The sequence below is a fragment of the Furipterus horrens genome, unplaced genomic scaffold, assembly GCF_987537825.1.
Source record: "Furipterus horrens unplaced genomic scaffold, mFurHor1.1.pri manual_scaffold_8, whole genome shotgun sequence".
NCBI classification, from domain to species: domain Eukaryota; kingdom Metazoa; phylum Chordata; class Mammalia; order Chiroptera; family Furipteridae; genus Furipterus; species Furipterus horrens.
The window spans coordinates 88,434,164-88,505,947 of NW_028327178.1; the positions used below are offsets into that span (position 1 = coordinate 88,434,164).

At 42.0% G+C, this 71,784-nt stretch overlaps 2 protein-coding genes, 1 long non-coding RNA gene and 1 pseudogene across 4 annotated transcripts in view; 3 read left to right on the top strand and 1 right to left on the bottom strand.

Moving 5' to 3' along the window:
* Nucleotides 1–9,843: 9,843 nt before the first annotated feature.
* LOC150003344 (signal-regulatory protein beta-1-like) lies at nucleotides 9,844–31,027 on the top strand. The gene is made up of 6 exons (XM_090286149.1): nucleotides 9,844–9,936; nucleotides 19,567–19,920; nucleotides 23,524–23,844; nucleotides 24,410–24,730; nucleotides 28,616–28,729; nucleotides 30,964–31,027. The coding sequence occupies exons 1-5, from the start codon at nucleotides 9,867–9,869 to the stop codon at nucleotides 28,720–28,722; spliced, it is 1,173 nt and encodes a 390-aa protein (XP_090142275.1). The 5' UTR covers nucleotides 9,844–9,866; the 3' UTR covers nucleotides 28,723–28,729; nucleotides 30,964–31,027.
* A 4,284-nt stretch (nucleotides 31,028–35,311) lies between these two features.
* LOC150003345 (signal-regulatory protein beta-1-like) lies at nucleotides 35,312–57,303 on the top strand. Its single transcript, XM_090286148.1, has 6 exons — nucleotides 35,312–35,452; nucleotides 44,504–44,860; nucleotides 48,019–48,339; nucleotides 48,916–49,245; nucleotides 56,232–56,341; nucleotides 56,987–57,303. The coding sequence occupies exons 1-5, from the start codon at nucleotides 35,383–35,385 to the stop codon at nucleotides 56,336–56,338; spliced, it is 1,185 nt and encodes a 394-aa protein (XP_090142274.1). The 5' UTR covers nucleotides 35,312–35,382; the 3' UTR covers nucleotides 56,339–56,341; nucleotides 56,987–57,303.
* Nucleotides 43,359–44,255, bottom strand: LOC150003346 (L-aminoadipate-semialdehyde dehydrogenase-phosphopantetheinyl transferase pseudogene; annotated as a pseudogene).
* A 2,791-nt stretch (nucleotides 57,304–60,094) lies between the features above and the next one.
* LOC150003347 (uncharacterized) overlaps nucleotides 60,095–71,784 on the top strand; it is a 13,493-nt gene continuing 1,803 nt past the window's right edge. The window contains exons 1-2 of one of the 2 annotated variants that reach the window (XR_016512758.1): nucleotides 60,095–60,232; nucleotides 67,902–68,255. This is a non-coding gene — a long non-coding RNA (uncharacterized LOC150003347). Of the gene's footprint in view, nucleotides 60,233–62,373; nucleotides 62,521–67,901; nucleotides 68,256–71,784 lie in introns of those variants that run through there. The other variant, XR_016512759.1, reaches the window with a different exon arrangement.

Here is a 71,784-nt window from a genome sequence, read left to right on the forward strand (position 1 = left end):
TCAACCTGGTTCACATGGGTTGCCCTACCCAGGTGATTACCTAAGGCTCCGCCCCATCCAATTTACAGGTGCTCTTTCTACATTAAGCCACACTACTAAGACAGGGAGTCAGAGAAGTTCTACCTAATGGAAGAAACACAGGGCAGCTGCCAAAATGAGTGACAAAGAAACATGGCCTAAATGAAAGAACAGAACAAAACCCCAGAAAAAAAAAACAAACCTAAACTAAATGGAGAAAAGCAGTCTATCACATGTGGAGTTCAAAACATTGGTTGTAAGGATGCTCAAGAAACTTAGTGAGGACCTCAACAGCATAAAAAATATTCAGTCAGAAACAAAGGATACACTAATGGAAATAAAGAACAATTTATAGGGAAACAACAGTAGAGTCGATGAAGCCAGGAATCAAATCAATAATTTGGAATATAAAGAAGCAAAAAAAAAAAAAAAAAAAACAAGCAAGCAAACAAACAAAAAAACACACCAATCAGAACAAGTAGAAAAAAGAATCCAAAAAAATGAGGTTAGTAAAAGCAGCCTTTGAGATAACTTTAAGCATTCCAACATTCACATCATAGGAAAAGAGAAAGAACAAGAAATTGGAAATCTATTTGAACAAATAATGAAAAAAAAAATACTTAATTTGGTGAAGGAAATAGACATGAAAGTCCAGGAAGCACAGAGAGTTCCAAACAAGATGGTGATAATCACAATCATTTTCACTTTCATTAAGCTTCTTTCATAACCAAGCGCTCTCTGTTCTTAGTATTGGGCCCTACAGGGAGGTCCACCCCTGGGCAGTGAGTTTCAAAAACAAGTCCCATGACTTCTCTACCAGAAATACCAGCCTGAAATGGTTCAAAGATGGGAATGAGCTCCCAGCCTCCCAGACCACCGTGGACCCAGAGGGAGACAGCCCTTCCTACAGCATCTCCAGCACAGCCCAGGTGGTGCTGGCCCCAGGGGATGTTCGCTCCCAGGTCATCTGTGAGGTGGCCCAAGATACACTAAAGGGACACGCTACTCTTCATGGGACTGCCAACTTGTCTGAGACCATTCAAGGTAGATGGCAACAGTCCTTTCCAGATACCAGGATGCTGAGAGGGTATCATCTGCATATTCTCCCTCTGCTGCACTCAGATCACTGGTGTCTCCCTGAAAGGAGCTCCGCACATGTCTAGTACCTTGGCTCTTGTGGCTGCTGCTCAGGGGATGCACCCACTGATCATCTGTCTCTGATGGCAATGGGGATTGAGTCAGTGGATCCCATAGGATTGTAGGGGGGAAAAAAGTTCTTCACTGGCTTTTCTAAGACACTTAGCTCAGAGACAGCAGTCAGGAACACCAATCTCCCAGTCTTTTCATGACAATGGTCTACACATATATTTTCAAATATGCTGCCTGAGGATCAATTCCAATCAGCCTGCAACTGGGTCTTGACAAAGATCCTCTTCTTGGGACACTGAAATGTCATTTCAAGAATTGGGAACCACTAAGAACATAGTAGGCAGCTTGGACAATCACAAAGTTCTGGGGGACAAGCAAGTGCTAAAAAAGGGCTGAATTATAAGTTTCATCTTCTACAAGAGGCCAATCCATCAAGATTGGAAGAGGTGCTTCTTTTATCTAATGCACTGAAAGCAACAGAGCAAGTCAAGAAAAATTTAAAACAGAAGAATATGTATCAAATAAAAGAATAAGATAAAACTCCTGAAATACACCTTAATGAAATGCAGATAAGTGGTTCACTTGATAGAGTTTTTTTTAATGCTGATAAAAACTCTCCCTTATACCGGAGTACAATGCATGCATAATGTAATAATTTCAACAAAGAAATAGAAACATATAACAAATTACCAAACAGAAATCACTGAGGTGAAGAATACAATCACTGAACAGAAAAGTTCAATAGAAGGAGTCAACAGCAGACTAGTTGAAGCAGAAGAAAGGATTGGGGAACTCGAGAAAGGATGTGAAACTTATCCAGTTGGGTTTGGTGCAGCCACTATGGAAAACAGTATGAAGGGTCATCCAAAAGTTAATAGAAGTGCTATATCATAGAGCAATTCCACTTCTGGATCTATATCTAAATGAAATGCAATCACTGTCTTGAAGTGATGCCTATACCACTATGGTCATTGCAGCTTATTGATAATATACAAGTCAAGAAAGTAACATAAGTGTCCATCAGTGGATAAATGCATAAAGAAAATGTGATGTATATATCTGGAATAAGTCCAGCCATTATTAATATAATGGGAACAGTTTGAATGACATTAATGTAACCTGGCAGCCAAGGAGAGTGGCCTGGAATGCACAGAGTGAACAACGACAACTTCACTGTACTAGTCAGTGGGGGCCATAGATGCCAATGAGTAAGCATGTGTTCTGTGGCCATTGCATTCAAAATGACTGAGTGAGTACGGCAACAAATCTGCATCAATTTTTGTATTAAGCTTGAACATTCCTGCACAGAAACTATTCAGATGATCAGAAGGTCACAGCTATGGGCAACTGGTGATTGGCAGCTTCATCATGACGATGCACTCACTCATGCCTCATGCTTGAGGCAGTTTTTTGGTGAAACATCAAACACCCAGGTGACTTGGCCCCCCTACAGCCCAGATTTGGTGCCCTGTGACTTCTGGCTTTTCCCAACCCTAAAATCACCTTTGAAAGGGAAGAGGTTTCAGACCATCAGTGAGATTCAGGAAAATATGACAAGGTAGCTGATAGCAATTGGAAGAATTGTGTGAGGTCCCAAGGTGCCTACTTTGAAGGGGAGTGAAGCATCATTGTACATTGTACATAGTGCAATGTTTCTTGTATCTTGTATTTTGTCTCTTCTTCAATAAAGGTCTTTATTTTTCACATTAAACGTATGGATACTTTCTGGACAGATCTCTCATGTATATACAGAATGTTGTTCATCCAAAAGAGAAGAATGTTATTATATTTGCAACAACATAAATGGAAATTAAAGGAACTGTGCTAAGTCCAACAGAGAAAAACAAATGTTATATGTTCTCATTTATATGTGGAATGAAAAAAATAAAAATAAAAAAACCCAACAAACACAGAACAAACTCATAGGTACAGAGAAGAGCTAGATGGTTGCCAGAGGCAAGGCATGGTGGTGGGAGAAGTAGGTGAAGGTGGTCAAATGTACAAACTTCTCGTTATAAGGTAAGTAAGTTTTGAAGATATAATACAAGTGGGGTGATTACAGTTAAGAGTACTGTGCTGTATATTTGAAAGTTACTAAAGGTGTAAATCTTCAATGTTATCATTATAAGAAAAATGTATTATGTGATGTAATAGACAATAACAAAACTTATTGTGCAATCATTTTGCAATAAAAACATATACTAAATCATTATCCTACACTCTAAAACTAATGTGCAACGTTGTATGTCAATTATATCTCAATAAAAGTGGGTTAAAAAAGCTAAATTGTTTTTATTTAAAGGATTATTTGTTATATTTTTTGCTATTAAAGCTTCATATTATGTTATGAAATGATAATGAGAGTAGATATTTGCTTCTTTTTAGCCTGTAATTAATGAAATTTTAAGTTACCAAATAAAAACAGAATCTACACTATTGTTTCAAAGTGACCTACGCCAATCTGACCATATACAATTTAGGTGCTTTGAGATAGAAAAGGCTCTAGATTTCTTCCTCTACAACTTTACCACCAAGTCTTATATTTCATGAGAGTTAGTATAAATCCTCTCACACGCACCACAAATATGGTCAATCAGACATAAAACAGAGCCAGTTCTGTGAGTTCAATGAATTTGAATCTGTTTCATCCCACTGTTTCTGTTTGTAATCATTTTAACCACTGTTAATTATCTTCACATTATTTCAAAATAGATCTTCAGAAGTTTTTCATCTTGCACAACTGAAACTCTATAGCCATTAAACAATTATCATTTCCTCATCCTTTAACCACTGGTAACCATGATTCTGCTTTCTGCCTTCACGAATATGGCTATTCTTAACAACTTATATAAGTAGAACCATACATATTTGTGCTTTTGTGTCTACCTTATTTCACTTAGCACAATGTCCTCAAGTTTCATCCATGTTGTGGCATGTAACAGAATGGCCAAAGTGGAAAAGACAGATTAGGATGACTTTCATTTCATTCAGGATTGGGTCCACTCACCACTCATCTATCTATTTATCCATCCACTCATTCATTTACTCTCACTCATCATGCATTTACTTATGCACGCATCCGTTAACCAATACTTAATTCCTTCTCTGTGACAGGCCCCGGGCAGATGACTTCATCCATAAGGAGATCCCAGGCTCCCACAGTGGACTTCCTACAGCAATTGTTTGCTTTCTCTGGGCTGTGTCAGTTCCCCCTGAAATGATGGTGTCCCAGTCTTCACCCTCCTCAGATGTGATGGCTGTTACCAGCCCCGCAAAGAGACGCTACCCACAGAGTGTGCATCCACTTGGCTGGAGATCTGCCCTATATTCAGGGAGCTGAACAACCCATATCCATGTAGAAAAACAATAGACTGCAACCTCCAAAGCCTGCAGTGAGTGAATGTGTCCTGTCAGGGGTCTGAGCAGGTGCTCACCTGTTTGATGCTGAATGAGACACAGCCCCTTCCAGCCAACCACATACTGTGACCGCAGCCTAAGCCACACACAGGCTCACTGGGAGTTCGTGCAAGCTCACTTCCATTGCTGAGAGCCACTGGCTCACCTCTGTCTCCTGAGTGGAGAATGGTATTTAAACTCACAGAGCTCCATTTGATGTTTTCTCCTGCCCATTGGTGTTTAGGTTCAGAGACATCTGCCATTTTTTTGTGGCTTTCCTCCTGGGCTTCAAGGTGCTGTTGGTGATGAGTTTCACCTACATCCACAGGTGGTGGAACCTCTAGTTGGAGGCAGGCCTTGGTCCTTAAAGAAGAAGGTCAAGACAAGCTTCATGGACTGGCAAGAGGAGTCCAGGGAGTCACATGGTCACCACGAGCCTGAATCAGCCTCAAGAGAAGGTTCTGAACTCTTTAATTTTCTCTAAGTGTCTTTGGAATCTCAGAGGCTTCCAACTCTTACACATTGTGTTGTGTCCTAGAGTTTGATGGTTTTCAAAATAAATTCCTTGAAACCCTAAAGATGGTGGTCCAAGGTATGAAGGTGGGGTGAGGGTCAAAGCTTCAAGACCCAAACTGCAAGGAGCCTCCAATAAACCATTATTTCAGTTTTCATATGATATATCTTTGAACTGAATGAGAAAGTATTGCCAAAGTCAACTACTAGAATAGGTCAGCAAGTAGGGGATTCATTTCTGATCTGGTGCCATGAACTCAGGCCAAACAGAGTGCCTGTCACTTAGTATGTGCTCAATAAACATTTGTGGAATTAATACAGGAATGAATGAAGGATCTTTTTCCCCCATGAGTGAATGAATGATTTGCCTACAGTTCTTTCCTGCCCTGTGATACATTGTGTCCTGCCCCCTCCAAGGGGCTCAGGTGGGGAGAAGAAGCTGCACAAACCTGTGGACTATCCAAGACCCCTGCCCCTCACTCTGTCAAACCACGTCCATCACAAACATGCTCCTCTATGTACCGTCCTGATGTTCCTTCCCTCTGATGATAAAGTTGAGACAAGGATGACTTTGGTCCTGGGGACTCGGGAGTGTCTGGACCTTGATGCACTGAGCTTCAAACGGTCCTGCCTCCCCCCAAATGAGAATTAAGCAGATGAGTCTTGATTTCAGACTTTAGGATTTGTTTAGCTCACAGCTTTCTGTGTGGACATTAGTTGCATTTCTGAGACAGATTTTTAATCTTCCATGATCACAAACAACCCTTAATATTCACAGCAGATTTTATTTTTTTCCAGATCTTTCACAAGTATAATTTCACTTTAACATGTAAATATTTCAAATCACTAAGTTGAATAAGCATTTTTGTATTCTGAAATATGTAATGAATAATGTAAAAATTATCCATAGACTCACCATTCTATCTTTCCAAAATAGTAACCTTTTGCCTATATTTTCTGTTCCTTTTGAAGAAAAAAAACTGTTTGAAATTTGGTGTTATCATTCTCCAGCATGATTTTATACTTCTACAATATATGTGTAAATCCTTTACACATTTTAAATTCTACTTAAAAGCTATTATGCTGTATACAACACTTTGGAACTTTTTTTTTATGCTTAACACTGTTTTGTGTTCTAACAATGTTGATATATGTAGTTCCATTTTATTAATTTTCCATGCTCTATAGCTTTCTGTTGTAAGATGTGCTACAATTTATATCGCATTAAAGCTTTCGCTAACAATTTGCAACAAACATGCTTATTTTTGCTCCCTGGCACATATGGGAGAGTTCCTCCTGTCCCTCTAGTGTGGGCCACAAAGAAGCCGTGCTGGTGTCATCTGGGAACTTTTGTGTCACAGAAACTGTTTTCGAGTTTTGATCAAGTATTTCACTTTCTATTTATGCCTTTCAGATCATATTTATGCCTTTGATTTATGTATATTTTACTGGTGTGAGTTTGTGTGAGTGCATGTGTGTGTTACAGTTGGTGGGGATCATTATTTCTTCCACAAGGATAATTACCCAGCACTCACTGATCTGCACTGCCACCTTTGCCATATTCAAGTTTCCTTAAATACGTGTTCCTTTTAAGAGCTCTGTGCTCCACTGAGCTACTTTTCTATCTCTCTGTCAGAACCTTCCTCTCTTAGTTAGAGCAGCTTTATAATCAGTTTCATATCACCTTTGACAAATCTTCCCATCTGTTTTTGTTGTTCAAAATGTGTGCTATTCTTGGCCCAAATGAATTGTAGAGTGACTTTGTTATGTTTCATGAAAATACATTATAATTATTATTTTCTTTAATTTAATTTTTATATTAACTTAGGCAAATTAATATCCTTTCAATACTGAGGTTTCCTATTCATGGAGACAAAATATGCCTGTTGTTAGATTTTCTTTTATGACTTTAAGTTTGCAATTTCACATGTCATTTCCCATAAAGCTTTTATGCATCTCTAGTTAGAACTAACCTACACACATTCTAGATCATGATATCTTTAAAGTTATAATTAGTATTTTCAATAGTTTTTTTTCCAGCTTTTATATTTGCAGAGTTTATTGGTGTCAATGTTTTGGTATATTTGAAGGAAATTATTTTATTGGTATTTTCAAATATGTAAGCATAAAACTGGAAAATTAAAAAATTACATGTCATCTTTGATTTGTATAATCATCTTGCCATTTAACTATTGAGATTTTGTCATTAACCTTTTATAAAGATTGTATTTATTTATTTTTAGAGAGAAGGGAAGGGAAGGAGAAAGGAAAAGAGAAATATCAATGTGTGCTTGCCTCTCACACACCCCTAACTGGGGACCTGGCCTGCAACCTTTTGGCCTTTGGTTCATAGGCCAGCACTCAATCCACTGAGCCACAGCAGCCAGGGCTCATTAACCTTTTTTAAAAACCAAAATGATGATATGCTCATTGGGTAAAAATAAAGCTTCTCTTAATTTTGAAAAATTCCAATTTTTCCATCTCTTGAAACCTTGCATTATAGTTTCATGAGCATGTATTTTACCCAAGACCCATTTCTTTGAATTCCTGTCTTCATTTATAAAATGAATATTCACTTGTTCCAGAGCAGGGTGGTTGCCATGATGTAATTTATGGTTAAGAGCTTCATAAACTGCAAAGGGGAATACAGTATTCTCTCACTTATCGAAGGTATTATGTTCTAGACCCCCCCCTCCACGAAGTAGGAACCTTACATTTATTTTATACTTTTTTTTGTTTTGTTTTGTTTTTTACAATAAAAAGTATATTTTATTGATTATATTGTTACAATAGTTTCAATTTTTTCTCCTTTGCTCCCCTCTGCCCAGCACCCCTGCCAACAATCTTCCCTCCAACCCAGTCCATGCCCATGGGTCATGCATACAAGTTCTCTGGCTTCACCCTTTCCTATATTATTCTTTTTAAAAATAATTAATTAATTAATTAATTTTTCATAACAATAAAAAATAACAATTCCACCCTCTCAGATTTAAGACCCTTTATAATCTTATATAGGACAATGGGTGAAGGTCTCATGCACCTCTAGCTGCTTTAAGCTGGAAATGATTGTCGTCCTACCTATTCTGGGGCCCAGAAATCCCTAATAAGAGTGAGGTGGTGGGGGGAGGGTGGCCTTCCCACATGGGGAAGGATCTTGTAGGCTCCAGGTCAATTGGCTGTTGCCGGACAATGGTGTGCTTGGTTTAACAGGCTGGCATCCTTGTTATATTCTGGGGGCAACAGATTTGGCAACAGGGTTAAAGGACATCATTCAATCCATAACCACTAGATCACAAAAGGCAGGTATTAATTTTTCAATGTCCCACATTAGGGAAAAAAAGGGCTTCTTTGGAGGAAGGTGTGCAAGGCACGTCACACTTGTCCAAAACTCTTTTGCTCACTATACTTAGTTTGGGCTGAGGGGAATATTTTAGGTTTCCCCCATCTCAGACCTCTGGGCCCTTTCTGTCCAAGTCATTAGGATAGAAAAGAGAAACAAGTTTTAAAGAGAAGCCCACAGACCACCCCATTCTTCACCAACCCAGTCACTTAGTTCAGCCAAACCACTGAGTCTCAGGAGGCAGGGATGCAGACAGAATTAAGTGAGGCCTATACGTACAGACAATCGCTCAGGTGATGAGATCATATGCTTAAGCCCTCTGGCTCAGTTTCAATAGTTTTTGACTGCTGTTTAGCATGGTAATTGATTTGGATCATTATTCATATCCACCAAGTTTATAAACACTACCACTAATAATATAGACTTACCTTTTATTTGCAACACTTACAACATTCATTATCTAGAATTAGTTTTTATCTTTTTCAGGGTTACATACACATGTGTTTTAAAGGTGAAATAGTTTTCCATGTTCTACATATAAAACCTGGTGTCTTTTTCTCCTCCTATTGTTTTTCACCTCCAAGAGGCCACCATTTTCAACTCTATTAACTGATTACTTTAGATTTTACTCCCATACCTCATATATCGAATTTCTATACTCTTCTTGATTTCAGACTTTAAGATTTGTTTAGCTCACAGCTTTTTGTGTGGACATTAGTTGCAATTAGTCTGAGATAAATGCCTGTTCATATGATACATGTCCTGTTCTGAAATGTGTGCAGAAATTATTCATTTTATTGCATGGAAGCACATACAAGTTTTGAGGTTCACATGGCATTGTGCATTTGGGCTAAGTTTTACCAGTTCCATCAATAAGGGTAGAATATGGACTCACTTAGGAGGCTACCTGGTTCTGCTCCAGTGTTGACCAGGCTCTGGTGAACTCTCTTTCCTTCTCCTTCTGCGTGGCTCTTGGTGAAGCTGGTACCAATGAGGCCACAAGGGTCCTAGGCTTGTTAGTTTGGCAGAACAGCCCACAACTATAGTCCCTTCTCATCCAGGGCCCCAAAGTGGGACACCACTATGAAGATCTCAGATGGTGTGTGGGGCCCAGTGGAAAGCAGAGGGCCCTGGCAGGGGAAGCATTATTTCCTGTAGGCCTGTCCAAGTTTCTCTGAGAATGAAGATGGGTAAATCATCACCCTGTGGCTAAAAACTAAGATATTCATTTCCTCACCCTATCGTTGCCTTCTTTGCCTGATTCTATTTCACAACCTAGAAGCAGAAACTGTCTCAAATCTAGAAGCAAGCTACTGTGTCCCAGCCAATGGGCCCCATCCTAGACACTTCCTGTTATATCACAGGAGGTGGGGCCTCTCTCCTCTCATAGGGCAGAGTCTGAGTTCTCCTAGCACACATTAGGAAAGAGCAGGATCCCCAGGCCTCCAAGATGCCCGTCCCTGCCTCCTGGCCCCACCCTTCTCCTTGCCTGTTGCTGACTCTGCTGCTGGGCCTCACAGGTGAGCATACATTGGGGTAGAATCTTCTCTTTCTGCCATTGGGCCTCTTTTTGCCCATGAAATTTCAGAGTCTCCAGGAAAACATGAGTGTGTCCCCCAGGGCTACACAGAAGATCAAGGACATGGCATCATCTGAGGGCATGAAATCAGGAATCTGAGCACATTTTTTGTGGGTCCATTGTCTGCACCTGGTTACCAGAGGTGACAAATCAGATGACGCTTCAAACTGCAGCAGTGACAACTTTGTGTGTATTACTTCATGTAATCATCACAACATTCCTGTGTGAGAGCTGTAGCTATTATCCTGGATTTACAAGTGGAGAAACTGAGGCAGGGAGAGTAAGTTGCCCTGTCATCATTAACTAATTCTGTAGAGCAGCTGAGATTCAAGTCTGCGTGACCAACTTGCAGAGCTCATTCTTTTAACCATGTTATATGGCTTCTCAGTAAGGACTGATTGCAGAAAAAACAGAAAACCTAGAGAAGTAAACCCAAAAATAGTCATCTCCCATCATGCCACTCAGACACCTGAGTTCAAATTCTGTTGTCTGTCCTTTTGTTAATTATATGTCACATGGTTTCAGTGTGCTAAATATTTTACCGAGCTTTTAATATATATTACAATTTCATTAATCCTTAAAACAACCTATGTAATAACATGCTAGGCCATACTTCTATAAATACTTGTGATACATGTATCTTTGTGTGGGGGGGTTGTATGTGTCTATGAGTTGGTGTGAAAAAGTACACAAACACACACACAAAAAAAATTTTTAAAAAGCCTTTTTCTTTTTGTTTTCCTCAAATTATTTTCAGTTTACATGAAATGCACATGAACAAATCTTTAATTCTCTCTGCCTCTCAGACACCCTTCCTCCTTCCAACTTCTCCAGGCTTATCCCTTACCCTCTGCCCAAACTCTTCAAACAAGCAAGCTTCTCTCTTGCTTAAATGAGTAAATGTTCCATCAATTAATGAATGAATCAAAAACGTGGTGGTACATATGTACAATGGACTATTATTCAGCAATATAAAAGAATAAAATCTTAAAATTTGTGACAACATAAATGGACCTAGAAGCTATTATCCTAAGTGAAATGCCTCAGAAAGAAAAATACAAATGCCATAAAATTTGCACTTATATGTGGAATCTCAAAGAACAAAATAAATGAATATACAAAAAAAGCAGACACATATTTATAGAGAAGAGTTGAGTTGCCAGAAGGGAAGGTGTGGGTGATGAGGAATAATAAGTAGAATCTTGTGCATTATTTTCTTGGAATCTCTCTTCCATGCTGGATAAGAATGAATAGGAAAAACCGGGATAAGAGACACAGAGAATGCTACTATATGCTCTATATCTATAATTATATCTATATCCATATCCATATCTATATTCTCTAATATCAATTGAAACCTCAAGGCCTCAGGAAATTTAATGAGTAATAAGTTTTTAATTTCTTGAATATTCACTGTGTACAGACTCTGTGGAAACGCCTGTAGCTGTTTTTTCATGTGATAATTATATCCAAGATAGAACTTTTGTCATCCCTACGCTACAGATAAGAAAATGGAAGTGAAACCAGAGGTCAGCCTAGTCCAGGACTCTGGCTGCTTGTCACCACCCAGCCAAAAAGGAGACAGGGATTGGTTTATAAGTGCACAATTAATAATATAAGATGCTAGAAATCTGAGAAGGTGGTGGGTCAAAACCCTAGCATCCACCTTCCTTTAAGCTTGTCAGGAGCAAGTTTATCTAGGGAAAGATCGGTGATGTGCAGACTTGGAACTGGAGTCCTTGTGGGGGTCTTGGTCTTGATGAATGCCTTCATCATTGGTTCCTGGAACAGGATGGGCAGCATTCTCATAAGGATCTCAAAGCCAGTCAAGCAGTGGTCTCATGTGCATCACCCCAGTATTTCTGGGAAACAATCGATCAGTCTTGCGTTCCTGGTGACTGGGCGTGTGGATTCGGGGCTGCGTTGTTCTTTCTTTGTCAACTGTTAACTGCAACAAAACCTCAGCCAGGACATAAGGTTAAACATAGAAATTTGATTAATTGGTTACACATTCTATTAGTAATCATCTAAGGCTATAATGGAGGAGGAGGAAAAGGAAAAAAAAAGCATACTCTCTATTCTACTCCTTATAGCACTACCCGAAGCAAAGAGGGTTCAAGGTTACTCAATGGTAAATGGTGAAGCTGTGATTTGAACTCAGGCATCTGATCCTAAAGTTCATGGATTAAACCATGACCCTTCTCAAATGCCTGTGGCCCCACGTGCACCCCATGAGACTTCTGCTGCTTCTGTCAATGGGTGTAGAGAAGAGTGGGTGCAGGAAAATGTTTTGTGGTTTTCTTCTCCTGGGCTCTTCTGCTTCCTGCCTGTGCTCGGTTTGCTTTTTTCTCCTAAAGTCATCTACAAGGGAACCTCAGTTTCTGACATAATTTCCACAGAATTACCCACTTAAAATAGACTTCAGGGTCCGAGGGAGGGGGTCACAGTAGTCAGTTCACACGTCATGTAAGTACTTATGGGATACCTACTCTGTGAAGAAATTCTTACAGGAATATGGGTGCATTGCTATATAAAACAGACAAAGTAGCTGCCCCCATGCAGCTTATATCCTAGTAGAAAAATGACAGTAAACATAGACATAATAAATAAGAAAACAATATAGACTATTAGATAGTGATGTCGTCGTCGTCGGCAGCCGTCCGTCTCGAGAGACGATGGCGTAGCTTCCTGAGAGTCTATCTGCACCGCCGAGAATGGCTGTGCAGTCCGATTCGGGAGTGACAATCCCTGCCGCACTTGGTACAGGTGAAGGCAGATGGCCGTTGTTGCTGCTGTTGATGCTGCTTCCGCCTCGATCTTTTCTGGACCGCCTCCTCGTTGCGTGCAGCCTCTGCGCGTGACGTACCTTGCCTGACCGCGAGCCTCCAGGCTAGGCGGTCGTCTGCTTGAACTTCCCATGTGTAGAGATTGATGGAGCATTGTGTCATGTCCTTTTTGCAGATGTCTTTGAACCGCAGTTTTGGGCGCCCTGTCATCCTCTGGCCTTCTGCTAGCTCGGATAGTGATGTATTAAGGGAAAAATTACACTATTGCTGGATAAGAGAACTGGGGGTTCTATAAGTTGGGATTTATTTTAAACAGGGTGTGACCTAGGTGGGCATAACTGAGAAGGGAAAGTTTGAGCAAAGATTAAAAGAAGGTTGGGAATGAGCCATGTGTTTATCATACAGACCCTTTAAGTGGGAAACAACATGTGCAAAGGTCCTGAGACTAGGAGCTTCCTGCTGTGTTCGAAGATTTGGGCTATCGCTGTGAGTGAAAAGTTTGCCATTGTAATGTTTTGAAGAAAGAAAGGACATGATCTGACATGAATTTCGAATTATTCTAGCATTTGGTTGAGCACTGATGACAAAAGTGCACAGAGAGAAAGAACTAGAGCCCTGAAGAGGTCATTGCATTCGTGCAAACAAGAAATGCACCAGGACATGGCTAACCGAGGTAGAGGATTAAGGTCAGATTTGCGTTGCATGCCAAAGGAGAGCAGACAGGGTTTCCGGTGCACAGGATTCACAGTGGGAGAGGGAGACTGCAAGGGTTTGGGACCTGACTTCTGGAGGAATCAGGTGCCTCAGGTGAGATGCAGAGAGCTGTGGGAGATGTTCAGGAGTTCAGTTTGGACGTGTTAACTGTGAGATATTTGTTTTCATTCAAGGTACATGTCGAATGGACATATGAACACACAATTCCAGAGTTCAGGGGAAAGGCAATGGTCATGGACGTAAATATGAGACTCGTAGAAGCACAGATGGCAGAGTTTTTGCCACTGCCTGCGCCTCCCAACTCTGATTCCTCTTCTCCCTTCTTTATTCCCTCTTCTTCTCCCTCCAAGATTTATTCCTACTTCTTCCCATTTTTGTCTCAGCAGTTTAGCTTCCCTGCCCCCAGTTTTCTTCTCCAGGTATAAAATCCAAACCATTGCTGATCTTGGCACCAAAAGATGTGTCCTGTGACAGCACGTGGCCTCCTTAGAGGCTGTGTGGTTACAAATAATGCCAAGTACAAGGGGCTCACCAGTTTCACATGCTGCAAGGGTGACCCACACATTTTCTTCTTGTGGAGAAGCTAAGAACTAGAAAGGAACACAGGATTTATTTGTGGTGCCATGGTTGCCTCCTCCTCTGATTCATGTTTCTGCCACCGGAATCCACACCTGTTTTTTTAAAACGCTTCAGATAAGAGGCATTTTTGTATTTCTCTGTCTCCAGAAACTTGCTAGTTACTGAGGCAGGAAATTGAGTTGGAAATTTTTTTACCTGCAGTTCAATGGTTGACCCCAAAAAGACTCTTGTCCATTCAACTCACAAGTCATTATCCAAACAATGAATCACTCACAATCCTTCCCAAAACACAGGTTTGAAGGCTGTTGTTTCCTTGTGTGCTTGTCCTCATGACTCTATCTCCCCATTTAAGTTCAGGTTTTCAATCCTACGAGCCTATGAAAACACATAGTTTGCCATTTTCCTTGAGTCATTTAGTCCAATTCAAAGCCTCCATATGGGGCAATCACCTTGATTTAGTTCATTTTTTTATTGTGGTAAGTTATACATAACGTAAAAGTTACCATTTTAGCCATTTTTCAGGCTACAATTCAGTGGAACTAAGTACTCACAATGCCGTGACACCATCAGCACTATACATTTCCAGAACTGTTTCAACGTCCTAAGTAGGAACTCTATACGCATTAAAAAATAACCCCACTTTCTTCCTTCCCTCCCCTGTACCTGGTACCCTCGATTTCTTTTTTGTGTCTATGAATTTGCCTATTCTACATGCTGCATACAAGTGGAATCATATAGTTGTCCATTTGTAGCTGGCATTTTCACTAAGCATAATATTTTCAAGCTTCATCCATGTTATAGGACACATCAAAATGTTAATGCTTATTAGGGATGAATATTTTATTTTATACATATACCACATGCTTTTATCCATTAATCTGTTGATGAAAATTTGGGTTTGTACTATATTGGCTCTTGTGAGTAATGCTGTTATGAACATTGATGTACAAGTATCTGTTTGAGTCAAATTAATGGGTCATCAGTAAATTTTCTGTTTAACTTTCTAAGAAACAACAACAATTTTCAACAATGCCTGCACCATTTTATATTCCTATCAGAAATAAACAGGGGTTTCAAATTCTTTACATCTTTGCTAACACTTACTTTGTTTTTATATTTTATTTCACTTTGATAAAAGCAGTACGAAGGAATATGAGAGCCATAATTGTGCTTTGAATTTGTATTTTTCTAATTAGTAGTGATGTCGAGCGTCTTTTCATATGGAATTGTTGGAATTATTTGCTTAATTTTTGTTTAGGTCACTAGCATAGAGAAGGCAACTGAGTTTCTATATATTCTCTGGGAAATGTCTACTCTAGGTCTTTGTCCATTTTTTTACAATATATATATATATATTTTTTTACTCATTTTTAGAGAAAGGAAGGGAGGGAGGGAGAGAGAGGGAGAGAAACATCTATGTGCAAGAGATACATCTATCAGTTGTCTCTTGCACGCCCCCACCTGGGGACCTGAAAAAACAACTCAGGCATGTGCCCTGACTGGGAATCAAACTGCCAACCCTTTGGTTCACAGGCCAGCACTCAATCCACTGAGCCACACCAGCCAGAGCTCTTTGTCTGTTTTTTAATTGGGTTGTATGTTACTTTGTTGTTGAGTTGTGGGTGTCCTTTATATGTGCTGGGTAGACATCCTATGAGACATATGCTTTGCAAACATTTTCTCCCATTCTGTGACTTGTCTTTTAACTTTCTTAATAGTGTCCCCAAAGGGACAAAAGTTTTAAATTTTGATGAAGTCCAATTTATATATATGAGGTCTCTCCAGAAAACATCCAGTCATTGTTAACATAAAGATAACAGTTTGCGCAACATCGATGTAACCTGGCAGACAAGTAGTAGATTGGAATGCACACGTGTGAACAATGACAACATCACTGTACCAGTCAGTGGGGGTGGTAGATGCCGTTGAGTGAGCATGTGCACTCTGTAGCTGTCATGTTCAAAATTATGAAGGGAGTAGAACAATGAATCTGCATCAAATTTTGCATTCAGCTTGAACATTCCTCCCCGGAAGCTATTCAGATGATTCAGAAGGCTGCAGCTATGGGAAAGTGATGACTGGCAGCTTCATCACCACAGCGCACTTGCTCATGCATCACGTCTCGTGCAGAGTCTTTTGGCAAAACATCAAATCACCCAGGTGACTCAGCACCCCCTACTGGACAGATTTGGCGCCCTGTGACTTCTGGCTTTTCCCAAAACTAAAATCACCTTTGAAAGGGAATAGACTTCAGATTGTCGATGAGATTCAGGAAAATATAACAGGGCAACTGTTAGTGATTGGGAGAACTGGTGCCTACTTTGAAGGAGACTGGGGAGTCATTGTCCTGTGTACAATGTTTCTTGTATCTTCTTCAGTAAATGTCTCTATTTTTCATATTACATGGATGGATACCTTCTGGACAACCTTGTATTTTATTTTGTTACCTCTGCTTTTGGAGTCATATTCAAGAAATTATTGACAAAACTGAAGTCATGAACAGTTGCGCCAATGGTTTTTCCTAAGAATTTTATAGTTTTGCTTTTACATTTAGGTCTTTGACCACATTGAATTCATATTTGCACATGGTGTAAGCTTAGGGCCCAATTTCATTCTTTTGCATGTGGATATCCAGTTTCCCAGTACCACTGTTCTTTCCCCATTAAATGGCTTTGTTGCCCAGGTTAAAAATTATGTGACCATGCGTGAGGGTTTATTTCTAGCTTCTCTATTCTATTTTTTTAGTGACATTTTATTGATTGTGCTATTATAGTTGCCTCAATTTTTCCCCTTTGTCCTCCCTCCACCCTGCACCTCCCCCCTACTGCCTCAGGCACTCCTCTCACCATTGTTCATGTTTATGGGTCATGCTTGTAAGTCCTTTGCCTACTCCATTTTTCATACTGTACTTTACATCCCCATCACTATTCTGTAACTATGTATACTTCTTAATCCCTCATCTTTTCACACATTCCACCACCCCACCCCTATCTGGCAACCATCAAAACACTCTCTGTATCCATGATTCTGTCTCTGTTCTTCTTATTAACTTAGTTTGTTTTTTAGATTCAGTTATTGATAAATTTGTATTTTTCCATTTTATTGTTCATAATTTTGATATTCTTTTTCTTAAATAAGTCTCTTTAATATTTCATATAACAATGGTTTGGTGATGATGAGCTCCTTCAGTTTTTTTCTTCTGTGGGAAGCTCTTTATCTGCCCTTTGATTCTAAGTGGTAGCTATGCTGGGTAGAGTAGTCTTGGCTGTAGGTCCCTGCTTTTCATGAATTTGAGAATTTCTTGCCAATCCCTTCTAGTCTGAAAAATTTCTTTTGAGAAATCAGCTAACAGTCTTATGGGAACTCCCCTATACGTAACTAACTTCTTGTCTCTTGCTGCTTTCTAGTCTACTTCATTGGTCTACACTGTATACCTGTTAAAGCCAGTACGACACTGCTTTGATTACTGAGGCTTTGTAGGAAGTTTGTAAATTAGGAAGAGTATATCCTCCAATTATGTTCCTCAATGTCCAGACTGCCTTATTGGGGTCCCTTGAGATTTCCCATGAAATTTAAAATAGGCTTTTCTATTTCTACAAAAGAAAAGATCCCTGGAATTATGACAGGCATTGCATTGAATCTGTAGATTGTTTTAGGTAATATCAACAGATTAACATTATTAAGTCTTTCAATCCATGAAGGAGGGATGTTTTTCCATGTTTTTGTCTTTAATTTCTTTCAGCAATGTTTAGTACTTTATTTTATTTTATTTTTTGATTTTTCAATTGCAGTTGTCCCATTTCCCCCCCATTGCTCCCCCCTCACCCAGCCCACCCCTTCTCCCACAATCAAACCCCTCCCCATGGTCCATGTCCATGAGTCATGTATACATGTTCCTTGACTAAACCCTTCCCTCACTTATCCCCTTCTCTCCCCGCGCCCCCCATTGACTGTTATTCTGCTCCTTCTCCTATTCAGTTCATTTGCTTATGTTGTTCTTTAGTTTCCTGTATTAGGTGATATCATATGGTATTTTTCTTTCTTTGCCTGGCTTATTTCACTAAGCATAATTCTCTCTAGTTCCATCCATGTTGTCGCAAATGGCAGGCGTTCCTTCTTTCTCTCTGCTACATAGTATTCCACTGTGTAAATGTACCACAGTTTTTTGATCCACTCATCTACAGATGGGCACTTAGGTTGTTTCCAGCACTTAGCTATTGTAAACAGTGCTGCTATGAACATAGGGGTGCATAAGCTCTTTTGAATTAGGGTTTTAGGATTTTTCAGGTATAATCCTAGCAGTGGAATCGCTGGTTCAAAAGGCAGTTCCATTTTTAATCTTTTGAGGTAATTCCATACTGTTCTCCATAGTGGCTGCACCAGTCTGCATTCCCACCAACAGTGCAGTAGGGTTCCCGTTTCTCCACATCCTCGCCAGCACTTGTTGTTTGTTGATTTGTTGATGATGGCCATTCTGACTGGTGTGAGGTGGTATCTCATTGTGGTTTTTATTTGCATCTCTCTAATGGTTAGTGATGTTTAGTACTTTTTAATGTACAAGGCTTTTGCCTCAATAGTTAAACTGACTCCTATGTATATCATAATTTTGTTTACTATTGAAAATGGAGTTGTTTGCTTAATTTCCATTTTGGATAGTTCATCACTAGTGTACAGAATGCAACTGAGTTTTGTGTGCTGATTTTGTAAGCCAAAAATTTGCTGAAATCATTTATTAGCTCTAATATTGTTTTTTTTTGTGTGTGTGTGTGTGAAATCTTTAGAGTTTCTACATATAAAATCATGTCATGTGCAAACAGATATAGTTTTATTTCTTCTTTTACACATGTGTAAAGCAATTTAGATCTTTTAATTTTGAAAGCAGCGTTAGTAAACAAATAGAATGTAGTAATGTTTTAGAGAGAAAAAAACACTTTCACTCCTTATTTGAATGACATGTTCATTGTGTGTTGGGAACCCTGCATATAACTGTCACTCAGGTATCCAGGCTGAGGTATCTGACCACACAATGACATGGATCTTCGTAGAAGATGGAAGATTATCCACAGAGGTTGTTGTAGTTAAATGCACATCCCACAAAATACAGCCAATCACCTCTGCTCACAAATTAGTTGTCTAAAGAAGTGTCAAGGTGCCACACAATAGAAAGTCCCAGACGCGTCACTCTTCGTGAGGCCACAGAGTAAATAGCCGAAATACATGGGGAAGCATGGGATTCCAGAGAGGGCTCAGCTCTCAAACCCACTCTCTGACACATCACTGGCACCCCTGTTACTTGGTTTTCTCATTTATTACAGGGTCTTAGGTTATAGGCTTGTTGTAAGGGTTATATCCGGTGATACAGGCGATGAGCTGAACTCCACGCCAGCTCAGGGTGTGCACTAAATCAATGAAAGCTGCTGACGATAAACACGTGACGAAACCTACACGCTCACACGTGGATGAATAAGCAACTGCTCTGTGTTTCCCTCCAGGAGGGGCAGGTGAGGAGCAGCTGCAGGTGATTCAGCCTGAGAAGGAAGTGGCAGTGGCAGCCGGGGAGACAGCCACTCTGAGCTGCACTGTGACCTCCCTGCTCCCCGTGGGGCCCTTCATGTGGTTCAGGGGGACAGGGTCAGGCCGGGAGTTAATCTACAGTTTCTATGAAGGCCACTTCCCCCGAGTGACAAGTGTTGCAGACGCCACAAAGAGAAACAACACAAACTTTTCCATCCGCATCAGTAACATCACCCCAGCGGACACCGGTACCTACTACTGTGTGAAGTTCCGGAGAGGAATTCCTAACACGGAGTTCAAGTCTGGCCCAGGCACTCAGCTCACCGTGAGTGGTGAGTAGATGGGGGATTCTTTGTCCCTGGTGTGTGACAACAACTCAATAAAGATGCCCGTAGTTCCTTAAACAATGACTTAGAATCAGGTGCAGTGATAGATACTTATACTTCTGGTCTGATTTCACCCCATCTGCAGATCAGGGAAGTTGAGGCTCAGGGCCCATGGATGGTAACTGGTGGGAAGATTCCATAATCCTCATTTTTCTGACTCCCCAACCCTGGCATTTTCTAACCTTGTCCAGCCCTTTGGTTGTAGGGATGAGGGATCTGAAGGTCTGAGTGACTTGCCCGTTACAAGGTCAGACCTCACTGCTGTCTCCAGAAATTGGTCCCTTCTATGTAGCCAAGTCTCCTCTTTACTGACACTTACTGAGCACCCGCTGTGAGCCAGGCTTTGCTCTGGGTGCTGTGGGAGCTGCAGTGAACTAAGCAGACAAAGGCTCTTCTTCCATGTAGCTTCATTCTCTTCCCTCCAGTTGGGAGAAACCATGCAGGACAGGGAGGGGAGAACATGTTGTTTTATTCCATCCTCAGAGGCATCACATGAGAAGAAACTCCTAAGAGGCACAGATTCCCTGTTTCTTCTGACAGCACTGGTGGGGGGAGGTGCCCAGAGGCTGGGCAGTCACTGTGGGTCTGTCAGTCACTGATGCATCTGAGCAGGCATGGTTGTCTCAGAATGTCCCTCACCCAAGAAAGAGGTCATGTGAGTGACTTAGGCTTTGCCCCACTGAGGCAGCTAAGTTCTCATTTAGGTTTTTCTTCCAGAAACCCAGGATCCTGAATCCTGGAATGTTCACATGCTAAGGACCTTCACATCATATAGCCTGACTTCCCATGCACACATGGGAGACTCAGGTCAAGAGGTAGCAGGACCTGTGCCTATGGTCCCACAGATAGTAAGTGAGATGATTGTCCAAACCTAAAGTGATGTCCGTCCAGCTTTTTCCTTCCCTAGAGATAGACACTCTTTCCATCAAAGAACCTGGTACATGTCAGCACAGTATCAGAGCTCATTACAGCAAACCATTGTGCATGGAGCTAGGATTCCACCTTTTCACTGGCTTCTCAAAGTTTCAGAATGCCCTTCGCATGTACACCCTAAGGACAAAAGTGATTGGGAACCTGTTTCAACCCTCAGCCTCATCTCCCAAATCAAGCATCCATATCAGCACCTACAGCTGTCCCTTCTTCAACAGCTGCGTAACCCTCCAGCATATGGAGACAGCATTATTCAGTGACAGTCTTCTGTTGATGGACATAAGTTGTGTCCTACATTGGGCTATAAAACAGTGATGCAGGGGTAGCCTTATACACATGATACATGTTCAAGAGGGAAATGCCCTCAGAAAGTGGCATTGCTACATCAAAGGGTATGTGCATTTTAATTGGTGTGGATATTGCCATATTTTCCTCCTAGATGTGGTAGCAATAGTCTCCTTACAGCCACTGAACATAGGCGGGTTTTGTGGCTTTATTCAAAGTTTTCAGAAATACCCAAAATTCCCAAATGGTGCATTCGTTGCCTAGGCAATCATAGATAATAAGTGGTCCCACTGCCACTCAGACCTCCTGCCTCCAGGGAGAGTGCTTGTTCCTCTTCCCCAAGTTGCCTGCCCTGATGATGCCCTGCATGAGAAAGCAGGGAGGTGGGAGGATACCAGGGACCATGTCTTCCTCATGGCATTTGCTTTATAACCAGTGCTGTGATGGAGGCGCCATCTGTTGTCTCTTTGACAGATAAAAGGACCTAACTTGTGAGCAGGAAGGGAAGCTAAGATTGAACCCCAAACAACCTGACTCACAGCTTCTGCTTTTTGTCACACCTACTGTGTTTGTCAATGTATGGAGAAAGCTCTCACCATCTTATTTAAAATTGTGTATGTTCTCCAGAGAGAACAAGAACAAAAAAGGAAGAAAGGAAGGGAGAAAGGAAGAAAGAAAGAAATGAAGGAAAGAAAGAAAGGAAAGAAAGAAAGGAAAGAAAAGAAAGGAAAGATAGGAAAGAAAGAAAGGAAGGAAAGGAAGGAAAGAGAGGAAGGAAAGAAAGGAAGGAAAGAAAGGAAGGGAAGAAAGGAAGGGAAGGAAGGGAAGGAAGGAAGGAAAAAGGAAGAAAGGAGAAAGAAAGAAAGAAAGAAAGAAAGAAAGAAAGAGAGAGAGAGAGAAAGAAAGAAAGAAAGAGAGAGAAAGAAAGAAAGGAGAAAAGAAGAAAGGAGAAAGGAAGGAAGAAAGGAGAAAGGAAGAAAGGAGAAAGGAAGAAAGGAGAAAGGAGAAAGGAAAAAGAAAGAAAGGAAAAGGAAAGAAAGTAAAAAGAAAGAAAGGGAAAAGAAAGAAAGGAAAAGGAAAGAAAGGAAAAAGAAAGAAAGGGAAAAGAAAGAAAGAAATGACAAGGGAAGGGAAGGAAAAGAAAAGAAACCATTTTTAAAAAAGGCCCTGTGGAAAAGGCAGCTCTAGCTTTACAGCCAAGATCAGACAGGCACACAAATGTCTCTTGATGTGCTGACCCTGTTCCTAATGGCATGGCTCAGCATATAAAAGCATCCAGGACGCTTTCCCCTCTATTGTTCTTGGTGTCTTTTCTTTACTGGGCTGCCTGCAGGAGCAGCCTGAGGACAGTGGCCTGGATAGAGGAGAGAGGGGCCACTGCATCATACAACACCATGCACAGCAATCTTGGATCTGTGGACTGAGGATGAGGAGAGGGAGGCATTTCCTAGAGGGTATTGGGCCCTTGCCTAAGCAAGAGTTCCTATTTAGACAGCATTATCTGAAGCCCACATCTTCTGCTTATTGCTACAGGGTCACTTGGAGTGTGGCAGTTAGTGTCGGGTTCCTGAAGGTGGGCACTTGCTGTGTTGATGAACTTGAATACTTGGGAAGGCACAGGAAATACATCTGGAATGCAGTAGTGAGAGAATGTGGTGCCTTGTCTGAATCACCCAGCACCGAGTAGCACCCCCAAATCTAGATGTTATATCAATGTTGTGACCCAGTTCATTTTTCTGAGCCCCAGTTTCTCACCTGCAGAAAGTCTGTGCAATTTGTTAATAATGTAATATTAATTAAATTATTGATTAATCAAATGTTGATAACATAATCAAATCAACCTTTACAGGATGTTATGAGGTGAGCCTGGTGAGAGAACCGACCCACGCTGAGCCATGGTCTGGTCGCCCCACAGCTGTGTGCACTTGGAGAGTCTGTTTCTCTCATTCTCTTTCCCCACATGTGACGTGGTGATTATCACGGTGCCCATTCAGCGGTTTGCAGGGATTGGAGGCCAGCTCAGAACAATAAATACAAAAATGAGATCAATCAGCAGTTTGGTTCCTGTGGCCACACTCTTGGGAAATCTCCTAGGGAGGAAAGAAAGCGACTTTTAACTCAGAACTAGAATTGCTTGTTGACCAGGCTCTCTCTCCAAGTTCACCTCTGGGGACCTGTGTGTCCACCCCCGTAAGATGAGGACAATGACACACCCTCCAAGCACTGTTAGCAGTATAAAAAGTAATGTCTGTGATGGTTCCTCATCACCACACACTAATTGTTAGCAATGATGATCACAATCATGTTCATTGTTTACAAATGCTCCTTTTTCAGCGAAGCCATCTACCCCCATGGTATCACGTCCTGCCACAAGGGCCCCACCTGGGCATACGGTGAGCTTCACCTGCAAGTCCCATGGCTTCTCCCCCAGGGACATCATCCTGAAATGGTTCAAAGATGGGAATGAGCTCCCAGCCTCCCAGACCACCGTGGACCCAGAGGGAGACAGTCCTTCCTACAGCATCTCCAGCACAGCCAAGGTGGTGCTGGCCCCAGGGGATGTTCACTCCCAGGTCACCTGTCAGGTGGACCATGTCACCCTGCAGGGGAGCCCTCCTCTTCATCAGACTGCCAGCCTGTCTGAGACCATCCGAGGTAGATGTCCCTCACACCCAGCCCAAGCCCACACCTGCCACCACCCTCTAAGCTTGTTCCTCCCTGATCTTTGTTCCAGAGCTGCAGTTGTCTGGAATCTAATTCCTGACAGTCCTTCCCATCACAAGACACATAGATTTGCCCATCACTTACTGCTGTTTAATGGCAGCTGCCAGGTAAACATTTACCACATGCCAAGCACTGTGCTCAGTAGTTTCATTTGCTTTACCAAAATCAACTGCATTTACTGAGCACCTACTCTAAGCCAAGCTCTTATGTGCTTGGTGATTTCACTTATTTTGATACAGTTATTATGCATCAATTCCCTGCCAGGGAATGTGAAGGTGGATGAAAATTATATTTCCCTAATAGCAGCTACCAGTTATTGAGCACATTCTGTGTGCAGGATACGATGCATAGTGATTTCATTCATATGCAGAGTACATTCAGTGTCTGAGCACCTGTCCTCTGTGATCCCTTGCTGTAATGGGGGGCTAAGCTATGGAGTCTCCTCTGTGATCTGTGTGTTCCATGAGGTTAGAGCGTCTGCCCTGTGCTGTTTCAGTTCCTCCCACCTTGGAGGTCACCCAACACGTGGTGTCAGAGAACCAGGGGAACATCATCATCTGCCAGGTGAAGAACTTCTACCCCCAGCGCCTACAGCTGACCTGGTTGGAAAATGGAAACATGTCCCAAACAGAAATGGCTTCAACCCACGTAGAGAACAAGGACGGGACCTTCAACTGGAGGAGCTGTATCCTGGTGAATCCATCTGCCCGCAGGGAGGACGTGGTGCTCACGTGTCTGGTGGAGCACGATGGGCAGCCGGCCGTCATCAGAAACCTCACCCTGGAGGCCTCTGCTCACCAGAATGCCCAAGACAAAGGTGAAATGTGGGGAAAGACCTCCACTTGAACCGATCCAGCTCTATTCAAACTTATCTTTCATTTTAATGTTATAAGTAGTAATTCCTATCTATTATAATCTAGAAGTCTAATGATAGAAAGTAGAATTTTAAACGAGTTCCCTTCCCTCAAATCTTGCAGTCCATAGTCATCACTCGTAAGAGTTTTGTACATATCTTTACAGATCCTTTCACATCAATTAGATTAAAGAAAGAATGAGGGAGGAAAGGAGACCATCTTGCTCAGTGTCCTGGCTCTTGCTTTGCTCACCAAACAGTTATTGTGTTCACCAACCACATCAGCCCCTCCATTCTCCTTGCTCTTTCTAACCTCCTCCTGCAGCCAAACCCAGGTTCAGCTGCCTGCCACCGGTAAGCCATACTCATGAGACAGGTGCTGGTGAGAAGGAAAAACTTTTATTTAAGTGCCAGCCACCTAGGAAGATGTGGGAACTCTCATCCCAAGCTCATCTTAACGTTGCAGTGTAGGCAGAGGTTTTTTTATCAGTGGGAAGAAGGAAAAAAGAACAAAGAGAGCAATGAGAGGAGCTCAGAAACTTCTCTTTGTGCAAACCCGCACAGTCTATTCTGATAAGAACCTTGAAACTGGTTGAGCAATGGTCTAGTGCACAGCATCCTCCTTTGATGGTTGAAGGTCGGCAAATCTCCTGGCTCTGGAACGCCTGAAGGTCAGAGTATGTACCTTTTTAAGTTAGTTCCTAAGATTCTTATACAAACATGTATTTGTCCACAAGCTCTTGTCCTTGACAACTTTTAGGAGGCTGGAGAAAGGCAGGGGTGGGCATGTATCAGGCTTGGGTGGCTTTAGCTACTTCAGTTGGCCATCTGGTTTTTGTCAGCTGAGCTGTGATCTCAGGTCCAGCTGCTTCTTAGGTTTACAGAGGAACTGAAACTGCTTGTTCTAGTAAGGTGCACAACTTTTAACATGTACACCCTAGATTCAAAGGGAAAAAAAACAGGTTACAATAACAAGCTGGGTTTAATAATTACTAAGATTAATATGGGAGGCTTTATATAAGTATAGCATATTGATGAATTATTATTCTCCTTCCTGGTCTCTATTCATTCCATCCTAGACTTTTTCATCTGCATCAGTAAAGTCACCCCAGGAAATTCCTGAACCTACTGCTCTGTGAAATTCCAGAAGGGGAGCCCTGAGGACTTGAAATTTGAGTCTGAAGAGGGCATTTGAGTGACTGTGTGTGGTCACAACACAGTCCTTCTTTTCCCAGATTGGTGACAATAGACCAGCAATAGAGTTGGCCAGATTTCTCAGCTGGTTAGAGCATTGTCCCAGTACACTGAGGTTGTAGGTTTGATCCCTGGTCAGGACACATCCAAGAATCAACCCATGAATGCATAAATACGTGGAACAACAATTGATCTTTCTCTTTCTCTCTCTCTCTTTCTCTCTCTCTCTCTCTCCTTCTCTCTCTCTCTCTCTCTCTCTCTTTCTCTCTCTCTCTCTCTCCTTCTCTTTCTCTCTCTCTCTCTCCCCATCTTCCTTTTTCTCTCTGAACAGAACAATCTTTGAGAGTTGTTTAAATGGAGGGGAGGAGGGTGAGCCTTTATACTCCCCATCCAGCCAGTTCTCTGACGCGGGCTGCCCTCTAGGAGGGGTGCAAATTTGGCCCTGAAGCTCACTTCACCTGAGGGAGAGTCTCAAAGAGGCTTTCAGCTGAGAATTGCCTTATCCAACGCCCCCCAGGAAATATGGTGGGATCTTCAGTCCTATATTAAGGATTGTTATAATTATAATAAATTGTTTAATATCTCCATTTTTCTTTTTTTATTTGTTTTTCTATTACAGTTGTCCATTTTCCCCCCATTGATCTTTCATACCCCCCCGCAGGCAATCCGCACTGTGCTGTCCATGTCCATTTGTCATTTATACCAGTTCCTTGACTAGACCTTCCCTTTCTTTCCACCCTTCTTCCCCCTCCCCCTTCTCCTTTGGTCACTGTCAGTCTGTCCCTTCTTTCCATGCCTCTGGGTCGATTTTGCTCATATGTTTGTTTTGTTCATTAGCTTCCTATATTAGGTGAGATCATATGTTATTTGTCTTTCACTGCCTGGTTTATTTCACTAAGCATAATGCGCTCCAGTTCCATCCATGTTATTGCAAAAGGTAGGAGTTCCTTCTTTCTTTCTGCTGCATAGTATTCCATTGTGTAGATGTACCACAGGTTTTTAATCCACTCATCTACCGATGGGCACTAGGCTGTTTCCAGCACTTGGCTATTGTAAACAGCACTGCTATAAATGCAGGGGTGCATATGTTCTTTTGAATTGGTGTTTCAGGATTCCTCCGGTATAATCCTAGCAATATTATCACTGGATTAAAAGGCAGTTCCACTTTTAGTTTTTTGAGGATATTCCATACTGTTTTCCATAGTGGCTGCACCAGTCTGCATTCCCACCAACAGTGCACCAGGGTTCCCTTTTCTCCACATCCTTGCCAGCACTTGTTTGTTAATTTGTTAATGATGGCCATTTGGACCAGTGTGAGGTGGTATCTCATAGTGGTTTTAGTTTGCATCTCTCTGATGGCTAGTGATGTTGAGCATTCTTCCGTGTGCTTATGAGCCCTCTATATATCTTCCTTAGAGAAGTGTCTATTCATGTCCTTTGCCGATTTTTTAATTGGATTTTCTGTCTTCTTGGTGTTGAATCATGTAAGTTCTTTACATATTTTAGAGATCAAACCCTTTCTGAGGTTCACTGGCAAATATATTTTTCCATATGGTTGGTTCCCTTTTCATCTTGCTGATGATGTTTTCTTTCACTGAACAGAAACTGTTTAGTTTGATGTAGTCCCATTTGTTTATTCTTTCCTTTATTTCCTTTGCCCCAGGAGATAGATAAGTCAAAATATTGCTACGTGGGATATGAGATTTGACTGCCTATGTTTCACTCTAGGACTTTTATGGTGTCATGACTTATATTTAAGTATTTTATCCATCTTGAGTTTATTCTGGTGTATGGTATGAGTTGGTGCTCTATTTACAATTTTTTGCATGTTTTGACCAGTTCTTCCAACACCATTCATTTTTCTTTAAACAAAATCAGATTGTTGTAAATCTGCAAAGAATCTAAAAGTGTGCTTTCCCATTTGACTTTCTGTGTCTAATAGAAAGTTTTCAGTGGACATTGGCACTGGGGTCCAGGTCGGCTGCAGGTACTTTGAGCTTCTCCCACACATGTGACACACTTCCTTGAGTCACAGGGTGTTTCCAGCAAGCAGGTCTCAAGAGGTCAGTCCTGTGAGTTCTCCGTCAGCTCCTGAGAACATGGGTCACCCAGCCCTGTCCATGGTGCCAGCAGAGCTGCATTGCAGCTCTCTTACTGTGAAATCTGTCCTCACTCTACTCAAATGCCTTGTTCACACTTGTTTCTGTAACTGTGAGAGGTTGGACATATCCTCATTCAAAAGACAAGGTCATAGGGTCATCATATGGGAAACAGTGATGTATTTTTCTATGTTTGAATCTGACTAATCTGTGCCCTCCCTAACTGTCTGACCCTCAGTTTCCTCATCAGAATGAGTAGAATAGTACCTGACCCCTAGGGCTGTGAGGACCAATTCAGTTAATCGGGTGGCAGACTTACCTGTCATCGAGTACACATTCATTCCACCCATTCCCTCAAGGAAGACAACCCTGGCAAGTTAAGAAAGGGGTGATTGATGATGAGGAAATTCATCACCTGATTTTTGGCTTGATTCTGAGACCAGAGAAGAATCAAGGAGATTCAGAGTATTGATGGTGCAGGTAGCATTAGATGGAGGAAGTGGAGAACCCTGTGAATAGTGTCATCTAATAGCTTCTGTGGTTCCTTAATTTGCAGGCCCAATGCTATCTACTGAAGTGCTCACCGCTGTCCTCCTAGGGATCAAGGTGTTGCTGGTGGTTGGTGTCTCTGCCATCTATGTCCACAGGACGTGGAGAGCCTGACTTGACTGTAAGTTGTTGGGCAGGGAGGGCAGACCAAGGTCTGCCTTAGAAGGGACAGGTCAGCAGGCGAGGCCAACCCACAAGTTACACATGGTCAGGGCTCACATAGTGTTAAGAGAAGGTGACACAACTGTCACAGCTACATTAGTATCCTCTGCTGTCTCAGGGATCATTCTAAGGGGTTCTGAACTTGAAAGAAGTGTGTGAGGTGTTGTAGAAGGTGGGTTATACATGTGTTTTCCAAGGGTTCCCACACAGTCCTAGGGTTCCTGTGCAGGGAGGGCAGAGGGAGCTGAATGAGGGGCAGCTACATGAGTGAGATTTTTTTTTCATCACTGAGGCTCCTTAAGGCAAGAGAATCTATATTTTAGAGTCATGTTCAGAACTCCTAGATCACTTTCTCAGAGGGCTGTTTCTGGTGTAATCCTGTGTGGGAGAGAGAGGAAGGGATGGAGATGAGGGATCAGGACTTGGGGAGGAAGGCTGAGGTGGCAGAGTCCTGTGTCTGGGACTATCTGTCTCATGGCCGACGTCCCAGGAGAAAGACAGTCAGGACATAGGAGATATTCAGGGAACGTTTCTTGAATGATGAGCAGATACTTATGTGCGGACACATTTCCCATGGCTCCTTCCATCCTCTCCTGCTATTTGAATCCTTCAATTGCTGCTGCCTCCTTCCTTCCATGAGGGGCCCAGCCTAAGAGAAAAAATGGACTGGAAGCTCAACAGACTTTGCTCTAAAAGCCTCCCCCTGACCCAGACCAGCTGCCCACAGGCCCCTATACTCCTCCCAGTCCCTGATGCCCTCAGAGCTGGGTCTTCATACATGGTCCTCTCAGCAACACACACATAGAATCCCAAATTAGCCACTGCTCCATTGTCTCATACATATGACAAAAATGTGATAAGAAGAAAAATGTGTGTCTGAGAACTGAGAACATAGAAGGGACAGTGCAATCAAACCTTTACTGATCACCATCGACCTTGGAGCTACGGGAAGAGAAACCAATACTCTGACCAAGTGGTACACTTTGATGTCATGAGCAGGCCACATTAATATTGGCATTGTTTCAATAATGGATATGTCTTTAAAAAGCATTTTGGTTGCTCTTTAAGGATAGTGTGAAACTAAGGAACGGTAACTTCAAGTGAGTTGAGAATTTCTGAAATATTTTAACTGGCAGCTGGGGCAAGAGGCGGCCCTGTGTTGAGGCTGTAGGAGTCCAGAGAGGAGCTGGTTTTGCTGAGCTGGAGGGGGCTAAGGAAAGAGAATTTTTATCCAACCATCACAGACTCTGACTTTTCTTCCCTAGTTTTAGTAGATTTTCTGGAATCTATGTTACTTCCCTTAATGTATACCTTTAGGATTATTTCTAGAGATTTTAAGTGATTTTTCAACATAGTCAATTAATATGTCTTAAATGAATGAAGAAATGAAATATTTCTGTGCTATTTTCTTGGTATTAATATTTTTCTTCCGTAAAATAACATTTCCAGCAACTCCCACACTATTTGAAATTACTCTATCTCAGAAAATTAAGGTATACAATTATTTTTCAAAAATTTGTTGCCCCATAATGTCTAAGTGTAGGACTCCCTGGACCAGATGACCCAATAAAGACCACACAATCCTGTGATCCATCAGACACTGAGTAGAGGGAGTGTGCTCACAGTTCTTTAGAGATATCAAAGCAGAGATGTTCCCCTCTGAGGTCTTTTTGGCAGAAAGACTGGGGTCCAGATACTGGAAAGCTCGTACCAGTTTTGTGACGTTGGACAACTCTCTGAGCTAATTTTCTGTTTTGTAAAATTAGAATCATGCTGCCTCAAAGACTCGTGAGAGCTGTAAAGGAGAGAGCAGTGTGTGAAAGCACACAGGGTCTGGAACAAGGTTGTGTATGATTTAGATCCTTTTCTACCTCTGCTCCTTGAGGAACTTATACACCATCTGAGTGTTTCCAGCTCTGTGAAGTGTTGACATTGAAGTTTTTCCAGTGACGTGGCTGCCTGAAGATGTTCTCAAACTTTTCCAGGCAAAACGTCTTGACTTGCAGCCTTGCCCCTGGATCCAAGGATTTGTTTAAAGGCAGCAAGTGCAACATTTGCTTCCAAGTTGGGGACACCATTGCTAGCATGAAGGAAAACTGGAGCAAATCTTATTGTAATTGAAACTGGGCTCTAACACTGAAAGCCAACCTAACAGTTCTTTGTTTTGTTTTATTTTCTGTATATTTCTTTCAGGAGATGACAGCAGCCTCTTCTTAGAGCCCCATGGACAAAAGACTCAAGCACATCAGAGTGGTCCCAGAGGCATCGCATTTTGAGAAACCAAACAATTGAACTCAAGATAACCCTGAAGAGGGGCCAGAAACAATATTCCACCTTCATCCGAAACTTTGTGGTAGACCTGGTCCTCACAGACATTATTTAGAAGTGAGGGAGGCTAGGTGTTTGCACTTGGCCAAACCTCTAGATCTCACCACTCAGACCCTGCCCACTAGCTACTCCTTTATACTTTTCCTCACCTTTCTTACTCCTTACCTTAGATGACTTAGTTCCAAAATTATCCAATTAATACTCACAAATTAAAGTTCATAAATATGTATAATTTCTCTTTAACATTATTTTAAAATTTTGTTTTAAGTCTATATTACAGGGTTGTGGGGAGGGGGGACTGATGTGAGCCCTCTCTCTTTTCTCCTGGTTTGCCAGCTGGACAGAGTTGTTTTTTCTATGAAATCTGTTGCCTCAGATTTTAGCTTCTCTGTGAGAGTCAGACATCAAACTGACAGACACTGCTGACTAATGTGAAAAAAATAAGTTTTATTCTTTTAAGCAAAACCTGAGTCAATATTGTGACTTAGGGGGCACCTGAAATCACCTTCGCTCAGAGACTCATCAAATCTACAGCTACCAGGGGAACGATTCCCTGAGAAAGAAATCCAGACTATTTGGGATACTCCCACACATTGGACCCCCAAGAAAAGCCCACATGTGAAAAAGCAGGAGAGAATGAGACACATTCTCACCATAAACCCCACCCTCAGCACAGTGACCTACAATCAGGAGAGATTCACAACTCCCAGCATCTCCCTGAGGAGTGGGTTTTGGACCCAACGTCTAGCATTCCAAGTGTTAAACTTCTCCCTGAGAGGTGAGTTCCAAAAAAAAACGTAGCTCCTAAAGCACCCCATTTGATTTCTCCTTCTTCCCCTTGGTATTTAAGTCCAGGGATGCCTGCCATCATCTTCGTGGCTTTCTTTCTGGGCTTCAAGGATGATGATGAGTTTCAGAGTAGCCTACATCTGCAGATGGTGGAACCTATTACAAGTGAGTTGGGTGTAAGCCTAAGTTTTTAGAACAGAGGTGAGCATTGTCATGGGCTACCTAGAAGAGTCAGGGCAGGGCCACAATGTCACAAGGCCACAAGGCTATTCAGCCTCAAAAGAAGGTTGTGAACACATTTTCTCCAAATGTCTCTCAAAATTCTCAAAGTCTTCCAACTCTTACTCACAACACAGAGCATAGCATAGAACCCAGTAGTTTGAAAGCTTTCAAGTTAAGTTCCTTGGGACACTGGAGGTGGGAGTCCAAGATGTGGAGGAGGGGTAAAGCTCAAGGGCTTGAGACTCAAACTGCGAAGAGTCTGCATATAAACTGCTATATATTTTAGGTTTCACATAAAAAAAGTATTTTCAAATTTCACTAAGAGCACCTATCTGCAAAACCTGGAGGTGTTGATTCACAGTAAGATGAATGTGGGTGTAAAAGGCAGTTCAGAACTCAGGAGGAGGTGTTGGGGTGAAGTGAGTGAGGACTTCATTTCTGACCTGAACTGTGAACCAAGGCCAAGGAGTGTGTGAGCCACATAGTGGAAACTCAATAAATATTTGTGGATTTAATATATGAATGAAGAAATGAGTGAATGAATGATTGAATGGATTTTCCCTACAACTCAGCATGCCCTGTGATACATTGCCTCCTGCCTTCTCCAAGGGGCCCGAGTAAGTGGAGAGAGGCTGCAAAGACCAGCAAGTCACCTCAGGACACCTGTCTTTCACTCTGCCAACCCCACCTGTACCACAGACATGCTCGCTCCACACACCCTCTTGGTATTCCTTCTCTCTGACATTCAGATCAAAGATGAGCTTTGGTCAAGGGGACTTAGGGATGTGTGGACCCTGGTATTGAACTTCCAACTGGCCCTGCCCATTCAAAAGAGAACCAAGCAGATCACAAAAACATGTTTCCAACGGGGTTTGTGTAATTTATTTATGTTGCTATATGTAGCTTCATTATGAATTTTCCACTGCTCTATTGCTTCCTATTAGAACAATATGCTACAATTTATAGATTCTTCTCAACCTGGATATTGCAATGTTATCTAATGTTTTCTAGTACAACTTTAAACAAAAGTTTTTATCTTAGCTTCTTTGGCACATATGGGGGAGATCCTCTTGTCCCTCTAGTGGGGGCCACAAAGAAGCAGTCTTGATATCATTTGGGAGCTCTTGTTATACCAGTACCTGCTTTCAGTTATTGGTAACGTTTTGCTCTTTCTATTTACGTCTTTCACATAGCTATGTTTTCCATGTGTGTGTGTGTTATACTTGGTGGGGTTATTATTTCTTCCACAAGGATAAATTACCCAGCACCCACTAATCTACACCACCGCCTTTGCCACATGTCAGGTTTCCATACATACGTGGTTCTTTGTATGAGCTCTGTGCTCCATTGACCTGCTTATCTCTCTGTCAGAACTATTCTGTCTTAATTAATAAAGCTTTATAATCAGTTTTCATACCTCTTTTGGGCAAATCTCCTTACCTTTTCTTGTTGTTCAAAATGGTATGCTTTCTTGGCCCAAAATCATTTAGAGATAACGTTGTCATGTTTCATGAGAAGCCATATTAGAATGATCATTTGATTGCATTGTATTTATATATTGATCCTGGCAAATAGATACCTTTTCAATATTGAGTGTTCCAATCATGTTTATGATATTTAAGTTCTAAGATATTTTATAACTTTCAACTCACAATTTTACATCCCTTTATTCTTAAACATCTGATGTATCGCTAATTGGAACTATCTTTACATTTTCTAACTCATGAAATGTTTAAAAGTTACATTACTGTTTACAGTGGTTTTTGACTACAGATTAGAACGGTAATTGATTTTGATTATTATTTGCAATGCACCAAGCTTATGAATATCTTATTATTGCTAATAGTATGGACATTCTTTTTATCTGCAATACTTACAAATTTCGTTATCTAGAATTGGTCTCTACCTTTGCCAATGTTCCATATGTACACATTTAAAGAGTCAAAAACTTCTGTAAGTTCTACACGTGAAATTGGAGTCTCCCTGCCTCCCACCATTTCCCACCTCTCAGAGGCAGCCAAGTGCAACTCTTAGCTGATTGCATGAGGGTAGGTTTTTCCCCCACACCTCGCATAGCATGCTTAAAATGCCACTGCTTGATACCTCACTCCTAAGCATTATTTATGGACTCCCCAATAAGGAAGATGGGACATAAGGTGCTCTCACCTCTGACCTCATGCCACATACGCGCACTTTCTATTTCCCATCACCCTGCTAGAATTATAATTTTGGATAACCAAGTAGTCAATTTCTACATTATAATGACCATGAGGTTGATATCTACAGCTGAATCTCTAGCATTTCATGCTCTGCTATGTTGATCCTTCATGTGTATGTTTGTGTAACCACCACCATGACCAGGATGCAGAGCAGCTCCATGATGACAGAGGTCCCCTCTATAGTGACCACACCCCCACTGTACCTGCCCTCTCAAATGCCAGTCTGCTCTCCATTCTATACTTTCATTATATAAGGGAGATCATACAGTCTGTGAGGTTTTGAAATTGCTTTACTTCTCTTAGCATAATGTACTCAAGAAACTGAAAACTGTAGCACATGTAAATAAGCCATTTCTTTTTATTGCTGAATAGTGTCCCTTTGTCCGGATGCACCAGTTTGTTCAGTCACTTCCTTATTATTGGATACTTTGTTGGACGGAGGCACATACAAGTTGTGAGGTCCATACTGTACTACGTGTTTGCGTTTTTATGTGTTGCATCCATAACTATTGGAATAGGGACTCACTCAGGAGCACACCTGGTTCTCTCGCGCTGTTGAACAGGCTCTGGTGAGCCCTCTTCCTTTCTTTGACTGAGTAGCTCTTGGTGAGGCTGAAGGACATGCGACCATAAGCCAACTACATCCTAGGATCCAGGGCTCAGAAGTTTGGCACACAGCCCACAACCACAGTCCCTTCTCATCCGGGGCCCCCAAGTGGGACGCCACCATGAAGACCTCAGATGGGGGTGAGGGGCCCAAAGAGAGCAGAGGCTCCTGCAGGGGAAGCACTATTTCCTGTAGGCCTGCCCAAGTCTCTCTGAAAATGAAGATGAGTAACTCACTCTGTAGCTGCCTCCTCTGCCTGATTTTATTTCACAATCTAGAAGCAGAAACTGTCTCAAATCTAGAAGAAAGCTACTGTGTCCCAGCCATTTCACCCCATCCTGAGAACTTCCTCTTATATACCAGGCGGCAGGGCTTCTCTCCTCTCACAGAGCAGAGTCCGGGTTCCCCCAGCACACATAGGACAGAGCAGGCTCCCAGGCGTCCAGGATGCCCGTCCCTGCCTCCTGGCCCCACCCTCCTCCTTGCCTGCTGCTGACTCTGCTGCTGGGCCTCACAGGTGAGCATAACTTGGAGTAGAATCCTCTCTCCCTGCCTGTGGAATTTTAGGGACTTCAGGAAAACAGGGTGCATCACCCAGGGCTTTCACAGAAGGCCAAGAACAGGGCATTATCTGAGAGCATGAAATCAGGGATCTGGGCTTTTTCTCTGTGAGTCCATTGCCTGAACCTGGGTACCAGAGGCATCAAAACAGGTGATGCTTGAAACCAAAGAGTGACAACTTTGTGGGTATTGAACCCTCTAATCCTTACAACATCCCTGTGTGAGAATTATGACTATTATTCCCAATTTGCAGAAGAGGAAACTGAGGCAGAGAGAGTAACTTGTGCAATGTCAGTTCTGTGGTTCAGCCAGATTAAAATTCAGACTGAGCAGCTCTAGAGCTCATTCTTTCAACCATGTTATATGGCTTCTCAGTGGAGGCTCCTTGTACAAAAATCAGAAAACACAATGAAGTAAACCAAAGAATAATCATTATCCATCATGACACACTTCTCTCTATATTTGTGATGCATGTATCTGTGGGAGTGTGTATATGAGGGGGCATGAGGGAGTGCACTCACACACTTACAGCCGAGATGTTTTTTTAAGTTTTTCCTTTTTCTTCCTTTAAATCCTTTTCACTCTATGTGAAATCATTGAACAGATGTTTTGTTCTCTCTGCCCCATTGCCACCCTCTCTCTTTTCTACTTCTCTAATGTACTCCTTACCATCCCCCAAGCCCTTAAGATGATTGAGCTTCTCTCCTGGTAAAATGAATAGTTTGGTGCATTATAATCTTGGCGTCCCACTTCCTTGATGGATGGGGATGAAGAGTGAAAAAGGGAATAAAAGATAAAGACAATCCTGCCTGTAAGGTCAATATATCTGTACTTGTATCTATATCTGTATTGAATACATCTACATCCATATCTATATCCATATCGATATTCTGTATGTCAGTTGAAACATCAAGCCCTATGAAGTACAATGAATAATAACTTTTCAGTTTCTTGACCACTCACCATGAGCAGATACTGTTAGAAATTCTTGTCTCTTATCTCATGTGATCAATATATCCAAGATAGATTCCCTTGTCAACCCTAAATACAGAAGAGAAAAAAAGCAGAGAGAAGTTTAAAGTCACTCAATGGTAAATGGTAGAGCTATTATTTAAACTCAAACAGTCTGCTCCTAGACCTCATAAATTTCACCGTTACTTCACATCCTTTTCATGAGATTTCTGCCACTTGTCCAATGAGTGTGGGAAAGAGTGGGTGTTGGGGGACAGGGTTTGTGGTTTTCTGCTCCTGGGTTCTTCCTCTTCCTGCATATGAACGAGATACAGTTGTTTTTCACCAAGTCATCAAGGTGGGAAACTCACTTTATGACATCATTTCCATAGATTTGCCCACTTAAAATAGGCTTCAGAGTTTCAGAGAGGCTTTCAACTGGCCAATTCACACATATAACACAAACATTTATTGGATTTCTAAGATGTACCAAAACATTATAGGAACTTGGAGCATCTTGGTGAATAAAAAAAAACAAAGTACCTGCCCTCAAGGAGCTTATATATCCCTAGGGAAATGACAGTGAACAATTGTCAAAATAAACAAGTAATAGCATAGAATATTAGAAAGTGATCTGTTTTAGGGGAAAATTAAAGTATTACTAAATAGGAGAATTGGGGGAATCTGTAAGTTGGGATGTATGTTAAACAGGGTAGTCTAGGTGGGCATTACTGAAAGGGGGAACTTCTAGCCAACATGAAAAGAAGGTGGGAGTGAGCCCTGTGGTTGTCTGGAGGTAGAGCCTTCCTGTCAGGGAACAGCGTGTGCAAAGGCCATGAGAATAGAATCTTTCTGCTTTGTGTCAGTATTTTAGCATTTTCTCTGTGTGATAAGGTTGCCATTGCAAGGTTTTGAAGAAAGAAATGCTACAAGGGGTAAAATATCATAGCATTTTGTTGAGAATAGACTACAACAGGACGTAGAGAGAGGCAACTGGTGCATTCATGCAAACAGGAAAAAGGGGCTTGTACCAGGACAGTAGCCTGTAGAGACGGGGGAAGATGGAGACTTGGGTGCATGCTGAAGGGGAGCCACAGGGTTTCTGATGCATAGGATTTGGGTGGAAGAGCAAAGACTCCACGTGTTGGTGACCTGAGCATCTGGAAAGATAAAAGCGCCTCAGGTGAGATACAGAGAGCTATGTGGGGGATTAAGGAGTTCACTTTGCACATGTTAACTGTGAGATGTTTGTTTCCATAGGAAGAAAAACTGAGCAGACTTTGGACATAGAGTCCAGAGTTCAGGTGGAAGTCCAGGGTCACAGATGTAAATATGAGATTTACAGAAGTACAGATGGTTGAGTTTTGATTCCTGTTCTCTCTTGCTCTATTCCCTCCACCTCTCCCCCGACATTCCTTACTATATCTCCCATTTGTGTCAGCTGTTCAGCTTCTCCCTCCTCAATCCTCTTTTTCTGACTTAAAAACACAAACCATGATGTGCTTGGTGCCAAAGGACCTGCCTTGTGACAGCACGTGGCCTCCTTAGAGGCTGTGTGATTACAAATAGTGCTAAGTGGGAGGGTTTCACCAGCTCACACTCTGCAAAGGTAACCCACAAATTTTCTTCCTGAGGAGAAGCTATGAAATAGAAAAGAGCACAGGATTAACCCATGGTGCCACAGCTGCCTCCTCTTCTGAGTGACATTGTTTATTTCCTTGTAGCCCGTGCTTTTGGTGTCATAGCCAAGATATCATTGACAAATCCTAACTCATGAAAAGATTCACGTATATGTCTTCTCTAAGAACTTTAAAGATTTAACTCTTATATTTGAGTTTTTTATTCATGTTGCACTTATTTTTGTTTGAGATATAGGATAGGGGTCCATCTTCATTCTTTTGCATGTGTGTGTTGAGTTTTCCAGCACCATGTCTTTAGAGTGTCCTTTCTTCATTAAACAATCCTGCCATCCTTGTTGACAATCAATATATGTGAGGGTGTATTTCTAGGCTCTCTATTCTATTGCGCTGGTATCATTATATTCCAATGACAGGACACCACTACCTTGATTACTGTATTTCTGTACAAAGTTTTCATATCAAGAAGTGTGAGTCCTCCAACTATGTTTTTCTTGTTCAAGATTGTTTCATTATTTGTGGTCTCTTGAGATGTTAAATGAACTTCAAAGTAGGCTTCTTAAAAATTTTCTACAAATAATGCCATTGAGATTTTTATAAGGATTGTATTGAATCTGTAGATCGGTTTAGGTACTATTGTCATCTTAAGAATATTAATTCTCCTAGTCCATGACACAGATGTTTTTCTATTTAAGTCTGTTTAAATTTCTTTCAACATGTTTTCTACTTTTCAATGTACAAGTCTTTCATCTCAATGGTTAAATTTAGTCTAAGTACTTTATACTTCTTGTTGGTATTGAAAATAGATTTGTTGATTAATTTCATCTTTAGATTGGTCATCAACACTGTTTAAAAATGTAACTGAGTTTTGTTTTCATAAAATTATTAGGAATGTCATTTTCTTTCTGATTTTAGTTATTTGGATATTCTCTCATTTTTCTTATTCAGTATAACCAAAAGTTTGTCAATTTTGTTAATGTTTTTAACACACACTCTTGGTTTGTTGATTTTCTTTGTTGTTTTTTTTAATTGAATTTTAATTATCTCTGCATTAGTCTTTATAGTTTTTCTCTTTCTGCTTATTTAGATTTGGAGTTTATTTTGCTCTATTTCTCAAGTTTCTTAACAATTTTAGTGAAGTTATCAATTTATGATTTTCCCTCTTTTAAAACATATAAAACATTCCGATTTTATTACTAAGCAAAATACCTAGATTTATACAATTTACACACAACTTTAAACTTTAATAATGGTAACAGTAAATTATTTCCCTTCTTGGCATTAAATTCTAACATGACTAACTCCCCAAGACATGCACTACTACAACCATATAACTAATTCTGTCATTGGTATGATGGACTTGGCATTTTATATATTATATATTATGTTTCCACTTTAAATTAAGTCTTATTTGCTGAAATAAAACCAGGCAAAGACAATCAACAGGAGGCTCATTAAAAGAAAGAATACAAACAGCTAATAACTACACGGATATATCAACTTTATTTGTTGTGAAGAAATAGAAATTTAAAAAATAAGGTACCATTTTTCACTTATAATGGCAAAGATTAAATTTTAAAGAAAAAGATAGTGTTCACAGTTTACCAGGGAGTACGCAGGTGCTGGGGTGAAAGAGTGCTCACACATGAAAAACTAACTGGAAGTGTAAGTAGCACAGCCTTTTTGGAGAGCCATCTGGCAATACTTATCAAAGCTCTAGGAAAGTTTAATCCCTTTGAACAAATCATTCCAGAACCTCTCTCAAGGACATTATTAAGCTTATACCTCAAATCGTAGTTACAGGATATTCCTACACCATGCTTACAGTAAACTATGCTATCAAAATGGCTAATAAAGAGGAACTTTGGCCAAGATGGAGGTCTAGGTAGACACGCTTCGCCTCCTCAAACAACCATAAAGGATCACGACTGACTTCACAACAAAAAACAACCACAACTGCCAGAATCAAACGCTATGGAAGTCCAACAACCAAGGATTTCAGAAGAAATATTCATCCAGATGGGTAGGAGGACAGAGATGGGGAACTGGGGTGGAGAGGATACAGTATGGTGGCAGCGGCAAGGCAGCAGCAGTCAGTGTAACAGGTGGTCCCACATTTATGTGTGATGGATAAAAGCCTGGAAGGACACTTGGGGAGCAATGTCAGCCCCTGGCCAGGTCACACAGTGCAGATTCCAGTGCCAGGAAAATAAAGCCTCATTGTGTCTGGCTGTGAAAAGTGGTGGGGGCAGGAGTGGCAAGAGAAACTGCTTGTCTCTCAGGAGATCTCTTTAGAGGGCCCCCATGGTTCTAGAGCATACACAAACCCAATCACTCTGGGAGCCATCACCAAGGAGAAGCTAGAGGGGTGCCAATTGCATCCAGGAAGTCATACATGAGTGGAAAAAGGGAGAGTGCTGAGCAAGTAGTATTGTTCCCTCTCTGACCCCTCCCCCACATACAGTGCCACAAAGCAGTGAAATGATCCACTCCCCACAAACAAATAACTAAAGCTCTGCCTCTTACAACATAGCAGGTGCACCAGAAAGGAAGTCAAAGCAGCTCTACCTAATACACAGAAACAAACACAAGGAGGCTGCCAAATTGAGGAGAGAAACAAATATAACCCAAATGAAAGAACAGATCAAACCTCCATTTAAAAAAAACTAAGCAAAATGGAGATAGCCCACCTATTAAATGCAAAGTTCAAAACACTGGTGATAAAGATGATGAGAGAACTCATTTAATACAACAAACACACAAGGGAAGAAATGAAGGCTACACTATGTGAAAAAAAGAAAATTCCACAGGGGATCAATAGTGAAGGGAAGGTAGCCAGGGTTCAATTCAATGAAGTGGAATATAAAGAAGAAATAAGCAGTCAACCACTATAGAATGAGGAAACAAGAATTTAAAAAACAAAACAAAACAAGGAAAGACATCTGAAACATCTCCAAAAGGGCTAACACCTAAATCATAGAAATGTCAGAAGAAGAGGGAGGCAAGAAATTGAAAACTTATTTTAAAAACTAATGAAAGAAACCTTCCCTAATTTGGTGAAGGAAAAAGACATACAAGTCAAGGAAACACAGAGAGACAAATAAGATAGACCCAAGAGGACCACACCAACTCACATCATAATTAAAATGCAAAAGGCTAAAGAGACAATCTTAAAAGTAACAAGAGAAAAGAAGAGTTACTTACAGAGGAGTTCTCATAAGACTATCAGCTGATATCTGAAAATAAATTTTGCAGGCAAGAAAGGACTGGCAAGAAGTATTCAAAGGGATGAAAAGCAAGGACCTACAACCAAGATTACTCTATCCAGCAAAGCTATCATTTAGAATGGAAGGGCAGATAAAGTGCTTCCCAGACAAGGTAAAGCTAAAGGAGTTCATCATAACCAAGCCATTATTATATGAAATGTTAAAGGGACTCAAGAAGAAGATCAAAACTCTGAACAGTGAAGTGACAACAAACTCACAACTATGAACAAATGAATCTAAAAAACAAAACAAAGCAAGCTAAGCAATAACTAGAACTGGAATAGAATCATAGATATGGAGATCATTTGGACAGTTATCAGTTTGGTTGTCAATTGGGATGGGAAAGAGGGAGAAAGGGAGAAATGATTCAGGGATCAAGAAGCATAATTGGTAGGGACAAAATAGACAGGGGATGTTAAGAGTAGTATAGGTGCACATAAAACTGGGTTTCATGAAGTAATTTGTTAAAGCTTTGGCAACTGAAGGAGACTGTTTCAAGTATCTCATCTTGGCATTTCGTAGCCTATTGTTTGAAAAGATAAAATACCTTAATATGTATGATTGGTAGCAGAACTTTACTACTTGTACACAATTTGACTTACAGTAACAATATATAGCCTTTATATGAATAAGATATCTCTAAATAAACAGTATATTCAGGTAAAAAAAAAAAAGAGTAGTATAGGAAAGGGAGAAGCCAAAGAACATATATGTATGACCCATGGACATGAACTAAGGAGAGGGGGAACTGCTGGAAGGAAGTGGGGTACCAGTTAGACGAGGGCAAAGGGAAAAAAATGGGACAAGTGTAATAGTATAATCAATAAAATATACTTTAAAAAATTAAAACTGATCAATATAAAATTAAAAAAAAAATCTAACACAGGGAAAACGAGTAAACTGTGGCACACCCCCCTTTCGGCAGGCAGTGGGCTCCCCTCAATGCCCCTCTCCCAGCCTCCCTCAGCTTCTTCCTTCCCCAAGGTCGACCTCCCACAGACTCTAACGATAGGTTTTCTCAGTGACCTGATCTGAGTCCAGGGAAACTGAGGAGAAATCTGGGGACTCGTGGGAAATGGATTCCTCACTGAGAGACTGAGATCTGAGAGGAGAAACAGCCTTTCCTGACTTTGAGATGGAGCTTCATGAAGATGTGAAGCTGAAGCGACAGCAGCAGCAGCTCTCAGGACCACAAGACAAGCCTAAGGTCAAACAAACGGAGGCTGAGGCAGAAAGTGTCCTTATGACCCCTCTGAGCTGTGTGCTGTGGGAGGTCATAATGTCCTTGGTTACTTAAGTCAATCATATTGGACATGTACCTCTGGTAAAAGTGTCCCGATTGTTATTAGCCATACAATGGAACATGTCAGAGCCAGTGCAGGTTATGACACAGATGTATTCATGAACAGAAGATGTGCAGCTAAGATAAAAAATTTAAAAATAGTATGTTTCCATTTTTTATTTAAAAACAAGTATAATAATATTGATTTATGCCACAAAAAAGGCTTTAGAAATAGTTATCTCTGATATAGTTATGTCTGAAAGACAGAAACGCAAATGTTTTCCTATTGCATATTCGCATTTTCTGTTTTTTTCCACAAGCATTTGCATGTACGCCTCAGAGATGTAAGTGGTTCAGCCCCAACCTCTGAAACAAAGCAAGTCACAATCTTTCTGCTGGTGGAGGGTCTCCTTGCCTTCTGGTTGCAAAGCACACAATACCTGTGAAGCACGATAGAGCGAAGTGCAGTAAGTGGGGTGCGCCTGTGCCACTAAGCCTCTGCCACCCCCTTTTATTTCTTCTGTCAATTCAGTGTGATGCTGGGGAGGAAGGAAAGATATACATATGTTATACTAAGATATCTTGGTCTGGGAGGATGCTTTTTTAAAAGGAAGAGTTGTGTTTTTCTTTTTCAAATTGTTCTGTGAAATACTATTTGATAGCATCAAAAATTTATTTTTTAGTAAATACAGAATATTATAGTTTTCATTTCACTTTCTAATCATATCATGACTTTGTGCCATTTTCTATCTGAATTGTTTCTGTGAGGCTAAAAATTTCACAAAGTGAAGGCTCTTCAGGGATCATAGGACGGCAGATGATGTTAAGTCATTGCAGGTAAGAACAGTCAGCTTCCCTGGGATGGTTTAGAATCATCTGGAGATGAAGGAATCTCATGCATAGATCCATCCAGCTGCCTGAGAACCGGTGCTCCTCTAGTTTTCATTCCTCAAACACCCATTCTTTTTCTTCTTCTTCATCCAGAACAAAAGGTGTTTCTTTATAAACCTGGCCTACATCCAGATCTAATGGGGAAATACGAAATTCAAGCAGTTGCAATTCAAGTCCTAGTCCAACACCTATGGCTTTTAGGGGGTTTCTTTCAGTGCCCAATTCCTGCAAAACATATCCAACTGAGCCCATTCATCCTTAGAGCTTCTGAGGGTTTTTCAGTCTTTGTTGGTAAACTTTTTTTTATAATGTGAAAGCATCCTCAACTTGAACCATGACCGAGAAAACCAATATTCATTGCATCAGTTCCCACTTGTAGCTCAGGTTCAGCAGCAAGTGCAGCACCGTCCCTTTAATGAGAGACGTTAAAGATGAAATTGGAGTAAAGATTCAATGAGTCTTTTGCAAAAACTGGTTTTCCTTTTGCAGTTATTTGCAAATGAATATTATTCCAAGAGATAGTTGATTTCTCTGCAAGTAATTTCTCATCCTCACAAGACCAGCTGTGACTGCCTTAGTATCTCGGGCACAGAAAGACCGCCCGATGCGCTCCTCCTCAGGCTGGATCAGTCACACGGCCAGCAGTCACGTGACCCAGCTGGGTGGCCAAGCATCAAGGAAAAAGGCCCAGCACACGCCCTCCATTCCTGGCACCAAGCGGAATTGATTGGCAGGGAAAAATTTAAACCCACTCCTTGCCACATGACTTTACCTCTCTGTGCCTCAGTTTCCTCATTTGCAATAGAGTTTCATATTATAGGTTTGTTGTCAGGATTCCATGTACAACACATGCAATGTGCTGAGCTCATATTCACTCATGGTGTGCACTCAGTGAATGAAAGCTGATGTTGATAAACAAGTGACAAAACCTACACAGTCACACGTGGATGAATAAACAACTGCTCTGTGTTTCCCTCCAGGAGGGGCAGGTGAGGAGCAGCTGCAGGTGATTCAGCCTGAGAAGTCAGTGGCAGTGGCAGCCGGGGAGACAGCCACTCTGAGCTGCACCGTGACCTCCCTGCTCCCCGTGGGGCCCGTCAGGTGGTTCAGGGGGACAGGGACAGGCCGGGAGTTAATCTATAATCTCAGAGAAGAAGGCCGCTTCTCCCGAGTGACAACTATTGCAGACCCCACAAAGAGAAACAACACAGACTTTTCCATCCGCATCAGTAGCATCACCCCAGCGGACACCGGTACCTACTACTGTGTGAAGTTCCGCAGAGGAACCGCTGACACGGAGGTCAGGTCTGGCCCAGGCACTCAGCTCACCGTGAGCGGTGAGTACAGTGCGGGATCCTTCGTCCCTGGTGTGTGACAAAAAATCCATAAGAATGACCTTTGTTCTTTGATCAGCACTAGGAATCAGGTGTAGTGGTGGGTGCTTATACTCATAACCTGATTCATGGTCTGATTTCACCGTTCTGCAGATCAGGGAAGTTGAGGTTCAGGCCCCAGGCTGGGAAATGATGGAAAGAATCTGGAACCTCAATATGTCTGACTCCCTAGTGCTCACGTTTTCCAATGCCGTCCAGCCTTTTGCTTCCAGGGATGAGGGCACTGAAGGTCTGAGTGACTGGTCTATCACAAGGGCAGACCTCACCCCTGCCTCCAGAGAGTGTTCCCCTCTATGTGGTTTAGTCTCCCCCTTACCAACACTTATTGAGCACCCCCTGTGAGCCAGGCTCTGCTGTGGGTGCTGTGGACGCTGCAGTGAACTAAGCAGGCAAAGGCTCTTCTCCCACAAAGCTTCGTTCTCTTCCCTCCAGTTGGGAGAAACCATGCAGGGCAGGGAGGGGAGAACATGTTCCATCCTCAGGGGCATCACATGAGAAGAAACTCCTAAGAGGCACAGACGCCCTGTTTCCTCTGACAGCCCTGGTGGGGGGAGGTGCCCAGAGGCTGGGAAGTCACTGTTGGTCTGTCTGAGAAAGCCCCTTCATTTCAGAGACCCAGTCACACTGTCACTTAGACTCTGATTAGAGTGTTGTCACACTGTCCCTCACCCTGGGAGAAGGTTCCCCATGTGGGTGACTTAGGTGTCATCCTGCTGATGCAGCAAAAATTCTTATTGAGGGTTTTTTCCAGAGGTCTGGAACCCTAAATCTGGACTGTCTGCACACAAAGAACCTTTAGACCATCCAGCCTGACCCCCCAGGTACAGATGGGAGCCTGTGACCATGCCCACAGTCACATGATCAGTGAGTGGGGGGAACATTCCAGAATCCAATCTGATTCCTAGCAGGTTCCTTACTGCCCTGTCCTAGGACCTCTTTCTATGAAAGACCTGGCGCACAGTAGGTGCTGAGTAAGTGGTAATTTCACCAAACCACTGAACAAAGAGCCTGCGTAGTCCTTTCATAGTGTTCTCTAAGGTTCACATGCCCCCCACATTCAGACCCTGAAGCCCAAGGTGATTGAAATCCTCTCCCAACCCTCAGTCTCATCACCCCAAATCAAGCATCCACATCAGCACCTGGAGCTGTCCCTTGGTCAACAGCTGCCTAACCCTCCAGCGTCCATTGATGGATACAGGTTGTGTCCAACCTCTGGCTATTAAGGCAGTGATGCAGGGATAACCTTGTCCATGTGTCACTTGCTCAAGAGAGAGATGGTCACTGGAGGTGGCATTGCTGGGTCACAGTGTATATGCATTTTAATTGGAGTGAATATTGTCAAATTTCCCTCCTAGGTGCTATACCAATACAGTCTCCCCACAACCCCTGGACATAGGCAGGGAAGTTGGCTTAATCTCAAATTTTCATATGTTACGAAAGTTTTCAATGGTGTGTCCCTTGCCTAGGAATCACAGGTAGTCAGTGGCTCTATCTCAGGTCTGCTGCTTCTTGGTAGAGCACTTGTTTCTCTTCCCCAAGCTGCCTGCCCAGAGGACGCCCTGCATGAGAAAGCGGGGAGCCGGAAGCTGGGAGCAGGGCCCATGTCTTCCTCATGGCATTTACTTTATAACCGGTGCTGTGAGGGAGGGGCCATCTGATGCCCCTTTGCTAGATGAGGACACTGATGCTCAGAGAGGGGCCTGAACTCAGCAAAAAGGGGAACTCAGATGTGGACCCCAAACAGAATAAATCACAGCCCCTGCTCCCCACACCACCCCACTCTGCTTATCAATGTGTGGAGAAGCTCCACCCTCCTCTTTAAAATCACATATTGTTCTGTTCTTCAAAAAACATTTTTTACAAAGGTCCTGCGGGAGAGACAGGTCTAGCTTTACAACTGAGATCAGACAGGTACACACATGTCCCATGATGTCCTGAACTTACTCTAAATGACAAAATCTGGCATATAAAAGCATTCATGTGTAGTTTCCCCAATTGTGGTGGTGTTTTTCCTTCACTGAGCACCTGCAATGGCAGCCTGGGGACAGTGGCCTGGACAGAGAAGAGAGGGGTCACTGCACCCCCAGCAACACTGTACACCCACTCCTGTCTCCACAGGCTGTGGGTGACAGGGGAAGGCATTTCCTAGAGCATCCTGGGGCCCCAGGGGAGTAAGAGTTCATATTCTAGCCCCAGTTGTCAGGAGCCCATTCTTCCACTTATTTCTACAAAGTCATCAGACCTGGGCAACTGGAGGCCACTCGTCCCTGCATGGGTGGCAGTCAGTGTCAGGCACCTGAAGGTGGGCGCTTGCTCTGTTGATGGCCATGAATACTTGGGAGGCCACAGGAATCCCCTCTGAGACACAGTAGTGGGAGAGACAACAGACTTTGTTTCTCTCAGCCTCCGTTTTATCATCTGTAAAGTGATGATAATCATGGACATTTTTTAGGGAAGTGGAAAGGACTTCAGGTGCTCTGTCTGAATTGCACAGCACAGAGTAGCCCCCCCAAATCAAGGTGTTATGTCAGTGTTGTGACTCAGTTAACTTTGCTGGGCCTCAGGTCCTCATTTGCAGAAAGTTTGTACAATATGTTAATAATGAAATATTAATCAAGTCATTGGTTAATCCAATATTGATAACACAATCAAATCAAACTTTCCAGGATGTTATGAGGTGAGTCTGGAGAGACGACACCCATGTTGAGCTATGGTCTGGTCATCCCACAGCTGTGTGCTCTTGGAAAGTCTCTGTTTCTCTTAAGTCCTCAGTTTCCCCACTTGATAAAATATGACAATCATGGCTCCTGTTCAAGGGTCTGCAAGGATTGGAGGTCAGCTATAAACAGTTAGTACAAATAATGAGACCGACCAGGAACTCTGTTCCTGTGCCCAGACTGGAGGGAAATCACCCGGGGAGAAAGGCTGACTTTGAACTCAGGCCTGAAGTTGCTTGTTGACCAGGCTCTCACTCAGAGTTCAGCTCTGGGGACTATAGTGTCCTGCTCTGTAAGATGAGGTTGATGGCCTGCCCTCTCAGCATCATTAGAAGGATCATGATGATCACAATCATGTTTATTGTTTATTTGCTCCTTTTAAAGCCAAACCCTCTCCCCTTGTGGTATCAGCCCCCACGAGGAGGGCCACACCTGGGCAGACGGTGAGCTTCACCTGCAAGTCCCACGGCTTCTCCCCCAGGGACATCGTCCTGAAATGGTTCAAAGATGGGAATGTGCTCCCGGCCTCCCAGACCACCGTGGACCCAGAGGGAGACAGCCCTTCCTACAGCATCTCAAGCACAGCCAAGGTTGTGCTGGCCCCAAAGGATGTTCGCTCCCAGGTCATCTGCCAGGTGGACCATGTCACCCTGCAGGGGAGCCCTCCTCTTCGTCAGACTGCCAGCCTGTCTGAGACAATCCAAGGTAGATGTCCCTCACACCCAGCCCAAGCCAAGCCCACACTTGGCCCCCAACCTTTAAGCCTGCTTCTGCCTGCTCTTTGCTCCAGAGTGTGAGTTCCCTGGAATCTAATCCCTGACAGTCCTTTTTATCACCAGTCACCTGGATGTGATTTTCACTCACCCCTGTTTAATGGCAGCTGCCAGATGAACACCTACCACTGTACCTGGTAGTTTCATCTCCTTTCCTAATAGCAACTCCAAAAACTGAGCACCTATTATAAGACAAGCCACTAGGTGCTTGGTGATTTCATTAACTTTGCGACAGTTACTGTGTTCCAACTGCATGCCAGTGTGTACTTGGTGATTTCACTCATATTACCCCAATAGGAGCTACCAGCTCTTGAACACCTACTGTGTGCAGCACAATGTGCTTAGTGATTTATCCATATGCAAAGAGTACCCTGAGTTCTGAGCACCTGCTGCACACCTCACACTGTCCTGAATGACCCCCTGCTGTAATGGGGGGCCTAAGTTATGGGCCCTCCTCTGTGATCTGTGTGTTCCATGAGGTCAGAGCTTCTGCCCTGTGCTGTTTCAGTTCCGCCCACCTTGGAGGTCACCCAACACACCATCTCAGAGGACCAGGTGATCGTCATATGCCTAGTGAAGAACTTCTACCCCCAGCGCCTACACCTGACCTGGATAAAGAACGGAAACATGTCCCAAACAGAAATGACCTCGCTCTGCCTAGAGAACAAGGATGGAATCTTCAGCTGGATTAGCTGGATCCTGGTCAATCCATCCGCCCACAGGGAGGACGTGGTGCTCACCTGTCAGGTGGAGCACGATGGGCAGCCGGCCGTCACCAGAAACCTCACCCTGGAGGCCTCTGCTCACCCGAAGGATCAGAGCACAGATGAACCCTCTGGTGAGGCCTCCACTCAAACTGACTCAGCTGTATTTAAATTTTATCTTTTTTTACTGTTAAGAATAGAAGTGTGTGCTTATTTTATAATAATCTAGAAGCCTATCAACAAAAAGTAGAATTTTCCTACAATCTCCACAATTTCCACACTCCAAGAGTTACCACTGGTAAGAGTTTGGTACAAATCTTTATAGATCTTTTGACTTCAATACACATTAAAGAAAGAAAGAGTGACAGAAGGTGATCATCTTCCAGCATCCGTCCTCTCCCTCCCTCTCTTCTCTTAACAGTCACTGCGTCCACCCTCCACATCAGCACCTCCCTCCTCCTTGCTCTTTCTAACCTCCTCCTGGTCTCTATTCCATCCTAGACCTTTCCATCCACATCAGTAATGTCACCCAAGCAAATGCCTGAACCTACTGCTCTGAGGAATTCCAGAAGAGGAGCCCTAATGACATGGAGTTTGAGTCAGGAGAAGCCATCCAAGTAACTAGGAGTGGTCACAACACAGGCCTCATTTGTCCCAGTTTTGTGACAATGAACCCGGAATAATCACAAATGTCTCCCTGTGGGGTTGTTGATAATATTCCATTAGTATTCTGATGTCGGCAAGGTCTGAAGTGATAGCCCCAGTTTTGTGTCTGATATTGGAAATGTGCCATTTCTCTATTTTTCTTTGTCAGTCTTGATATAAGTTTTTCTATTTTATGGCTCTTTGCAAAGAACCTGCTTTTTGTTTCAGTAATTTTCTCTATTGTTTCTCTGTTTTCTAATTCATTGATTTTTCTCCTCTTAACTTCATAGATTGCTTCCTTCTGCCTTTTGGGTTGACTTTATTCCACCTTTTCTTGTTTCTTGTGATGGGAACTTAGATGATTGATTTTAGACTTATTCTCTTTCCTAAGCCACACCTGAGTCACCTTCTGTGGCTCAAGATTTAGGGCAATGCAACCTCTGATGCCTGGTCACTGTGTTCTTTCTCCAGTCCTCAGGTCCTGAGCCAGTCTGCCTACCTCTTCCATCCTCAGAGTATTTGTCTGCTTGTACCTGGTACCTGGTGTTATCCTTGGCGGTCAGAGTTGTACTGAACGGGAGAGTCGGAGAGATGGGTCTACACCGTCCTGTCTGGAACCCGCTTGGGTTTGCTTGGGTCTCAGGCTCCTGCTGCTGCTCAGACCAGGCTGTTACCTCCTGGTGTTCTCAGTGTGTCTGACCCAGCACACGTGCTAAGTACTGAGGCCAAAAATGGTTTTTTGCATTGTCTGGCTTAGCAAGCTGGAGCAAAGTGTAAGAGGTCTATGTGACCCTCTGCACTGAGATGCTACACCCTGCCTGGAATCTGAGGTCTCTGGCCACTGCAGTCCTGCTCCAATGGGTCATTATAAAGATACTCATCATTTTGGTCATGTTTATAATACTGGTGTGTTTTACAATATTTCTAGATGAGTGGACCTCTCTCTGCCAGTAGAGATAATCTGTGTATATTGATGGAGTTTATTGGTTAAATTTGATAGTGGGAGAAAAAGATTCTGAGTCTTCAAATTTTTTGCTTCTCTTTTGTCTTCAAGCCCTAAATTTCCCTCCCTCTTCCTTTTCCCTTTTTTTTCTTCATCACTGAGTTGTGAAACAGCACTTGTTCCTTTTTTTTTGCCTTACCCCTCCAGCAGTTATGTGCTTTTATTTTTTTAAATAATGTTTTATTTTTTGATTACAGCTCACATATAATATTATACTAATTTCAGGTGCACAACCCAGTGACTAGACATTTATATAATTTATGAAGTGGTCACTTTGATAAACTAGTACCCACCTGACACCACACATAGTTATTAGAATATTATATACTCCCTGTACTATAATTTACATCCCTGTGACTATTCTGTAATCATCAATTTTTACTTCTTAAGCCCTTCACCTTTACCACCCATCTCCCCAAACCCTCTCCCATCAAAATGTTCTCTGTATCTGTTGGTCTGTTTCTGGTCTCTTTGTTTGTTTATATATTTATTTATATTTTGGATTCCACATACAAGTGAAATCATATGGCATTTGTCTTTCTCTGATATATCTCACTCAGCACATACCCTCTACAGCATCCATGTTGTTACAAATGGCAAGATTTCATTCATTTTTTATAGCTGACTTGTATTTCATTTATATATACACCACTTTTTCTTTATCTATCCATTTATTAATGAACACTTAGGTTGCTTCCATATCTTGGCTATTGTAAATAACGCTGCAATAAACATATGGATGCATATGTCTTTTCAATTTAGTGTTCTGGGTTCTTTGAATAAATACTCAGAAGTGCAATTGCTGGGCCCTTTGTTGTCTCTTGTTACAGCCTCTGTTTTAAAGTCTATTTTGTCTGGTATAGGTATTGCTACCCCCACTTGTTTTGTTTTCTTTTGTTTCCATTTTTATGAAATATCTTTTTTCTCACCTTTACTTTCAGTCTGTGTGTCTTTCCATCAGAGGTCTTGTTTTTTTATCCATTCAGCCACTGTACGTATGTCTTTTGATTGGAGTACTTAACCCCTTTGCATTTAAAGTCATTGTTATAGGTATATATTTATTACCATTTTATTTTTCATGTTTCTTATCTTCTTTTCCTTCTTCTTCTTAAAGAAGACCCTTTAATAGTCCTTATAATACTGATTTGGTGGTGATGAACTCCTTTAGCTTTTTCTTGTCTGGGAAGTACTTTATCTGTCAATTGATTCTAAATGATGACTTTGCTGGGTAGAGTAATCATGTTGTAGGTCCTTGCGTTTCATCACTTTGGGTTTTTTGTTGTTGCTTTTGTTTTTGTTTTTCATCACTTTGAATATTTCATGCCTTCCCCTTCTTGCCTGCAAAGTTTCTGCTGAAAATCAACTGAGAGAGTCTTATGTGAGCTCACTTGTAAGGAACAAACTGCTTTTCTTTCACTGCTTTTCATATTCACTCTTTGTCTTTAATGTTTGGCATTTTAATTATGATGTATCTCTTTGTGGGCCTCTTTGAGTTCATCTTGTTTGGGCACCTCTGTGCTTCCTGAAATTCTATGTCTACTTCCTTCACCAGGTTAGGGAAGTCTTTTGTCATAATTTTTTTCAAATAGGTTTTATATTTCTTGCTCTCTTCCTTCTCCTTCGGGCACTCCCATGATGTGAATGTTGGTATGCTTGAAGTAGCTCCTGAGGTTCCTTAAACTATCCTCTTTTTTTGGATGTTTTTATTTTTGCTGTTCTGAATAGGTGTTTTCTGCTGCCTTATCTTTCAAATCACTTATTTTATCCTTAGCTTTATCTACTCTACTGTTGATTTCTTATAATGTATTGTTTATTTCAGTTGTTGTATTCTTCATCTCTGACTTTTTTAATGTCTTCTATCTCCAGTTATTTTTAATCCTCACTCAAAATATATATTTATTGGTTTTAGATAGAGAGGAAGGGAGATAAACATCAATATAAGAGAGAAACATTGATTTGCTACATTTCGTATGCACTCCAACTGGGGATTGAACCCACACCTAGGTATGTGCCCCAGCCAGGAACCAAACCTGCAACCTTGTGGTGCATGGGATGACACTCAAAGCAACTTAGCCACCCGACCAGGGCTTCTATCTGCATTTTTATGTTTTTTATCCTTTTGTTGAAGTTCTCACCAAGTTCATCTACTCTTCCCCTAAGTTCACTGAGCATTTTTATCAACCAGTGTTTTGAACTCTTCCTCTGGTAGATTGCTTGTCTCTATTTTTTGTAGTTCTTTTTCTCGAGTTTTTTCCTATTCTTGCATTTGGGACATGTTTCTTTGTCTCCTCATTTTGGCTCTTCCCTGTGTTTATTTCTATGTATTCAGTAGAGCTGCTAAGTATCCAAGTCTTGGTAAAGCAGCCTTATGTACTAGCAGTCCCATAGTGCCCAGTGACACAGCCTCCCCATTCGCCCTAGCTGGGTGTTCTAGGTGCATCCCCAGCAAGGGTTGTATGTATCCTCCTGCTGCAGTTGAACCTTGATTGCTGTTGGTTCATCAATGGCAGGAATTTATCCCCAGGCCGATCACCTACAAGGACTGTCTGTGATTACAGCAGGGAGCTGCTGTGCAGGGGCTGACCCTACAGAGTAAGATTCACTTTATCGCAGCTCTTGTGTCCAATGAGCTCACCCCTTGATTGTGTTAATTTTGGAGGTGGTTGAGTGGTGTTCTTTTGTTGTATAAAGCTGTCCACTGAGTTCCCTGGCTCTGGGGTCTCCCTGCAGCTGCAGCGAAAGATCAGCCATTGCCTGTGGCCTTCCTGAGGCCATCTGGCATGAGCTACAAAGTATTTTGCAGATGGTTGCTACCTCTGCTGGGCTTGGAGGTGCCTTGGAGAAGCCAAGCTGCATACTGAGGCTGGCTGTCACTAGTGCTGGACCCAGGGCCATTTAGCAAGAGGGATGGGGCATATCCTGAGACCAGATGCAACTTATTGGGCATTCATGGACCTTTGAGAAATTTTAGGAAAGTCTGGAGAATAAACCAAGACAGGCCATTTGTAAGGAAAACCATTGGAAATGGCCTGTGTGGGCCCACAACTTGTGTCGGGTGGGGCCTCAATGAATCACTAGAGTGAGGCTAACACAGTTAGCCAGGTTATGGAGACTGAGATATGGTGCCCTCCTGGGCCTGCAGGGGAGGGCTCAGCAGAAGGCCAATGGCTTCTGTCAGCATTTCTGTCTGGGAAAAAGCTGTTTCTCAGGCCCTCACCCCAAAGCCAGACGATTCAGTTCCTCCTGTCCCCTGGCACCTTTCAATCCACTGTCCTAATGCTGGAGCTCTGAGCAAGTGAGTCTGATTAAGTCTGGGTGTGGGCCCTTTAAGAGGAACACCTGGTTTCCAATTTGGTTGTTAGATTATTTTGTTCATTAGATTTTACATATATTTGTAAAATCATATGGTATTCTCTTTCTCTGTCACTCAATAAATTCAACAAAAATATTAAAATAAAAAGTTAAAGAATTATTTTAAAAAATAAAAAGAGGAATGCCTGGAACTCCAACCACTCTGTCTCATTCAGCCTCAATCCCTGCTGGTTTTCACAGCAAGAAGTTATGGGAACTTTTCTTCTGGCACTGGATTTCCAGGGTGCCTGGCCTGGTGTAGGTCTGGCTTCTCAGGGGGAACTCCACAACTGACATCCTTCTAGATATTTTTAACTGCCACATGAGGGTATGTGACCAGTCCTTTCCATGTCTCTGTTCCTCCTACAAGGATAGACGTGGCTTCTCCTCTGTAAAGAACTTCTGTTCAGCTAGAAGTCAGGTGGTTCTAAATGGTGATTGTTCTGTAGTTTAGGTGTAATTTTGGTGTGTTCATGGTAGGATACATGTACCGCATTTAGCCAGTTCACCATCTTGACCAAAGCCACAAGTTATGAACTTTAAGTTGTGCCTGGCCCTTTAATTGTGTCTGTCCTTTTAAAATGTTCCTGATTCCCTGGGTTAGGTTACTACTGGCCCTGTACCCACATGTCTAGTGGCTCAACACAAGACAAATTTATCTTACAGTTTTAGAGGTCAGAGTCTGCAATGGGTTGGAAGGGCTGTGTTCCCTCTGGAGGCTCTAGGAGAAGTCTCTCTGAGTATGACACCTTTTGATACATATATAAGTAGAACCATACAGTATTTGTCTTTCTGTGGCCAGCCTATTTCACTTAGCACAATGTCCTTAAGTTTAATCCAAGCTGTAGACTGTGATCAGATTCCAAACTTTAAAAAAAAAGATCAGCAGCCGGCAGCCGTCCGTCTCGAGAGACGATGGTGTAGCTTCTTAAGAGTCTATCTGCACCACCGAGAATGGCTGTGCAGTCCAACTCGGGAGTGACACGGTATCTGTCTCCTCCCGTGTTGAATCGACATCTTGCGATGACGCTGGAGTGTCCTCTCCAGTGAAGCTGAAGCTACAGAGCCTGGGCAGGGTGATATGGAGGGTCTGCTGTTGCCCATGCAGCAGACCCCCCCCTCTCTTCGCAGCTGAAGGGTCCAAGGGAAAGACGGAGTCAATACAGCTTGGCTTCAGGTGCGTCGCAGGAGTTGCTGGTGTTGACTACAACGTCAAACCGCCTTAGGGACTCCGGCTCCGGATTTTCTGTCGGGGTTTACTCCCTTAGCCTTTCCCCTGAAGAGGTATGCCGCAAGGCAGCAGAGGTTTTTTGGAGTCAGAGTTTTCCTTCTCTGATGTGCCCTGACTGGAAGATCGAACCAGCGACACTTAGCTCGCAGGCCGACGCTCAATCCACTGAGCCAAACCAGCCAGGGTTTAAAAAAAAGATAAAAGTAGGATATCTTTGCTCCCATTCAGATTCCCATTCATTTTCCGCTCATGCAGCCATCCATCCAAGCATGAATTCACCCACACATTCACACTCTGATTCAATCATGCACTTACTTAGACATGATTAGCCAATATCTACAGAGATCTGCTCTGTCCCAGGCCCTGGCAGATGACTTGTCCTCAAGGAGTTCCCCCTCTTCAAAGTGGACTTCCTACAGTGATTGTCTGCTTTCTCTGGGCTGTATCAATTCCCCCTACAGTGACAGTGTCCCAGTCTTCACCCTCCTCAGACTTGGTGGCCATTACCTGCCATGTGCAGAGATTTTACTCACAGAGTGTGCATCTCCCCTGGATGGAGAACTGTCATATGTTCAAGGAAGCTGAGCAATCCACACCCATGCAGAAGAGCAATGGGACCTATATAGCCTGTAAAGCTTACAGTGGGTAAATGTGTCATTCCAAGGGTCTGAGCAGGTGCTCACCCGTATGGTGCAGTATGAGGCACATCCTCCAATCCAGCCAACCTCATACTGTCCACAGCAGCCACACCACATACAACCTACTGGGAGTGCACTGAAGCTCACCTCTACCCCTGGGGGCCACTGGCTCACCTCTGTCTCCTGAGTGGTGTGTGGTATTTAAACTCACAGAGCTCTATTTGATGTTTCTTTCTGCCCATTGGTATTTAGGTCCACAGACATCTGCCATTATTTTTGTGGTTTTCTTGCTGGGCTTCAAGGTGCTGCTGGTGATGGGTTTCATGGTCACCTACATCCGCAGGTCGCAGACCCTGTAACAGGTGAGTTGGAGGCAGACCTCAGTCCTTAAAAAAGAAGGTCAGGGAGAACTTCATGGGCTGTGCCCACACAGTCACAAGGTCACCACAAGATTGATTCATCATCAAGAGAAGGTTCTGAACTCTCTTATTTTCTCTAAATATCTCTGGAATCTCAGAGGCTTCCAACTCTTCATGTCATGTCTTGGATTTTGAAGGTTTCAAATTAAGTTCCCTGGGACCCCGAGTTGGTGGTCCAAAGTGTGGAGGTGGGATGAAGGCCAAAGCTTTGAGACCCAAACTGAAGAGTCCTTCATAAACTGTTATATGTTTCAGTTTTCATATCATATATCTTTGGTATGAATAGAAAAGTATAACCAATAGCAACTAATATAACCTGAGAGACTTGGAGGTGCTGACTAGTGGCAAAGGTGATTGTGGGTATGAAAGGGAGACAAGAGATCAGAGGAGGGGTTTGAGTGAAGTGAGTAGGGGCTTACTTTCTGATGTGTGCCGCCAACCCAGGCCAGAGTGCTTGCCACTTAGCATGTGCTCAATGAATATTTGTAGAATCAATACAGGAGTGAATGAATGAATGAGTGATTGAATGAATGAATTTCACTACATCTTTACATGCCCTGTGATACATTGTCTCCTGCCTTCTCCAAGGGGTTCAGTTGAAGAGAAAAAAATGCAAGAATGTGCAGGTGACCCAAGACCCTGAAGACAGACTTTGGTCATGGGGATTCTAAGATGTCTGGACCTTGATGCACTGAACTTCAAACTGGCCCTGACTTCACCAAAAGAAAATCATTCAGATCAAGGCAGTGGGTTTCCATTCTGATTGTAAACAACTTTTAATGTTCAGAGACTATTTTATTTTATCCAGACCTCTTGCAAGTATGATTTCATTTTAACACATAGATATTGGAAATCACTAAGTTGATAAGCACTTTTGTACTCTGAAATATGTAATAAATAATATTTTAAAAAATCATGGACCCACCATTCTATCTTTGCAAAATAGTAACATTTTTCCTTATGATTTGTGTTCATTTTGAAAAATCTCTTCAAAATTTGGTGCTATTTTCTTGAGCATAATTTTATACTTTACAATATATGTGGAAACCCTTAAGCAATATTTAATATTTCTTTGAATGTTTTAAATTTTATTTAAATGCTATTATACTGTATACAACATACTGGAACTTTATTTTTATACTTAACAGTTTTGTGATATTGATATATGTAGCTCCATTTTATTAATTTTCCATGCTCTATAGTTTTCTGTTGTAAGATAGGCTACGATTTATATCGTGTTAAAGCTTTAGATAATATTTTACAATAAACATGCTTATTTTTGCTTCTTGGCACACATGGGAGAGTCCCTGCTGTTCCTCTAGTGTGGGCCACAAAGAAGCAGCGCTGTGTCATTTGGGACCTTTTGTTTCACCAGAAATTGCTTTCATTGTTTGAGCGAGTTTTGCTCTTGCAATTTATGCCTTTGATCTAGGCATATTTCCCGTGTGTATGTGTGTGTGTGTGTTACAGGTGGTCAGGATTTTTCTAACTTCCAGAAGGATAAATTACCCAGCACTCACTGATCCACACTGCCGCCTTTGCCATACATCAAGTTTGCATAAATATGTGCTGCTTTTTACAAGCTCTCTGATGCATTGAGCTACTCGTCTAGCTCTCTGTCAGAACTTCCCTGACTTAATTAGAATAGATTTATAATCAGTGTTCATACCTCTGTTGGGCAAATCTTCCCACATTTTCTTGTTTTCAAAATTGTGTGTTACTCTTGGCCAAAATGAATTTTCTATTTTTTTCATTATATTTTTTTCTATTACCATTTAGCCCTCTTTTACCCCTCTCCTCACCACTGCAATCACCACTCTGTTGTGCATGAATGACTTTCTCATGTTTCATGAAAAACTTATTAAAATTATTGACTGTATTAAATCTATATATTAATCCAGATAAATTTATATCTTTTTGACATTAAGTATTTTCATTCATGGACATGATATACATTTATTGACATTTACTTTTTGACTTTCAATACACAATTTCTCCCCTTAAGTTCTTATGCACCTCTAATTAGAGCTATGTTTAACACTTTCTAGTTCATGACATCTTTAAAAGTAATAATTACTATTTTTAGTGTTTTTGACTACTCTTTAGAATGGTAATTGATTTCAATCATCGCTCTATATCCACCAAGCTTATGAAACCCTTACTAGTGCTAATAGTATGCACACTTTTTATTTGCAACAATTACAATATTAATTATCTGTAACTAGTTTCTACCTTTATCAAAATTAGATATGCACATGTTTTAAGAGTCAAGTAGTTGTACAAGTTCTACATATAATAATTAGAGTCTCCCTAGCCTCCTATCATTTTCTACCTCCAAGAGACAACCATTTTCAACTCTGTTAACTGATTATATTAGATTTTACTGTCATACCTCATACAACATACTCCTATTCCACTTCTTGATTTCTGACTCTCAGGACACTAAGGAAGATGGGACATAAGGTGCTGTTACTCCTGACCTCACACCACACATGCACACTTTCTACTTCCCATTATCCTAATATAATTATATCATAATTTTGTATAACTTAGTAGTCCATGTCTTCATTATAATGACTATGAGATTGGTACGTACAGCTGAATCTTGTAACATTTTCAGGTTTGCTCTGTTGATCCCTCACGTGTACATTTGTGTTACCACCACCATGACCAGGATGCAGAGCAATTCCATGACCACAGAGGTCTCCCTGTGCTAGCCCTGTATAGTGACTGCATCCCCACCATACCAAACCTCTCAAATACCAGTCTGCTCCCCATAGTTTTAAGAATGTTATATGAGTGGAATCATTCAGCATGTGAGATTTTGAGATTGACATAATGCCTTTGAGAAACTTACAAGTTGTTGCACATGTAAATAATCCATTTCTTTCTATTGCTGAGTAGCATGTCCTTGATGAAGGCATTACAAGGTATTACAGTTGGATTAACTTTTCACTTATTACTGAACCTTTTTGATTGTTTCTAGTTTTTTGCTATTACAGAGAAAGCTTCTATAAATACTAGCACACGGGTTTTGGTTGTAACATAAGTTTCATTTCTCTGAGATAAATGCCTGGGAGTGTAATTGATGGGTCTTAATAATCCACTTCCTCTTTTGAAAGAAGTCAAGATGTTATTCCTTTTGTAGGATGGAGGCACATACAAGTTCTAAGGTCCAGAGCACACTGTGCATTCGGGTTAAATTTTATCAGTTCCATCAATAAAGGGTAGAATATGGAGTCACTCAATAGCAGACATGTTTCTGTCCCAACGTTGAACAGTCTCCAGTGCATCCTCTTCCTCCCTCCAGCTGAGTAGCTCTTGGTGAGGCTGGTGTAGATGAGGCCACAAGCTGGCCAAATCCTAGGGACCTGGACATGGGAGTTTGGGACACAGCCCAGATCTGCAGACCCTTCTTATCCTGGGCTCCCAAGTGGGTCATCACCATGAAGGTCTCAGATGGGGTGAGGGGCCCCGTGGAGAGCAGAGGCCTTGGGCAGGGGAAGCACTATTTCCTGTAGGCTTGCCCAAGTCTCTGAAAACTAAGATGAGTAACTCCTCGCCCTGTATTTACTTCTTCTGCATGATTCTATTTCATAATGTAGAAGCAGAAACTGTCTAGAATTGAGAAGTGTGCTGTCTCACAACTGCTTCAGTTCATCCAAGGCACTTCCTCTTATATCACAGGAGGAGAGGCTTCTCTCCTCTCACAGAGCAGGGTATCTGAAATCTGCCAAAACACAGCAGGCTCCCAGGTCTCCAGGGTGCCCGTCCCTGCCTCCCGGCCCCACCCTCCTCCTTGCCTGCTGCTGACCTTGCTGCTGGGCCTCACAGGTGAGCACGCCTTGGAGTAGAATCCTCTCTCCCTGTTCGTGAAATTCTAGGGCCTCCGGGAAAACAGGGTGCATCACCCAGGGTTTTCATGGAAGGCCAAGCACAGGACATTACCTGAGGGCATGAAATCAGGGATCTGAGAATTTTTCTGAGGGTCCATCACTGGCACCTGGTTACCAGAGGCATCAAAATAGATGATGCTTCAAACCACAACAGTGACAACTTTGTGCATATTAACTTGTCTTATTCTCACAACATCCCTGTGTGAGAACTATGACTATTATCCTGGGTTTGCAGATGGGGAAACTGAGGCAGAGAGAGTAACTTGTGCAATGTCACCTATGTAAGACAATGGAGGAGCTGGATATCAAGTCCCAGCTGAGCAACTCCAGATCTCATTCATTTAACCATGTTATATAACTTCTCAGTGGAAGCTGCTTGCAGAAAATTCAAAAAACACAGAGAGGAAAACAGAGTATTTATGACCCATCTGGCTACTCAGAGATCAGCAGTTCAGATTCTGCTGTGTTTATTCCCACACTTTTGTTAAGGATGTTTTGGGTGATTCCCATGTGTCTAATTTTTACTGTTTCTGATATGCATTATAAGCTCATTAATCCTCAAAACAACCTGTGTACTAACATGACAGGCCACACTTCTATATTCGAGTTTATTTGTGATGCACGTGTATGTGTGTGTGTGTGTAAGTTGGTATGAGGAAGTGCACACACACAAGCAGAATTTTTGAAAAGCCTTTTTTTAATTCTCCTTAAATAATTTTCAGTCTACATGAAATGCAGATAAACAAATGTTTAATTCTCCCTGTCTCTCAGCCAACCCTTCCGCCTTTCTACTTATCTAAATTTACCCCTTACTCTCCCCCAAACTCCTAAGACAAGTAAGCTTCTCTCTTGGTAAAATAAGTAGAACTTTTGTGCATTGCTATCTTGGAGTTCCTCTTCCATGATGGATGAGGGGAAGGAGGAAAGAATGAATGTGATAAAAGATAGACTCCTCTCTGTGTGATGTATATAAATGTAATTATATTCATATCTACATCTGTATCCATATCTATATCATCTAATGTCAGTTGACTCCTCAAGGCCTCGGAAAATCTCATAAGTAATAACTTCAGTTTCTTGAACACACACCACATGCAGACACTGTTGGAAATGCCTGTGGCTGTCATCTCATGTTGTTACTGAGCAAAAAGGTATTCTTTCACATGGCACCCTGATGTAAGACCCAACAATTAGTGTTGAATAAAATAGGTCTTTACTGTATTTACAATATTCCAATGGGGGGAGGGGGGAGGGGGGCCAGGAGCGCTCCTGCTCAAAACCCTGTTCTCTCACAGGACCCGGCACTTCCCTTGCTCCCCAAAAGGCTATAAGCCAAAAACATGCCCAGAAGTTCCCCATTCCTTATCTGCCAGCTCTCTCCTTCAAGATCTGGGGGTACAATGTCATCAGCCTCTGTAGAATAGTCCAGGAAAGCATGTGCCATGTTGCACTGAATCATGGTGACGTCCAGTAAAGTCACAGGTCCCAAGAGAGTCCTTTCCACCCATTCCAAGTTCCAAACATCCAAAAAGAGTCCAGGTCTGCAAGGCAGAGTCCTGGTGGCTTTGGAGTCAGCTGGAGCAGGCACGATTAAAGAAGCAGCATGCCTGCAGTCTTATTAGCCCAGGCCACATGGCTGAATTATTCCTATGAACTGCATAGCTGCTCCTTTCTTGTCTCAGACTGAATGGCTCTCCCCTGCATAATGCCTGCTGCCTTATTTTTAAATCCCTGACCATGGCCTGTGACACAGTGGGTGTGGTAACCAGTTCTGGCCATTAGCAGAATCTTGCACAGGCCTGCAAGCTCTTTAAGCACTTCTGTCACCATTCTATGGTCAAAGCCCCTCCCATCTTCTTGGCTCTAAGGAGTGAGGATCTGTCCATAGTCACTTTGCATAACTAAGAAACTAACCCGCCATACATATGCAAAGTACCTTGGATGCTGTCCCGTTCCCCTATCCTCAAATCCACCGCTGTGGAGAATTTTGGGAACCCCTTCACAATTTGACCATTATATCCAAAAGAAAACATCTTCTCTCCCCTACCTTACAGATAACTAAATGGAAGCACAGAGAGATTCAAGGTCACTCACTCAATGCTAAATGGTAGAGCTATGATTTGAACTCAGACCATCTGATCCTAGAGAACATGGGCTTACCATTACTCTTCTCAAATGTCTTCATTCTCACTTCCATCCCATGGCATTCTGGGAGCTCCTGCTAATGTGAGTGAGGATGGGTGGGTGTGGAGTACACCGTTTGTGATTTTCTGCTCCTAGGCTCTTCCACTCATTTGTTTTTCACCAAGTTTTCTCTTGTGAAACTCAGTTAATGACATAATTTCCACAGATTTACCCTTAAAATAGCCTTCAGGTCTCAAGGAGGTGTCACGTTGGGCAATTCACACATATCATACAAATATTTATAGGATACCTACTATGTGCCAGGAACCATTATAGGAATTTGGGGTGTGTTTGTGGGTAAAAGAGACAGAGTAGCTGCCCTCGTGGAGCTTATGTCCTAGTGAGGAAATGATAGTAAACAGTAGACATAATAAGTAAGTAAATAATAGCATATATGGAAATTAGTGTTAAGGTAAAATGAAAGTGTTGCTGGATAAGAGAACTGGGGGAATCTATAGGGTGAAATGCATTTTAAGCTGGGTCATCTGTGTGGTTGTCACTGAGAAAGGGAAGTTTCAGTGCAGATTTTTAAAAAAAAGTTGGGAGTGAGCCCTGTGGTAAAGAGCCTTCCTGTCAGAAAACTGCAGGTGTCAAGGCCCTGATGGTAGAATCTTCCTGCTGTGTTCAAGGATTTGGGTTTTTGCTCTGAGTGAAATGGTTGCCATTGCAAGGTTTTGAAGAAAAGAGACATAAGCTGACTTTTTTTTCCCATTTTTTAAGAAGATTTATTTATTTATTTTTAGAGAAAGGGGAAGGGAGGGAGAAAGAGAGGGAGAGAGACATCAATGTGTGGTTGCCTCTCACAAGCCCCTAACTGGGGGGCTGGCCTGCAACCCAGGCATGAGCCCTGACTGGGAATAGAACCAGCAACCCTTTGGTTTGCAGGCCGGAGCTCAATCCACTGAGCCACATCAGCCAGGGCTGACATGGGTTTTAGATCATGCTAACTTGTGTTTGAGAATAGATTACCACAGGACATAGAGAGAAGCAAGTAGAGCATGTATGAGGTCATTGCATTAACGTAAACAAGAAAACGTGCCTTGCACCAGAAGAGTGTCTAGAAGAGAAAAGGGATTAAAGTCAGATATCGAAGGCATGTTAAAGGGTGGCAGACAGGATTTCCTGATGCATAGGATCTGGGTGGGAGAGAAAGAGTCCACGTATTGGTGACCTGAGCATCTGGAAGGGTAAAAGTGCCTCGGGCGAGATGCAGAGAGCTGTGGGGGGAATTCAGGAGTTCAGTTTGGACATGTTTACTGTGAGGTGTTCGTTTCCATATAAGGAACATGTTGACCTGCTTTTAATTTGGTGGGGTATATATTTAAGAATGGAATTGTTAGCTCATATGATAAACTCTATGTTTTAACTTTATAAGAAACTATCACTGTTTTTACACATTGCCTGCACCACTGTTATAATCTGACCAGCAATGAGCAAGGGATTTTATTTCTCTGCATCTTGGCTAAAACATATTTTCTGATATGGCAACTGGTTCTGTAACAGGAAAGATGTGTGTTGTAGACAGAACAATGGCTTCCCAGAGACGTCCATGTCCTGATACCAAGAACCTGTGGCAAGAAAAATTTTGCAGAAGTGATAAAGTTAAGACCTTTTATATGGAGAGATTATTCTACATATTCAAGGTGGGCCCAATGTAATCACAAGAGTACTTACAAAAAAAAAAGAGGCAGGAAAGGCAAAGTTAGAGGTCAAGTGACAATGATAGCAAGAGGTTGGAGAGGCAGGAAAATGGGAACCATGAGTAAAGGCATGTGGTCAGCCTCTACATTTTGGAAAAGCACAAAACAGATTTTCCAGAAGAAATACAGCTCAGTTGACACCTTGACTTGAGATAAGTTTCACTAATTTGCTCTTCTGACCTCCAGAATTATAAAGTTAATTTTTTCTCTTGTTTTAAGCCACTAAGCAGCATTAAGAAACTAACATAGGGCTTCCAGTCAAGATGGTAAAGTAAGTGAACACATCCTACTGCAAGCATATCAAAATTACAACTAAACTACAGAACAACCATCACTGAAGACTGCCTGAAGTCTAGCTGAACAGAAAAACTATAACTAAGGCTATAAAGAAATAGCCATATTGAGACTGGAAAGAGAGGTGGAGATGGGAGCTGACTGGTACCACAGCCAATGTTTCAGTTAAAAATCGAGAGGGCTATCTCAACTGCAGAGGACCCCCTGAGGAGCTAGGGGTCCCAGCGCCACATCAGGCTTCCCAGCCCAGAGTTCAGGGCCAGGAAGAGAAATCTCTATAACTTCTGTAGGTGAAGACCAGCAGAGATTGAGGCTGAGTGAGACACACGTGTCTAGAGTTCCAGGCAATCTTTTTGAAGAGCCATACACGGACTTACTCGAACTCACTGGCTCTGAGCCCCAGGGCAGAGGCAGCAGCTTGAAAGTTACCAGGGACATAAAGAAAGAAATGAACTGTCTGGCTTCAGGGGCAGCTTTCTTCCAGACAGAAGTGCTGACAAAAACCATTGTTCCCTTGCTCAGCCTTTCCCCTGTAAGCACAGTTGGGCACCATATCAGAATCTCTATCAACCTGGCTAATATTGTTAGCCCCACCCTGGTAATTCCCTGAGACCCCACCCCACACAATGTTTGGACCCAGTGGTGTTTCCATATAAACCACTTAAGTTGGCTCATGCATAGGACTTTTCTGAAATGTCTCAAAGGCCCACAAACCCCAAATAAGAAGATCTGGCCTCAGCATGCCCTGTATCTCTTGCTAAGCATCCCTAGTATGAGCAAGGGTGGCAGTTAGCCTTGGTTTTTAGCATGGCCTCTCCTGGGCACCTCTAAGCCCAGCACAAGTAGCAGCCATCTGCAGATAGCTTTATAGCTCATGCCCAGTGGTGCTGAACAGGACAAGGCACTTCCCAGGAGGGTCTAGAGCCAGTTTACCTAGTGGACAACTTCAGACCACATTGGAGCACCACCCAACCATCTCTACCAGTGACATACTCAAGGGGTGAACTCATTGGGCACAAGAGCCCCACTGAAGAGAATCCTGCTCCATAGGGTTGGCCTCTGCCCCTCAGTTCCTCTGCTAGAGTTGCAGCCATTATTGCAATTGATCAATCTAGGAGTCACTCACTCTCATTGATCTGCCAACAGTAATCAAGGCTAAACTACAATGGGAGGGTGCTCACAGCCCACATGGGGCTGGGAGGGAGGCACCTGGAGTGCCTGGTTCAGATGACTGAGGACGCTCGCTATGCCACTGGGCCACATAGGACACCTACCAAGGCCATTCTACCAAGACTGAGAGACATAGTAGCTCTATCTAATACATAGAAACAAAGAGAAGCAACCAAAATTATAAGACAAAGAAATATGTCCCAAATGAAAGAACAGAGCAAAATTACAGAAAAAGAATTAAACAAAATGGAGACAAAGCAAACTATCAGATTCAGAGTTCAAAACACTGGTTATAAGGATACTCAGTGAACTTAGGGGGAGAGTATATGAACTTAGAACTCCAACAAGGAGACAGAAAACATGAAAAGGACCACTCAGGTAGGAAGAATACACTAGAAAAAACAACAGTAGATTAGATAAAGATTAAATCAGTGATTTGGAAAACAAGGTAGCAGAAAACATTCAATCAGAGCAGCAAAATAGAAAAAGACTCCAAAAAAATGAGGATAGCTCAAGGGGTACCTGGGACATCATCAACCATACCAATGTTTGCACCATAGGGGTGCCAGAAGAATAAGAGAGAGAGCAAAAAGTAGAAAACCCATTTGAAAAAATAATGACAGAAAATTTCCCTAACCTGGTGAAGGAAATAGACATACAAGTTCAGGAAATACAGAGGCCCAAACAAGACAAACCCAAAGAGGCCCCCACCAAGACACATCATAATTAAAATGGCAAAAGTTAAAGACAAAGAGAGAATCTGAAAAGCAGCAGAGAAAAGAGTTAGTTACCGATAAGGGAGTCCCCATAAGACTGTCAGCTGATTTCTCAACAGAAACTTTGCAGGCTGGAAGGGATTGGCACAAAATACTCAAGGTAATGAAAACAAGGACCTACAACCATGATTACTCTACTCACCAAAGCTATTATTTAGAATCAAAGAACAGATAAAGAGGTTCCAAAAACAAGCAAAAAAGAAGCTAAAAGAGTTCATCACCACACAACAAATATTATAAGAAACAAGTATTATAAGAAAGGTTAAAGAGTCTTTTTTAAAGAAGGAAAAAATGATCAAAATATGAATAATAAAATGGCAGTAAATACATATCTATCAACAATTACTTTAAGAGCAAATAGCTACTAAGATGCCCCAATCAAAAGACACAGGATGACTGAATGGGTAAGAAAATAAGACCCTTGCATATGCTATCTATAAGACACTCACTTCAAATTGAAAGACACACATAGACTAAAAGTAAAGGAATGGAAAAAGATATTCCATGAAAATGGAAACAAACAAACAAAAAAGCTGAGGTAGCAATGCTTGTACCTGACAAAATAGACTTTAAAACAAAGGCTGCAACAAGACACAAAGAAGGACTCAGCAATTCCATTTCTGAGTATTAATATGAACAGTGAATTGAAAAGACATGCATCCATACGTTCACTGCAACGTTATTTACAATAGACACTATAGTCAATAATATTGTTGTAAAAATGTATGGTGCCAGATGGATACTAGATTTATCAAGGGAATCAATTCTTAGGTTATATAAATGTCTAATCACTGGGTGTACACCGGCAACTAATATAATATTGTACATCAACTGTAATTGAAAGATAAAAATTTATTTAAAAAAAACTAATATCACATCATTGTGCTATGGGAAAAAATTCCAAGAACTGAAAACAATGTTTTTACTTTTTACTTAAATGACATCTTCATCGTGTGTTCGGAGCTTTGCACATCACTGTCATTCAAGTACACAGGCTGATGAAGCAGACCCTGTTCATGATTTGTAGATCTCCATGGGAGAGAGAAGCTGATCAATGACAGTACTTGCAGTTAAATACATATCCCACAAAATACATTCATGACATGCTCCCTACTCAGTGGTCTAAAGCAGCCTCATTATTCTGTTCAATGCAAAGTTCCACAAGTGTGACTCTCCGTGAGGCCAGAAAGTGAACAGCTAGAAACATGTGGGAAAGCTCGACACTTACAGAGAGGGCTCAGCTCTCAAACTTGCTTTCTGCCACATCACTTAACCTCTCTATGCCTCAGATTCCTCCTTTGTAATAGAGTCTCATATTACAGGCTCATTGTGAGGGTTACACATATGATACATGCAATGTGCTGAGCTCAAAGCCGGCTCAGAGTGCACACTCAGTTAATGAAAGCTGTTGTTGATAAACACGTGACAAAACCTTCACAGTCACACATGGATGAATAAATAATTGCTTTGTATTTCCCTCCAGGAGGGGCAGGTGAAGAGCAGCTGCAGGTGATTCAGCCTGAGAAGTCAGTGACAGTGGCAGCCAGAGAGATGACCACCCTGAGCTGCAAAGTGACCTCCCTGCTCCCAGTGGGGCCTGTCATGTGGTTCAGGGGGACAGGTCCAGACCGGGAGTTAATCTACAGTTTCTACAAAGGCCACTTCCCCCGAGTAACAAGTGTTGCAGACACCACAAAGAGAAACAACACAGACTTTTCCATCTGCATCAATAACATCACCCCAGCAGATGCTGGTATCTACTACTGTGTGAAGTTCCGGAGAGGAACTCCTAACACGGAGTTCAAGTCTGGACCAGGCACTAGGATATTTGTACATGGTAAGTCCAGATTCCTCAAAATCCACCCTGCTCTTCGAAGATAATAATCTCAGGCTCTCGGCCCAGGGCTCCCCTATTGTTAGTCCTTATGTCAAGGTTGATGGTAGAAGATGGGGATAGTGAGAAATCATAGTAAAGGAACAGAGTGAAATGTAATCCCAGGGCCATATGTCAATAGAATCCTAACCCTCTAGAATCTTATAGCTTCCAAAGGCCCACAAAATAGGCTGGCAGGCTGAGCAGGTAAAAGTACAGACTCCAGGGTCAAAGATCTGGGGTCAACCTCTGACTCTGCCATTTGCAAGCTATGGGACTTTAGTGAGATTCTAAGTTCTTTGTGCCTCAGTTTCCATTCTGTAAGATAGGGGTAATACTAGTATTTACCTCATAGATTTGTTGGCAGGATTATAAATATAAATGAGTTTATAAATGCAAAATACTTAAAGGAATGTCTTTAACATAATAATTATTATATTTGTGTATATTGCCAGTTTCAGGATATTAAAATCAATAATATTTGAAATTATATCTTAAAATCATGGAACCAGAGATTCATGAAAGCAGAAAATGATGAAATTATTGAGGCAGAAAATAATTAAACTCATATTTTTGGATGTGGAATATATAGTCCTCACATTGCTTAAATTTTGACCTTGATTCCTATATGTCCTTTATATTCTTGGATGTGGTCCTCGCTGATAGACTCACAGCTAAAGACAAAGCCTGCAAAACTATAAACAGAATCCATTAAAGGAAAGCCTAGGAGACACAGAAGTTAGTTCAGTCCTGTTTGTCATGATGAATTAATGATTTTAATGTTTTCTCTGTGAAAAGAAAAACAACAACAACAACAAGGAAGCATGATAATTTAATCTTGACAAAACTGTAGGAACAAACATCAACAGAATTCTTGATCTTTAAAATTTTAGCACCATAGGGCCAGGAAGAAACCAAGAGAATAGTAGGCAGACTTTGGAAACAAAGAGATGGTCTTATAGTTTTTAAGATTTGAAAATACAGTGGATCCTCGGTTCTTGAACTTAATTTATTCTGGAAAACTGTTCAAAAAGCACTTTGTTCAAAACCCTAACCTTGACTTCCAGCCAAGATGGAGGCATAGACCGACATGCTTTGTCTCCCTCTACAACTAAGAAGGATTACAACTACCACAAAACTAAAAATAATAAGAAGTTCCTGAAAATAAAGCTACATGGAAGTCCAATGTATGAAGTCATAAATAAGTGGTGCTCGTCCCGACGGGTAGGCAGTGCGAGCCCGCGACTGAGAGAGATCGAACTGTGCTGGAGGCCGCAGCCGCAGCAGCGAAGAGCAGGACCTGGTGAGCAGACGCCTGTGTTTGGGGGGAAGAGAGAGGCGCCTGGGGGCGGGCACCCGCAGCAGACCCAATCATCAGCTTTGGATTCCAACGCTGGAGAGGGCGAACCCCGTTGGGAGGTGGCCCTGTTCGCCAGTGGAGAGTAACTGCGGGAATCCATCCTGGACCCCCGCCCCCACACAAAGCGCCACAGGGTGGTGAGAAAGGTCGCCAGGTTGTGACGAGCACATGGGGCTCTGCCCAATACGGTGTAGGAGGTGTGACAGCGCCTCGCTCAAGAGGGAAAGATAAACAAAACAGTCAGAATAGCAGAATTAATGATTGAAATAGCAATCACACAGCTAACGAAAAAACAAATAAAGGCCTTGACCAAGGAACAAATAGCGAATCTTTTGGAAGCTCAGTTTAGAGCCATAGTCATAAGACAGCTTACAGACCTAACAGCGGGGCTGAATCAAGACCGAGAAGGAATGAAGGCTAGTCCTGCTGAAATGAACAAAAATACATACAAGACAAGTGGTGAGGAGGGGAAAGCCATGGATCAAATCAACAAATCAGAGCATAGGGAGGGAACAAACAGTCAACCAGTGCGGAAAGAGGAAACGAAGAGTGAGGAATATGACGAAAGGCTCAGAAACCTCTGGGACAGCTATAAGAGAACGAACATTCGGGTTCTCGGATTGCCAGAGGGTGAAGAAGAGTTAGAAATTGAAAAATTATGTGAAAAAATAATGAAACAGAGCTTCCCGAACTTGGGAAAGGAGGTGAACTTACAGGTCCAAGAAGCACAGAGAGTTCCGGATAGGCTGGACCCAGGGAGGACCACGCCAAGACACATTATCATCAAAATGTCAAAAAGTAAAGATAAAGAGAGAATCTTAAAAGCAGCAAGAGAGAAGAGAAGAGTCATGTACAAAGGGGTCCCAATTAGACTATCAGCAGGTTTCTCAAAGGAGACTTTATAGGCAAGAAAGGACTGGCAAGAAATATTCAAAGTAATGAAAATCAGAAACCTACAACCATGATTACTCTATCTAGTGAAGCTGTCATTCAGGATAGAAGGGCAGAGAAAGTGTTTCCAGGACAAAGTAAGACTGAAGGAGTTTGTTAGATCCAAACCACTGTTATATGAGATGTTAAAGGGACTTGTTTAGAAGAAGGAGGATCAGGACAATGAACATTAAAATGAAAACTGTATTACAACAACCAACAGCAGAAGCTGGGGAACTGAGGCAAGGGCAAACTAAGTAGGCAACAAGAAGGGAAAAAGAATTATAGGTAAGGGGAGCATATTGGGGGGAGGTCAGCGGGGAGAGGGTGGGGAGAGAGGGAGGGAGATGGTGCAGGAATTGGGAAGCATAGTGGGAGGGAATGGAGTGGACAGGAAGATGTTGAAAAGACCTATATGCAGGACCAATGGGCATGGACTAAGGGGGGAGACAACTGGAGGGAGAGGGGAGTAGGGGGGAAGGAAATTGGGACAACTGTAACAGCATAAGCAATCATTAAATAAATAAATAAATAAATAAATAAATAAAAACCCTAACCTCCTTTGTTTGTTGCCTGAGAAACACGAGACTGATCATGCTGGTATCAGCATAAAAGGGTTGTCAGGTAGAGAATCAAGACTCAAAGTTTTGTTAGACAACCAAGACATATTTTTCCTTGAACAACTTGGTCGAGAACTGAATTGTTCAAGAACCGAGATGATCGAGAACCAAGGTTTGGCTGTAAAAGGCAAATTTTATGTGTAGCATTATAATGAGACCGGCATGAGCTGTCTAAGGGCAACACTGGACACTAGAAGACAAGGAATAATGCCTTCACATTCTTAAGAAAAATTATTTTCAATCTAAAATGCTGTGCCCAGCCAATCTGTCATTTTTGCAAGACCATCAAGCACTACCTTTCATGCACCCTTTTTGCTTTACCAAAAATAGAAATTAAACGAAGAAAAAGTAAGAATGGGAACCAGAAATAGGAGATTGCAGACCCCATTATAACAAGAAGCACAGGAATGGCCACTGAGCCTATCCAGAAAAGATGGACTAAGGGCTTTAAAAGGGACATCTCAAAAAAGATAGAATTGCCAGAATATTTATATAGTATTCAAACTCATGCCCACCATTTCTGATATTAATATTGTGTTGAAATACTCTAAAAAGCCAAAGCTCTTAGAAAGGAGAGAACAAT

Excerpts from the sequence above, each read along its gene's own strand:
- LOC150003344 (XM_090286149.1), top strand. The coding sequence starts at position 9,867 with ATGCCCGTCCCTGCCTCCTGGCCCCACCCTTCTCCTTGCCTGTTGCTG. Across the intron at positions 9,937-19,566 it reads TCTGCTGCTGGGCCTCACAG|GAGGGGCAGGTGAGGAGCAG; the intron begins GTGAGCATACAT and ends GTTTCCCTCCAG. Across the intron at positions 19,921-23,523 it reads CACTCAGCTCACCGTGAGTG|CGAAGCCATCTACCCCCATG; the intron begins GTGAGTAGATGG and ends CTCCTTTTTCAG.
- LOC150003345 (XM_090286148.1), top strand. The coding sequence starts at position 35,383 with ATGCCCGTCCCTGCCTCCTGGCCCCACCCTCCTCCTTGCCTGCTGCTG. Across the intron at positions 35,453-44,503 it reads TCTGCTGCTGGGCCTCACAG|GAGGGGCAGGTGAGGAGCAG; the intron begins GTGAGCATAACT and ends GTTTCCCTCCAG. Across the intron at positions 44,861-48,018 it reads CACTCAGCTCACCGTGAGCG|CCAAACCCTCTCCCCTTGTG; the intron begins GTGAGTACAGTG and ends CTCCTTTTAAAG.